Genomic DNA, 72089 nt, shown 5'->3' with positions numbered 1-72089 from the left:
ACCTCAGATATGCAGATGACACCACCCTTATGGCAGAAAGTGAAGAGGAACTCAAAAGCCTCTTGATGAAAGTGAAAGTGGAGAGGGAAAAAGTTGGCTTAAAGCTCAACATTCAGAAAACCAAGATCATGGCATCCGGTCCCACCACTTCATGGGAAATAGATGGGAAAACAGTGGAAACAGTGTCAGACTTTATTTTTCTGGGCTCCAAAATCACTACAGATGGTGACTGCAGCCATGAAATTAAAAGACGCTTACTCCTTGGAAGGAAAGTTATGACCAACCTAGATAGCATATTCAAAAGCAGAGACATTACTTTGCCAACAAAGGTCCGTCTAGTCAAGGCTATGGTTTTTCCTGTGGTCATGTATGCCTGTGAGAGTTGGACTGTGAAGAAGGCTGAGCACCGAAGAATTGATGCTTTTGAACTGTGTGCTGAAGAAGACTCTTGAGAGTCCCTTGGACTGCAAGGAGATCCAACCAGTCCATTCTGAAGGAGATCAGCCCTGGGATTTCTTTGGAAGGAATGATGCTAAAGCTGAAACTCCAGTACTTTGGCCACCTCATGGGAAGAGTTGACTCATTGGAAAAGACTCTGATGCTGGGAGGGATTGGGGGCAGGAGATGAAGGGGACCACAGAGGATGAGATGGCTGGATGGCATCACTGACTTGATGGACGTGAGTCTGAGTGAACTCCGGGAGTTGGTGATGGACAGGGAGGCCTGGCGTGCTGCGATTCATGGGGTCGCAAAGAGTCGGACACGACTGAGCGACTGATCTGATCTAGGTTAGTCATAACTTTTTTTTCAAGGAGCAAACGTCTTTTAATTTCATGGCTGCAGTCACCATCTGCAGTGATTTTGGAGCCCACAAAATAAAGTCTGTCACTGTTTCCATTGTTTCTATTTGCCATGAAGTGATGGGACCAGATGCCAGATGCCATGATGCCAGGTGCCAGTTTTCTGAATACTGAGTTTTAAGCCAACTTATTCACTCTCCTCTTTCACTTTCATCAAGAGGCTCTTTAGTTCTTCTTCACTTTCTCCCATAAGGGTGATGTCATCTGCATATCTGAGGTTATTGATATTTCTCCTCGCAATCTTGATTCCAGCTTGTGCTTCATCCTGCCTGGCATTTTGTATGATATACTCTCTGCTGCTAAGTCGCTTCAGTCGTGTCTGACTCTGTGCGACCCCAGAGACGGCAGCCCACCAGGCTCCCCCATCCCTGGGATTCTCCAGGCAAGAACACTGGAGTGGGTTGCCATTTCCTTCTCCAGTGCATGAAAGGGAAAAGTGAAAGTGAAGTTGCTCAGTCATGTCCTACAGCGACCCCATGGACTGGAGCCCACAGGCTCCTCCATCCATGGGATTTTCCAGGAAAGAGTACTGGAGTGGGGTGCCATTGCCTTCTCCTTGTACTCTCTGCATAGAAGTTAAATAAGCAGGGTGACACTATACAGCCTTGACATACTCCTTTCCTGATTTGGAACCAGTTTGTTGTTCCATGTCCAGTTTTAACTGTTGTTTTTTGACCTGCATACAGATTTCTCAGGAGGCAGGTCAGGTGGTGTGGTATTCCCATCTCTTGAAGAATTTTCCACAGTTTGTTGTGATCCACACAGTCAAAGGTGTTGACGTAGTCAATAAAGTAGAAGTAGATGTTTTTCTGGAAATCTCTTGGTTTTTCAATGATCCGTAGGATGTATGTACCCAAATGAAATAACTACTTTCTTTACAAGTCAGCCAGAAATTTGATGTTTTCCCATCAGTAATTGTGCAGTGAATGCTAAAAATTGGATGTTTGCCAGATTATCAGTCTGAAATCTTACGAGATGGTTAAACTGTCCAGCACAGTTTTATGTGGAACTGATGTCATTCCAGTAATAATAATGGTTTATCTTAACACTCTGATTGAGGCATATTACTAGCCCTATCTCTGAGCACTAGGATTGCCTATATTCTGGATGGTATCTGGTTTTGACAGAAAAAAGCTGGTATGATGGATTTCCTTATCTTTTTTCTCTCTAAGGCAAAATACTGTTTCTAATATTCTCTGTAAGCTTTCACAAAACACTTTTTTAAGGAACCTAATATAGAGGATTTAATTTAATAGATGTTATTCAATGTTCAAAATAGTAAGTGACAATTGCCTTAAGAGTGTTCTTATCCAAATCTGTTTTAGTTCCTGGAAAATACTTAATATATTCCCACCTTCTCCCCTCCCCTCTCCCCACAACACATATCCTCCCAGGCTCCCTGACCCAGTGTTGGATCACTGTTATTCAGGCTTACAGTATTCATTTCTGCTTTAGGACTTATCAATCTCTTTTCCCCCCCTTTTTTAGAAATAACAAATGCCACTGAAAATAATACTATCTGAATAGTCAAAATATAGTACATGCATTGTATGAAGAGGGCATGCTAAGTCATGTCCGACTCTTTGTGACTCTATGGACTGTAGCCTGCCAGGCTCCCATGTCCATGGGATTCTCCACGCAAGACTACTGGAGTGGGTTGCCATGGCTTCCTGCAGGGGATCTTCCTGACTCAGGGATGGAAAGTGTGTCTCTTAGGTTTCCTGCACTGGCAGGCAGGTTCTTCACCACTAACACCACCTGGGAAGCCCATATGAAGAGTAGTTCACAGTAATTATGCACTTGGAAATGTAATGGAATCCAAAATAAGATCCCTGTGTTACAGGCTATGTGTTTTTTAACGTAAAGGTTACTTTCCATTTACAGTCATTACAAGATATTAGCTGTATTTCCTGAGGTATACAATACATTCTTGAGCCTATCTTACCACTCAGTCACTAAAAAAAGCATAGAGTTTGGCCATTTGTGGAAACATGGGTGGATTTGGAGGGCATTATAGTGAAATAAACCAGAGAAAGATAAGTCCTGTAGGATATCACTTATATATAAAATCTAAAAAATACAACAAATCAGTGGATATAACAAAAAAGAAGCAGACTCACGGATACAGAGAACAAACTAGTGGTTATCAGTGGGGAGAGGAAGGGGCAATACAGGGATGGGGGTGGGAGGCACAGACTTTTGAGTGGAAGATAGACTATGTGTATTTTTACTTCAAATTAATACCAACAGATTATTTACAAAGATTACTTCCTTTGAATGGCATATAAGCTTATCAGCAATGTTTATAGATACTTATTTCTGATCCGCATTTATCCTCAGTCTTTACATGTGGCCAGTCTGACTGGTAAAAAAAAAAATGTATCTTATTGTTTTGATTTCCACTCTCCTATTAGTGAGGTTGAGCATGTTTTTTATATATTTGTTTGCCTTTGCATTTCCTCATTTATGACCTGTTGATATATTTGACTGATTTTTTAACATTCAGTTCTTTGTTTTTTTCCTAAAAATCAATGTGTTGGGTTTCTTTGTATAGCAGAAATATTCTATTTTTTTCAGCTATATTACTAATATTTTCTCCCAGACCATCATTTCTCTTTCATCTTGGTTTATGGTATCTTTTACCTTACAGAAAATTTTAACCTTTCGATAGTCAAATTAGTCAATCTTTAATATATAAAGTGTACACATATATGTATTGATATATATACATATACATACACTAAGATATATTTTAGTGTGTTTACATGTAATATATTGTATGGTGATGGTGGTTTAGTCCTAAGTCATGTCCATCTCTTGTGACCCCATGGACGGTAGCCTGCCAGACTCCTCTGTCCATGGGATTTTCCAGGCACAAATACTGGAATGGGTTGCTGTTTCCTTCTCCAAATATATTGTATATATGCACATATATATAGTGTGTATATATACGATCTGTATCTATTTCTATGTTATAGATATATTACTATGAAATATACTGACCTATATTTCAGTATTCTACATTACTTAGAAATTATCTATGGAACTCAAATGGATTCATCACTTAACCCTATTTAATATTATTTCCAACTGCTAAAGTTAACTAAGAGTCTTAGAAATTTTATTTAAAATGACACACTAAATATTGCCATAGTAAGTTCATCAGAATTTATATCCAGCTGACCCTTGAACAACATGGGTTTGAACTGTGTGGGTCTACTTTTATGTGGATTTTTTTCAACAAATATATACAGTACTACACGATTGGTAGTTGGTTCAATCCACAGATGTGGAACTATGGAAATGGAAGGCCAACTATAGAACTTGAGCACTGTCAAATTTTGGTTTCCATGGTAGGTTCTGGAACCAATCCCCCATGGATAGTGAGAGATGACTAGAGTTCTAAATTGTTGAACATACAAGTTTACATTTTTCCTGATTTCCACATTATGTGGTGGTAAACTTATCTAATCAATAACATCATATGAAAAGTTCAGGAAGTTCAGATTAACTAGACTCTTTATGAGAAGACAAATCCAGGGAATAAATTTACAGATTAAAAAAAAAAAATTCCAAACTGTCAAACAAGGATAATTTCCCCAAGGATTTTGGATTCCTGTATAAAAATGATTATGATTTAGCAGTTTCTGTGAGAAAGTGATTTTTTTTTCCCTTCAAAAGCTAGTACATAGTTCACTTTCTTTATGTTCTGGAAATTCTAGTAATATTAGATTTATGTAAGTACTTCTTAGCCTCTGTAAACCAATCAGAATAAAGCTCCTTTTACTGAAGAGAGTTTATAATTTAACTCAGGTGTTGGCCAACCTTTCATGTAAATGACCAGACAGTATAAATTTTAGATGTTGTGGTCCATATGCTCTCTGTTGCAACTACTCAACTCTGCCAGAGACAACTCATAAATGAGTGGACATGGCTACCTTCCAATAAAACAACCACAAAACACACGGTGGTAGACTTCCAGTTCACAGTTCAGCATACAAGGATGCGGAAGTTGTAACAGCAAGTGACAAGCTAAACAAACTGAACAAATCAACAGCTCTTCTTAGAGCCACAAGAACAGTGAGGTCACAGGGCAAACTGCTGCCCCCAAATTAAAGAGACAGACAGCAGAAAACAGGGAATTACAATTTATCGGAGCCGACGCCTCCGCAGGAGCCAGGGCTTTGGTAGGAACACCTGACCTGTGACTGATGAATTGCTGGAGGCTCAGAGTGGACAGGTCTAAGAATTAAAAACTCTGGGGGGGAAGCCCAGATATGCAGAGGCCCCTCTTTTTGTGAGTTTTACCTTCAGGAACTCTACCAGGATCACAACTGAATACTAGAGGAAGAGTCCCTCTTACTTCTGGCAAGAGGAGGGGGAAAAGACGATTTTGAAATGTGCCAGAAATTCTACTCCTAACAAGACCTGCTCTCAACAGGCTATTTTGCCAGAGCCTAAACTGTTGGGGTTTTATCAGAACCTAACTGACCTGGGGGAAGAGAAATACTCAAATCCAGCCCACTCCAGCCTTTCACATGGGGGAAGGGAAATACAGTTGGCCCTCTGTATTTACCAATCCCACATCCATGAATTTAACCAACTGCAGATTGAAAAAAAAAATTTTTTTAATTCAGAAAGTTCCAGAAGCAAAACTTGATCCTTTGCTGCACTCCAGCAACTATTTACATGGCATTTAAATTGTATTCACAACTATTTACATAACACAATATGCTACTGGAGATCAGTGGAGAAATAACTCCAGAAAGAATGAAGGGATGGAGCCAAAGCAAAAACAATACCCAGTTGTGGATGTGACCGGTGATAGAAGCAAGGTCCGATGCTGTAAGGAGCAATATTGCATAGGAACCTGGAATGTTAGGTCCATGAATCAAGGCAAATTGGAAGTGGTCAAACAGGAGATGACAAGAGTGAACATTGACATTCTAGGAATCAGGGAACTAAAATGGACTAGAATGGGTGAAGTTACTCAGATGACCATTATATCTACTACTGTGGGCAGGAATCCCTTAGAAGAAATGGAGTAGCCATCATAGTCAACAAAAGAGTCTGAAATGCAGTACTTGGATGCAATCTCAAAAACAACAAAATGATTCGTTTCCAAGGCAAATCATTCAAAATCACAGTAATCCAAGTCTATGCCCCAACCAATAACGCTGAAGAAGCTGAAGTTGAATTGTTCTATGAAGACCTACAAGACCTTTTAGAATTAACACCCAAAAAAGATGTCCTTTTCATTATAGGGGACTGGAATGCAGAAGTAGAAAGTCAAGAAACACCTGGAGTAACAGGCAAATTTGGCCTTGGGGTATGGAATGAAGCAGGGCAAAGAGAATGCACTGATCATAGCAAACACCCTCTTCCAACAACACAAGAGAAGACTCTACATATGGACATCACCAGATGGTCAACACCAAAATCAGACTGATTATATTCTTTGCAGCCAAAGATGGAGAATCTCTACACAGTTAGCAAAAAAGGACCAGGAGCTGACTGTGGCTCAGACCATGAACTCCTTATTGCCAAATTCAGACATAAATTGAAGAAAGTAGGGAAAACCACTAGACCATTCAAGTATGACCTAAATAAAATCCCTTCTGATTATACAGTGGAAGTGAGAAATAGATTTAAGGGACTATATCTGATAGGGTGCCTGATGAACTATGGACGGAGGTTCGTGACATTGTACAGGAGACAGGGATCAAGACCACCCCCATGGAAAAGAAATGCAAAAAAGCAAAATGGCTGTCTGGGGAGGCCTTATAAATAGCTGTGAAAAGAAGAAACATAAAAAGCAAAGGACAAAAGGAAAGATATAAGCATCTGAATGCAGAGTTCCAAAGAATAGCAAAGAGAGATAAGAAAGCCTTCCTCAGCAATCAGTGCAAAGAAATAGAGGAAAACAACAGAATGGGAAAGACTAGAGATCTCTTCAAAAAATTAGAGATACCAAGGGAACATTTCATGCAAAGACGGGCTCGATAATGGACAGAAATGGTATGGACCTAACAGAAGCAGAAGATATTAAGAAGAGATGGCAAGAATACACAGAAGAACTGTACAAAAAAGATCTTCACGACCCAGATAATCACAATGGTGTAATCAGTGACCTAGAGCCAGACACCCTGGAATGTGAAGTCAAGTGGGCCTTAGAAAGCACCACTATGAACAAAACTAGTGGAGGTGATGGAATTCCACTTGAGCTATTCCAAATCCTGAAAGATAATGCTGTGAAAGTGCTGCACTCAATATGTCAGCAAGTTTGGAAAACTCAGCAGTGGCCACAGGACTGGAAAAGGTCAGTTTTCATTCCAATCCCAAAGAAAGGCAATGCCAAAGAATGCTCAAACTACTGCACAATTGCACTCATCTCACATGCTAGTAAAGTAATGCTCAAAATTCTCCAAGCCAGGCTTCAGCAATGCATGAACCATGAACTTCCAGTTGTTCAAGCTGGTTTTAGAAAAGGCAGAGGAACCAGAGATCAAATTGCCAACATCCGCTGGATCATGGAAAAAGCAAAAAAGCTCCAGAAAGACATCTATTTCTGCTTTATTGACTATGCCGAAGCCTTTGACTGTGTGGATCACAATAAACTGTGGAAAATTCTGAAAGAGATAGGAATACCAGACCACCTGACCTGCCTCTTGAGAAACCTGTATGCAGGTCAGAAAGCAATAGTTAGAACTGGACATGGAACAACAGACTGGTTCCAAATAGGAAAAGGAGTATGTCAAGGCTGCATACTGTCACCCTGCTTATTTAACTTATATGCAGAGTACATCATGAGAAACGCTGGACTGGAAGAAGCACAAGCTGGATTCAAGATTGCCAGGAGAAATATCAATAACCTTAGATATGCAGATGACACCACCGTTATGGTAGAAAGTGAAGAGGACTTAAAAAGCCTCTTGATGAAGGTGAAAGAGGAGAGTGAAAAAGTTGGCTTAAAGCTCAACATTCAGAAAACAAAGATCATGGCATCTGGTCCCATCACTTCATGGGAAATAGATGGGGAAACAGTGGAAACAGTGTCAGACTTTATTTTGGGGGGCTCCAAAATCACTGCAGATGGTGATTGCAGCCATGAAATTAAAAGACGCTTACCCCTTGGAAGGAAAGTTATGACCAAGCTAGATAGCATACTCAAAAGCAGAGACATTACTTTGCCAACAAAGGTCCATCTAGTCAAGGCTATGGTTTTTCCAGTGGTCATGTATGGCTGTGAGAGTTGGACTGTGAAGAAAGCTGAGCGCCAAAGAATTGATGCTTTTGAACTGTGGTGTTGGAGAACACTCTTGAGAGTCCCATGGACTGCAAGGAGATCCAACCAGTCCATCCTAAAGGAGATCAGTCCTGGCTGTTCTTTGGAAGGACTGAAGCCTTCTGAAGGACTGAAGCCTGGCTGTTCTTTGGGAGGACTGATGCTGAAGCCGAAACTCCAATACTTTGGCCACCTCATGCGAAAAGTTGACTCATTGGAAAAGACTTCGAGGCTGGGAGGGATTGGGGGCAGGAGGAGAAGGGGACAACAGAGGATGAGATGGCTGGATGGCATCACCAACTCAATGGACATGAGTTTGGGTAAACTCCGAAAGTTGGTGATGGACAGGGAGGCCTGGCATAATGCGATTCATGGGGTCGCAAAGAGTTGGACATGACTGAGTGACTCTACTGAACTGAACTTTGTATTAGGTAGTAGAAATAATCTAGACATGAGAAAGTGTAAGGGAGAATTGCTTAGGTTATACCATGCCATTCCATATAAGGGATTGAGCATCTGAGGGTTTTGGTATCTATAGGTGGTCTTGGAACCAAACTCCCGTGGATATTGAGGGATGACTTACCCAACTCTTGCCCACTCTAGTACTCCCAAAATGAAATACTCAGGCATAAATCTAACAAAGTACATATGAGATCTCTATGAGAGAAACTACAAAACACTGATGAAAGAAATAGAGGAACTAAATAAATGGGGAAATATATTCCATGTCCATGTATTGTTGTTGGTGTTCAGTCACTCAATCATGTCCAACTCTTTGTGACCCCATGGACTGCAACGCACCAGGCTTCCCTGTCTTCCACTATCTCCTCGAGCTTGCTCAAAGTCATCCATTGAGTCCGTGATGCCATTCGACATCTTGTCCTCTGTCATCTCCTTCTCCTGCTGCCTTCAATCTTTCCCAACATCAGGGTCTTTTCCAATGAGTCAGCTCTTCGCACCAGGTGGCCAAAGTATCAGCTTCAGCATCAGTCCTCCCAATGAATATTCAGGACTGATCTCCTTTAGGATGGACTAGTTAGATCTCCTTGCAGTCCAAGAGACTCTCAAGAGTCTTCTCCAACACCACAGTTCAAAAGCATCAGTTCTTTAGTGCTCAGCCCTCCTTATGGTCCAAGTCTCACATCCATACATGACTATTGGAAAAACCATAGCTTTGACTCTACAAACCTTTGTTGGCAAAGTAATATCTCTGATTTTTGTACAGCAAGACTCAATATTGTTAAGATGTTCTTCATAACTTGATCTATAGATTCAGTGCAATCCCAGTAAAAATCCCTGGAAGTCAATTTTTTGATATAAAAATATATCCAAATATGAATATCCAAACAGTGAACCTTGTTTATGGCAATGACTTTTTAGATAGTGAACAACACTATGATCTAACCATGAAAGAAATAATTGTCATATAAACACAATGGAATACTACCCAGCCATAAAAAGAATAAAATAATGCCATTTGCAGCAACACAGATGGACCTAGATATTTTCTTTTTTTTAAAGAGATTTTCATACTAAATAAATAAGTCAGAAAGAGAAAGACAAATACCATATAATCACTTATATGTGGAATCTAAAATAGGACACAAATGAACTAATTTATGAAACAGAAATGGACTCACAGATATGGAAAACAAACTTATGCTCACTAAAGGGGAAGCAGGGTTGAGGAAGAATAAATTAGGAGCTTGGGATTAGCAGATGCAAACTACTATATATAAAATAAATAAGCAGCAAGGTCCTACTGTAATAGCACAGGGAACCATATTCATCCTACAATAAACCAAAAGAAGAATATGAAACAGAATATATATGTGTCTAACTGAATCACATTGCTGTACTTCAGATACTGACACAACATTATTAATCCACTATACTCCAAAAAGAGAAAAAGAATGTGGAGCAACAGCAACTCTCAATCTTAAATGATGGGAATGCAGTATGGTACAGCCACTTTGAAAGCTAGAGATACTCTAACCACATGATATAGAAATTGGGAAAGGAATACGTCAACATTGTATATTGTCACCCTGCTTATTTAACATATATGCAGAGTACATCATGTGAAATGCTGGGCTGCATGAAGCACAAGCTGGAATCAAGATTGCTGGGAGAAATATCAATAACCTCAGATATGTAGATGACACCACCCTTATGGCAGAAAGTGAAGAACTAAAGAGCCTCTTGATGAAAGTGAAAGAGGAAAGTTGGTTTAAAACTCAACATTCAGAAAACTAAGATCACAGCGTCCGGTCCCATCACTTTATGGCAAATAGATGGGGAAACGATGGAAACAGTGACAGGTTTTATTTTCTTGGGCTCCAAAATCACTGCAGATGGTGACTGCAGCCATGAAATTAAAAGACGCTTGCTCCTTGAAAGAAAAGCTATGACCAACCTAGATAGCATATTGAAAAGCAGAGACATTACTTTGCCAACAAAGGTTTGTCTAGTCAAGGCTATGGTTTTTCCTGTGGTCATGTATGGATGTGAGAGCTGGACTATGAAGAAAGCTGAGCGCTGAAGAACAGATGCTTTTGAACTGTGGTGTTAGAGAAGACTCTTGAGAGTCCCTTGGACAGCAAGGAGATCCAACCAGTCCATCCTGGGTGTTCATTGGCTGGACTGATGCTGAAGCTGGAAGTCCAATGCTTTGACCACTTGATGCGAAGAATTGACTCATTTGAAAGGACCCTGATGCTGGAAAAGATTGAAAGCAGGAGGAGAAGGGGGTGACAGAGGATGAGATGGTTGGATGGCATCACTGACTCTATGGACATGAGTTTGAGCAAGCTCTTGGAGTTGGCGATGGACAGGGAAGCCTGGTGCTGCAGTCCATGGGGTTGCACAGAGTTGGACATGACTGAGCGACTGAACTGATAAAGCTAGTAAAAAGACCAGCGATTGTGAGGAGCTGGGGGTGGGGGATGTGAAGGATACACAGGTAAATCACAGAGGATTTTTAGGGCAGTGAAAGTCCTCTGTATGATACCATAATGATAGGCACAGGTCATTATTCATTTGCCCAAACCCACAGAATGTACAACACCAAGAGCAACTTGTAATGTAAACTATGGACTTTGGGTGGTAACGTATGTTCATCACTGGTGACAAATGGACCAGTCTGGTGGGGCTGTTGTCATGGAGGAGGCTGTGCATGTGTGTGTGCAGGAAGGGATGGGAAATCTCTGTACCTTCCTCTCAATTTTGCTGGGAACCCAAAACTGCTCTAAAAATAGTCTTAATAATAATGCAAAATATAATAATGTTTTATGGGATATAAAACATATGTGCAAGTAAATACATCACACACTTGCAGGAAAGGCAGGAGGGGATGAGCGGGTTTATGTTGGTCCAGGTCCTCTAAAAACAGATCATGAGACTGGGGTCGCCACGCCGGAGAACCGTGAGGTCATGGCCTGTGAGGGGACATAGAGAGGAAGCTGGGGAAGGACAGGAGAGCTGTCGGGTCAAACTGTGCATCTCACGTGCTTCTCACATGCACATGGAATATTTATCAAGATTGACTACATGTTAGGTCAAAGCAAGTCAGATCATGGAAATCATTCACAAAGTGTCACAAAGTGTTTCTTAACGTGGTAATTAAGTTGCCTCCCACTCTAGTATTCTTGCCTAGAGAATCTCATAGGCAGAGGAGCCTGGTGAGCTTCAGTCCAGAGGGTTTCAAAGAATCGGACACAACTGAAGCGATTTGGCATGCATGCAAGCATTGCTTAATTTCCAAGCATTTGGGAGCTTTTTCTTTGTTCACAATGCTTGGAAGTTAAGCAATACGTTTCTGAAAAAAGGCATGCTCAAAAACATCATGTTGGAAATAAAATATTTGTAACTAAAGGATAATGAAATATTATTCATCTGGAATGCCAGAAGGAATGGAGTTTGTTGTTGCTGTTGTTTTACCTTTTACATAGACTATTTCAAACACATTAAAGTCAGAAGGGGACCCTCAGTACTCTCTGCTCTATTTTGCTGTGAACCTAAAATTACTCTAAAGTCAATTAAAGAAATAAATAAACATGGAATCGGGCAGACTTGGTCCATGGTCATGGTTTATTGACCCTTGGTCTAAATTGTTAATATCCTACAGACAATGGAGGAACATGTAAAACTGCACCAAAATACATACAGCTGGAAACTCCACAGGACAATCTTGTTTCTTCAAACATAAATTGGAAAGGAAAACAGGGAAGGAGATGAGATGAACAGACTGATAGAGACCTAAGGGACCCACCAATCAGTTACAAAATGTGGATCTCACATGGATCGTGATTCAAACTGCAAAAATACAAAAATTTTAAAAATTTGAGGATTATATAAACAGTTGAAAATTTGAACAGTGATTTGATATTTAATGACATTTGGGAAATATTCTTGACTTTTTAAGTATGATAATCTATTATGGTGACAGATTCAAAAAGAGCTCTTATTTGAGGTAGGATGAAAATTAATGATGTGTAGGATTTGTTTTAAAATATTATGAGGGACCTAACTCTTGATGAAAGTGAAAGAGGAGAGTGAAAAAGTTGGCTTAATACTCAACATTCAGAAAACTAAGATCATGGCATCTGGTCCCATCACTTCATGGCAAATAGATGGGGAAACAATAGAAACAGTGACAGACTTTATTTTCGGGAGCTTCAAAATCACTGCAGAAGGTGACTGCAGCCATGAAATGAAAAGAAACTTGGTCCTTGGAAGAAAGGCTATGACCAACCTAGACAGCATATTAAAAAGCAGAGACATTACTTTGCCAACAAAGGTCCGTCTAGTCAAAGCTATGGTTTTTCCAGTTGAACTGTGGTATTGGAGGAGACTCTTGAGAGTCCCTTGGACTGCAAGGAGATCCAACCAGTCCATTCTAAAGGAAATCAGTCCCAAATATTCATTGGAAGGACTGATGCTGAAGCTGAAACTCCAATACTTTGGCCACCTGATGCAAAGAACTGACTCATTGGAAAAGACCCTGATGCTGGGAAAGATTGAAGGTGGGAGGAGAAGGGGATGACAGAGGATGAGATGGTTGTATGGCATCACTGACTTAATGGACATGAGCCTGAGTAAACTCCGGGAGTTGGTGACGGACAGACAGGGAGGCCTGGAGCGCTGCAGTCCATGGGGTTGCCAAGAGTTGGACACAACTGAGCGACTGAACTGAACTGAACTACATTTTTATTTGAGGAGAAGTGAATGAGGATATAGGTTTGCCCATGAATCAGTAACTGTTTAAGCTGTGTGATGCTATATGGAAGTTCATCACGCTTTAACATATTTGAAATTGTTCACATAAAAGTTAAACAAACACCACTATTCTACATTTGCAGTCATATTTGCTTCTTTGTCACTTGTAACTTCCTTACTTTTTTTTTCAGTTTAATATGTACTTACAGTGCACTTTCTCAAGCTAAACACATATATCTAATTTAGTTGGATGTGGGATTAAATGTAGACAACATAATCATCTTACATAAAAATGCCTTGCCAGATTCTTTTATCTGACATAAATTGAGATGTTATACAGCTTGCAAAATCCATCCTGTCATGTTGGTCTGCACTCTCCATAAGAGGCTTTAATAGAATGTGAAGCACTGCTTCTAAATGCTCTTCAGTTGGACAGGTTTAATTTTTAATTTATCAGTTGATTGATCATATAAATTCTATGTACTGGATCTATAACTGCTTGAAGAATAACTTTCCAGTAGCTGTATAGATCATTTTCTCTTTTGCTCTATAATAGATATGCTACCAAATATGGTGATATTAAAGTTTTCTCTTGAATGGCTAAGAAACTGTTCCCATAACTATTTGTCTTTTTCTTTCCGTTGTTTAATTTTAAGAACCTTATGACAAATTCAGCATGCTTCCAAGTATTTTTTTGAAGGTTTTAAACTTTTGTTTGCAAATTATCATTACAAATATTTTTAAAAGTTCAGGGTCTCATTCTTGGTGCTCACGTATTTGACAAAAACATATTTTAAAATAATTTTCACTTAAAATTTCCATATCTAGCTCTATTCTTGGAATGTGACTCAATGAAAATCAAAGTTTACCCTTTGAGTCAACATTTTTTTTTTCTTAATATTGTCATTCTTTATGCTTCAAGATCCAGCAGCTGAACTTGGACTGCACCTTGGTATTTTTTACTTAAAGAGGCTTTCACCTTTTAATTAGAAAATAATCTAAAGGGCTATTTGTATGAGCTCTACCATAAGGTGACAACTGTCAATAATGAAAAATGTAGTAAACGATAACGTTCTTTCTAAAAAAAAAAAAGAAATAAAAACTTTGTCTCGATTTTTTTTTTTCCCACAGTAGATTAAATTACTGAGCTCTCACTATTGACCAGACATGATGCTAAATCCTTCAAGGACAGTATTGCTCTGATCCTTACAACAATCAAATGAGGACTGGAATAGCATCACTTCCATGGCACCACAGCCACACTACAGTTAAGGATACAGTGAAGGAAGTAGGAGGATGAGCAAGCCGAAAGGACCCTCCTTAGAGCCCAGCCTCTTACACATTATCCTGAATTGCTCATCTCTAACCATTTTTCTGGAAAATTGAGATGCTTCTACCTGACCTACACAGATCATATGTTTGGTTGTGAAGATCAAGCTAAACTTAAAATATATGTTTTTTAACTCTGCAAAGAAATCAAATACTGTTCCTGTAATACTTGAGAGTTAACATCTTTCTGGGGCTGTGGAACTCTTTCTGCCTTTTTCTCTCCATGGTAGAATTTGAGTTTAGATATACGTAAGAAGCCCAGAATTTGTATTCTGAACCGTTCACATTCCGAAAGTGCCACATTTACTCCTTTTTGGGAGGAAAATTTCAAAACAAGAGATCATTTAGAAAAGAAGCTCATAAATTTCTTTGGATTTATATATATATGTATATAATAGGACATACAGTGCGGTTTTTCTGTTGTCCTAGACTTGTGTCTGAAAAGGCCATTGAATCTACCTCCAGAAATGCAGCCAGAAATGGGAGTAACCACCAGCACCTTCATTCTTAGCCCACTAAAAGGTGCCAAAGGAGAGAAATGGGTCCCCCTCTCTTCCTGCCTCCTCTTAGGTGGTGGAACACGCCTTAAGCCATGAGACCTGCTAACCTACCTCTGGCTGCTCTAGGAGGACACAAACAACAGGAGAGACGGCAGGACCTGCATACTGGGGGCGATGGCGGGGGCACTGTCAGATGGAGACCGTTTGCTCAAGTTTTCAGTCCCAAGAAGTTGCAGCCTGCGTGGGCTTTCACACCTGAGTTGGCCATGCGGAGAAGAGACTGATGGCTCTCACCCTTGCAGAAGCGGCAGACGGTAGGGCAAAAAGGTGAGTACAGCAGAGAAATGGGGCAGGTGTCCTGTGAACTATGTAGCCAAATTTCAAAGGGACACTGGTGCGCGGACAGCTTCCTTAGCAGGGCACCTTGGAGCCACGTAGCCGACAGCACGGCCAGTGAGGAAGAAGACTGCAGGCTTTCCCCGCTCCTTCTTCGCTGCCCATTACCAGAGGAGCAGGCGCAGAGACCAAGAGACGTCAAAGCAGGAAGTGCCTGCTGCCCAGCCCGCACTTCCTTGGGCTGAGCTGCCAAAGGGAGGAAAATTCTGAATGAACAGGAAGTTCAAGTTTTAAAATAGGATGAAGAGAGTCTTAGAAAGGAAAATGAGATTAATTGAAAAAATGACAATGACTGCATATTAAGTCATGAAGCCAAGATGTTAACAGATGTTTCCCAGTAGGAAAAGAGGACCTGAAAGAACAAAGATTAGGTAGCTATCACAAAAATGCAACTGTTTGATTTCATATATAGGCTGTGTGTGTGTGTGTGCGCGCGCTTATTCACTCAGTTGTCTCCAACTCTTTGCCATCCCATACACTGCAGCCTGCCAGGCTTCTCTGTTCATGGAATTTTTCAGGCAAAAATACTGGAGTGGCTTGCCACTGCCTACTCCGGGGAGCTTCCCGACCCAGGTTACTTACATGTATATATAATATGCAATTATATAATACATAACATGTAATAATATTATATCTAGACCCACATATAGGAATGAGAAGTGCTATTAATAGAACCATAAAATTTACGAGGAGCCCTGAGATTTACGAGGGAGTGAGAACTTAAAGCTAGGGAATCAGGGAAGTTTCACTGAGGAGGCAGGCTTCTTGGAGGATGAGACTTGAGAAACGGGTTGGGATTTAGGCGAGACCTAACAGGGAAACAAGAATTCAGGAGAAGGAAAGAGCTTGTGCAAAACGGGTAAAAAATGGTACAGAGAGCTGCAAGGAAGAACAGAACTGGCCTAGAGGACCACTCTGTAGTCCAGATTGCCTGTGAACGGGAGGATCCTGCTGCATGGGCAGTTTACAGCAAATAGAGGTGGTAACTGAGCTCAGTTGTGCTGGTAGTTAATAATCGTTGAATGAATGAATGAATAAAAAATGACCGGAGTTGCCAGGCGACAGAGCCTCTTTTTATGTATTGTTCGGAGAAGGCAATGGCACCCCACTCCAGTACTCTTGCCTGGAAAATCCCATGGACGGAGGAGCCTGGTAGGCTGCAGTCCATGGGATCGCAAAGAGTCGGACATGACTGAGCGACTTCACTTTCACTTTTCACTTTCATGCATTGGAGAAGGCAATGGCAACCCACTCCAGTGTTCTTGCCTGGAGAATCCCAGGGACGGGGCAGCGTGGTGGGCTGCCGTCTATGGGGTCGCACAGAGTCGGACACGACTAAAGCAACTTAGCAGCAGCAGCAAGCAATGAACAGCCTGTAAGGATAAAGTCTAGAGTGGAATAAGTGGGCAGAAAGCATTGAGTTTCAGGGACATTACTAAATATCCTCATTGTCTCTCTTGGAAGAATTAGCCTCGGCTAGAAGAAGAACGAAGTACAATAGCCAGACCTCTCTATGGGGCACAATTCCCCCTCTTCAGGCACTTCCTGACCTCTAGCATCAACACTTGCTGAGGGCTACTTTCTACCCCTAGGTTCTTTCTGGTAATTTCCAATCCACTTGGGCCATTTTTACTCTTTGGCAGCCGTTTCTGGCGGGGCTGTGAGAAGAGACAGACCGCACGAATCGCCCATTCCAATCAAGAAGACGCGCGCCAGGCGGGCGACTACTCCTCGGCCTCCACACGACCAGGGGGCGCTCTCGGCCTTCGGTCCAGTTAGTTCGCAGGCCCATGCCCTCCCTCCCCGCGCCGGGTTGGGCCACATCCTCGGACTCAGAGGTCGCGTCAGAGTTCCACGTTGACCAATCACGACTGTCCATGTACTAGGTGGGGCGGGGCTGCCGAGGCAAGAGGAAGATGGCGGCGGGGGCGAGGTGAGGTGTTGGCAGTAGAAAGGGGGATCGGGTGCAGGGGGCGGGGGAACGCGGAGCGATGGCCCGCGCCGGCCGCAGAGCCGGATAAGAAGCGGTCGCGCCGCGGGTGTGGGAGGGAGAGAGGAGGGCGCCCGGGCGCCGCGAGAGTATGACGGGGCTGTACGAGCTGGTGTGGCGGGTGCTGCACGCTCTGCTCTGCCTGCACCGCACGCTCACCTCCTGGCTCCGCGTTCGGTTCGGCACCTGGAACTGGATCTGGCGGCGCTGCTGTCGCGCCGCCTCTGCCGCGGTCCTAGCGCCGCTCGGCTTCACGCTCCGCAAGCCCCCGGCTGTCGGCAGGAACCGCCGTCACCACCGGCATCCGCGCGGGGGACCGGCCCCGGCCGCCGCCCACCGGCGACTACGCTGGCGCGCGGACGGCCGTTCCCTGGAGAAGCTGCCTGTGCACATGGGCCTGGTGATCACGGAGGAAGAGCAGGAACCCAGCTTCTCGGACATCGCAAGCCTCGTGGTGTGGTGTATGGCCGTGGGCATCTCTTACATTAGCGTCTACGACCATCAAGGTGAGACCCAGAGCGGGTCGGGGGACCGGGGCCTCTCCGGCCGCGGGGCCCGCACATCCGGCAGGTGTACCGGGGCGCACCTCTAGGCACAGCCCTCCCGGCTCCGCGAGTTTCTGTGCCCCGAGGCCCTTGAGTGCAAATTTCGGTGCTAGCGCCTTCGAGGAGGGGAGATAAGCTTAATTGAACACCTGCTAAACCTTTGAACTCGATTCATCACCTTGTACATACTTAAAAATATTTCTTACCCGTTATCACGTCCTAGTAAAGTGGATGGTGTTTGTATACCCTTGTTTCACAAATGTGGGAGCTGAGGTCGCTAACATTTACACATTTGTCCAAAGTTTGAAAAGTAGTAAGAGGAGGATTGATATTTTAGCCAGTCTGTACTTTCCTTCGGGTTTACCTTTTTGTTACACCGCAGTGGTTCCTCAGAGAGGCCCAGAGCACTGTTTTTAAGTCACAGCTCAGTGGTTGAGGACAAGTGGCATTTGAAGTAGACTTATGAAAAGTACCTGAGAGCCTGGATAGGCGACTAGGAAAGTGGTCACCTTCTGTTTTCAGCTGCCTGGGATGTTGTGCGATCCTTGATCCTCAGGGGCCAACACAGTACTTGTCCTCCCATAAATTTTGATTGAGGAAATTTTCACTGTAGGGAATTTTTGTAGGTACAGAACTTGAACATTTATTGGGTAGCTACAAAGTTAAAGCCCAGTGCTAGGCATATTCTTGGAGAAGGCACTGGCGACCCACTCCAGTACTATTGCCTGGAAAATCCCATGGACGAAGGAGCCTGGTAGGCTGCTGTCTGTGGGGTCGCACAGAGTCGGACTCGACTGAAGCAACTTAGCAGCAGCAGCAGCAGCAGCAGCAGGCATATTCTTTGGATTCTTAACATTTAGTTCCATAGACTCAGGCTTGTTGGGGGTAGACACATTGTCAGGAGTGGCAAGTTGAGCAACAGATGTTGAGAGTTAGTAGTTGCTGTGAGAAGTTAAGTTCAGTCGGTGGGTCGTGTCCGACTGTGACCGCATGAACCGCAGCACGCCAGGCCTCCCTGTCCATCACCAACTCCCGGAGTCCACCCAAACCCATGTCCATTGAGTCGGTGATGCCATCCAACCATCTCATCCTCCGTCATCGCCTTCTCCTCTTGCCCTCAATCTTTCCCAGCATCAGGGTCTTTTCCAGTGAGTCAGCTCTTCGCATCAGGTGGCCAAAATATTGGAGTTTCAGCCTCAGCATCAGTCCTTCCAGTGAACACTCGGGACTGATCTCCTTTAGGAAGAGAAATTCTGATTGGAGGAGCTCCCAAAGTTCCTGCAGAGGAGATAGTGTTTAAACCAGGCTTTGAGGAGTGAGTAGGAGATAAATGTTTTGTTTGGGTCTCAGTCAAATACCAAAAGCAATAGCATTTCCTTCCAAGTAAGAATGATTGAGGAATGTTGGTATGAAGGAAAGAAAACTAATATTTTAGTCTCCGTTCAATAGCTTAAATTAATGGTATGCTCACAGGAACTACAACTTGATTTTTAGCACTTAAATCTTTACCACATAGGCAGGTTTAAGTGTGACGGTTTGTCAGAAAGGGTAGGTTGAGGTCAGACAGCAACTCTTGCAGGGTATTAGAGTTACCTTTGATTGACCAATCACCTTCCTTGCAGCCGGCAAGGAACGTGGTGGTGACTCATAGCCCATCGTCATCAAATGATAGCTTACCCTCTGAGGTTAAAGTTAATATACTTAGGTACTAAGATTTTATGGAACTTGCCAAAAGACCAGTAGAAATCACAAGACTGTAATAAGGCGACACAGTCTTTGCTTGAACAATGCAACAGAAATATTGTCTGAGGGAAAAGTAAGTGAAGCAGAGGGGAAATTAATTAAAGCCATTGAGCAATGTGGTGAATTGACTTTAAGTGAGTCACTTATATTCAAATAATTCTTATAAAGCAAGTACCATTGTGTTCTAGTAGAGAAGGAAAATAAATAATTAAATAGAACACAGTTTATAGTTTTGCTACACTTCCTTGTTCTGAAAATTCCTGTTCTTGAATTGCTGGTGTGATTCAGAAATATCCTATCGTATTTGCTAAAGAAACCATTGGTAATGAAAAGGAAGAAGTCAAGCTAAGCAAGTCTTGACTGATAATCAAAGAGAGTTTTACGGAGCATTTTCAGTGCACGGACTCAGAGCACTTTTTGTCCTACTGTAAAAGCAATTTTGATGAGTTTTTAATGGGATAGGGGTTAATTTCATTGTTTGAAATAAGAGACTTTGAATTTACTCATCCTTGCTATTGACTGATTGATTCATTCATTTAACAGGTGACAAATTGGGAGATACTGTTCTAGGCATGAGGCATCTAGGCCAGTGATAAAGACAAAAATTCTTATGCTCATGGAACTTACATTTTGGTGGAAGTGTGGCAAATAGTATAAATGAGAAAAATGTATTCGATCATAAATGCAGTGAGGAAAAGTAAAGCAGAGGAGGGGGAGAGGAATGTTGAAAGTCAATGGTAGAGTAGGGAGTACAGTTTTAAAAAGAGTGGCCAAAGAAAGCCTCATGGACTTTAAAAAAAATGTATTTATTTTTAATTGAAGGATAATTGCTTTACAGCATTGTGTTAATTTCTGCCATATATCAACATGCTGCTGCTGTCGCTTCAGTCGTGTCCAACTCTGCAACCCCATGGACTGCAGCCCACCAGGCTCCTCCGCCCATGGGAGTCTCCAGGCAAGAGCACTGGCGTGGGTGCTGTATCGGCCATAAGTATACATGCGTCCCCTTCCTCTTGAGCCTCGTTGACTTTTGAGTAGACATGAAGGAGGTCAGTGAGCAAGTCATGTGCTTATGTAAGAAAACTTATCCTTTTTCCGGGGAACTATATAGATACTTGGAGAAGGCAATGGCACCCCACTCCAGTACTCTTGCCTGGAAAATCCCATGGATGGAGGAGCCTGGAAGGCTGCAGTCCATGGGGTTGCTAAGAGCTGGGCACGACAGAGCGACTTCACTTTCACTTTTCACTTTCATGCATTGGAGAAAGAAATGGCAACCCAATCCATTGTTCTTGCCTGGAGAATCCCAGGGACGGGGGAGCCTGGTGGGCTGCCGTCTTTGGGGTCGCACAGAGTCGGACATGACTGAAGCCACTTAGCAGCAGCATATAGATACTTATAGATACTTAAACTGTCCAAAATGGCAGTGGCTAAAAGACAAGGATGGAGAAGGCAATGGCACCCCACTCCAGTACTCTTGCCTGGAAAATCCCATGGATGGAGGAGCCTGGTAGGCTGCAGTCCATGGGGTCGCTAAGAGTCGGGCACGACTGAGTGACTTCACTTTCACTTTTCCCTTTCATGCATTGGAGAAGGAAATGGCAACCCACTCCAGTATTCTTGCCTGGAGAATCCCAGGGACAGAGGAGCCTAGTGGGCTGCCGTCTATGGGGTCGCACAGAGTCGGACACGACTGAAGCGATTTAGCAGCAGCAGCATATAGATACTTAAGCTCTATTCAATTTTCTCAAACTTTCACTTGAGCCTATTTCTGTGTAAATATTTAACTTATTTTAGAAAGCCTATTGATATAGTCTTTAATGTCACATTTATTGAGTACTTGCTGTGATATAAAGCATTAGGAAACAAAGAAGTACAAGAGATTGTGTCTCTTAAAGAGTTTATTCTAAAGTCAGGGATAGTTACTAAAGATTATTATAAGCTAATGTATTAATGCTAGTGGATGACAGAGACTTTAAAGAGAGAAAAAGAGAAAAATCCATGAGGAACAGGGTTACTTCTCAACATACATGCTTGAGAAGTATTCCCAAGAACACAATACTTCCTTATCCCTGTCCATAGTAAGGAATGGGGTGACATCTGAGATAGACCTTGCAAAAATAGGTAGAATTTGGATTACCATAATCAGTACAGTGTTCAGTATGTGACACACACAGAATGGGGAATTCCTTATTGGCAAGCATTCCCATTAGAGAAGCTAGAACAGCATTACTGAGTAGTGTGTTGAGATCAGTAAATATAATAGGTAAGTCTCTTGATGAAAGTGAAAGTGGAGACTGAAAAAGTTGGCTTAAAGCTCAACATTCAGAAAATGAAGATCATGGCATCTGGTCCCATCACTTCATGGGAAATAGATGGGGAAACAGTGGAAGCAGTGTCAGACTTTATTTTTGGGGGCTCCAAAATCACTGCAGATGGTGACTGCAGCCATGAAATTAAAAGACGCTTACTCCTTGAAAGGAAAGTTATGACCAACCTAGATAGCATATTCAAAAGCAGAGACATTACTTTGCCAACAAAGGTCCGTCTAGTCAAGGCTATGGTTTTTCCTGTGGTCATGTATGCCTGTGAGAGTTGGACTGTGAAGAAGGCTGAGCGCCGAAGAACTGATGCTTTTGAACTGTGTGCTGAAGAAGACTCTTGAGAGTCCCTTGGACTGCAAGGAGATCCAACCAGTCCATTCTGAAGGAGATCAGCCCTGGGATTTCTTTGGAAGGAATGATGCTAAAGCTGAAACTCCAGTACTTTGGCCACCTCATGGGAAGAGTTGACTCATTGGAAAAGACTCTGATGCTGGGAGGGATTGGGGGCAGGAGGAGAAGGGGACACCAGAGGATGAGATGGCTGGATGGCATCACTGACTTGATGGACATGAGTCTGAGTGAACTCCAGGAGTTGGTGATGGACAGGGAGGCCTGGCATGCTGCAGTTCATGGGGTCACAAAGAGTCGGACACGACTGAGTGACTGATCTGATCTGATCTGATGTAATGAAAAGTTGAGAAATGAGGTAGAATAAAGACCTGGGCAGCTGTTCTGGTTATCTCTAACTTTGTAGTCTACCCCAGAGCATAGTGTTTTAAAACAGTTTATGTGTTGACTTGGTTCAGGTGGGCAGTTCTGTCTTGATGTCTATTCTAATCATAAGGTTACAGTCAGATAGTAGCTGGGATGTAAAAGGTTTCACACCATATATTCAGTACCTGGTTTGTGATGGCTGGCATAGATGAGGACGGTTGGTCATCTGTCTTCACAGGGCTAGCTTAAGTTTCCTCATTTAACAGTGACCTTAGGGTAGTCATACTTCTTTTATAGTTATTCCCAAAGAATTAGCCAAAGGCCAAAACTGTAGGGCTTCTTATGACCTAGCTTAGGAAACCATGCAGTGTTACTTCTCCTGTATCCTGTTGGTCTGAGAAGCCACAGGTCAGCCCCCAAATCAAAAAAAAAAGGAGAAATAGACCTCAGTGAGAAAATGGCGTATGCAGAAGGGGAGAGACTCAGGTGGAGATGATGGCAGCCGTCTTGGAGATGACTTACATTACCACCTTAAATTTTTCCCTGTCTTGTATCCCTTCACTCTAATTCGGCTTCCCTGGTGGCTCAGTGGTAAAGAATCTGCCTTCAGTGCGGGAGAGCCAGCTTTGATCCCTGGTCTGGAAGATCCCCTGGAGAAGGGATTGGCAACCCACTTTGGTATTCTTGCCTAGAGAATTCCATAGACAGAAGAGTCTGGTGGACTACAGCCCATGGTGTTGCAAAGAGTTGGACACAACTAACACGTATATACATTCATTCTAATTACAGCTAGATCTAGATTGTATTTAATCCTTAGACAAAGAAATTCATTAATACTTACCATGGTTTGACTCTGCAAACACACTGATCTTTTCATTTCCATTTACCTGCACTGCTTCTTGATTACAATCAAGAATTTCTACAATAATTCTTTCACCTGTCAGAAATTTGAGTTGTTTTCTCAGGAATTTCTTGAGCTCAGAATTCTAGAAGGGTGATTTGGCAATTTTGTCTATACTGTTATCATTTAAGCAATGACCATAATTGGGTTGGAACAAAAACTGGAGTTTGGAGCTTTTGGTGCTTTAGCTTTAGGGATGCTATACTTGCCTGGATCTCCCTTAAAGTATGCCTTGATCCAAGTTACCTGGAGATGTATCATTATCTTCAGGGGTGGAACCTGTTCATGTTGCTCACTGTATTGGTACCATGCTGAGAACCTTGTTGTAGGGCAGTATTTTCAAAACATGGTCTGTGGGCCATCTATGAATGAGTCATTGGAAGTGTTTATAAAAAGTACATATTCAGCAGAGTTATTGATCAGATCAAATTAGGGGAATGGGACCTGAGCAACTCTATTTTAATTAAGCTACTTACACGATACATTTACACATTGAAGTTTGACCCTACCACAGATGAAAGGACGTGCCACTACTTATATTACATCAGATTATTTATTTATCTTTTATGTTCGTTTTCATAAGTGAGGATGCTCTTGGGTGGGTCTTAATTATTAGTTAATATTTTTTCTTTCTGTTTTATTTGAAGTATAGGTAATTTACAGTATTTTGTTAGTTTCAGGTGTACAACCAAGTGAATCAGTTATACATGTACATATATCCACTCTGTTTTAGATTCTTTTCCCATATAGGTCTTTACAGAGTATTGAGTAGTGTTCCTGGTGCTATACAGTGGGTCCTTATTAGTTATCTGTTTTATATATGCTGCTAAGTCGCGTCAGTCGTGTCCGACTCTGTGCGACCCCATAGACGGCAGCCCACCAGCCTCCCCCGTCCCTGGGATTCTCCAGGCAAGAACACTGGCAAGAACACTAGCAGAGTGTATATGTCAGTCCCAGTTTCCCAGTTTACCCATTCCCACCACCCTTCCCCCTGTAAGTTGGTTTTCTGCAGCTGTGGCTCTCTTTCAGTTGTGTAAATAAGTTCATTTATACCATTTTTTTTAGATTCCACATATAAGTGATATCATATTTGTCTTTCTCTGACTGACTGACTTGACTCAGTATGACACTCTCTACGTCCATCCATGTTTCTGTAAATAGCACTATTTCATTCCTTTTTATGGCTGAGTAGTATTCTATTGTATATAATACATACCACATCTTTATAACCGTTCCTCTGTTGACGGACATTTAGATTGCTTCCTTGTCTTGGCAATTGTAAATAGTGCTGCAGTTAATTATTACTTACTATTGCTATAAATTGGAGTGATCCGGAATAAGGCATTTGCTTCTATGTGAGAATTTAGCAACAAAACAAATCTTTTGTATTACTCTCTCTAGTGTTATTTCCATGGTTGTAAATCCATACTAGATATCTTTTGAAATGGTTTTGTGGTTCAGATTTTTCACACTAGCATTAAAAACGATCTGCCCTGTATACTCCCAGCCTTCCCAACCTATTTCTCATTCTTTTATATGCCTTTTACTTTATCCATGATTAGGTACTTGATGTCCCCTCCTTCTGGAGTGTCGTCTTTTCCTCTTCTTGGCAAATGGCTATCTGCCTGTCCAAAAGCTACCATTGCTCTTTTAAGTCCGTCCTGTCACTGCTCAGGTACTCTCTCTCAGCTACTCCATTCCTAGCCTTGCTGTCGCCTTGAATCTCCTTAAATGCTGTACATCTCCAAGTTCTCCATTTTGGGAAGTAGTAGTTGTATGTACACGTGCTCAAACTTTGGTACTAGCTTGTAAGCTCCGCAGATGGTATCTATCCTCACTGTTGCTTTTCCTACAGATTGTAGGTTGGTGTTTGCGTGTAATGAGTAGGTCAGTATGTATTCCTTGAATTGAAAGAAGAGGCTGCATGTTTTTATAGGTAAGGATGATGAATTGTAATTTGTTTTCCAGCACCAATACCCAGAGGCCTTAACACAGTGGGAGGGAAATGAACACAGTTTGCCCTAGTTTACTTATTCGGCACACTGACACAGATGCTGTTGGGAAATAGAAATTTATCAAGTATTGTGCTCCTTACACGAAATACGGAGTTGCCAGAAGTGTTGAAAGTCTAAATATAAATGTGATTAAATTTTGATACACAGACAGTACAAACTAGGGTCCTTGTCTTCTCTCGAAGGGATTCTATTTCTAATCTTCACCCTCGTATAGTATATTGCAAATATAATACAGAATTTCATATTTATCATAACATCCTGTGATGTCCTCTCCCCCTTTTCTACAAAGGGCTAGCAGCCTGTCAAAAGCTATCAATAGATCCTTGTAAATCATTCTCACTATTAGCTGCTAGGTAGCTTCCCTTGACTATCCCAGTTTTGCTTTGTCTTTGAAAAGCTGTATCCTGTTTTTGAAATGACCTTGTTTTCTGAGGAGCTTTCCATTTAACCATAGTATTGGATTTCTGTATGAAAACAAACCTTTCCTTAATAGTAATAATTATTCTTTGTTGCACTCTTACTATGCACCAGATGCTATGCAAAGAAGTGCATTAAATCCTTAGCACATTAACCAGTCAAGAAACTGAGATTCAGAAAACCAGGAACCACATATAGTAAGAGACAGATCTAGAATTTGAACCAGGTTTTATTCCAAAGCTTTTGTGCTTAACCATTATGCTGTACCAACTTCCACTAATAAGAGAATATAACCATAATCCAGGCACCTTGGTACTATTCCTGATTATGTTGGGTCATCTTAAAGCCTTGGGAAAGTGTTACTTATCTAGAGGTAATAAAGATAATTTGTAAAAGGTATTTAAAGGTAAATAGAGTTTTCTTCATCCACTAATATGAACGTTCATGCTGTGAGTTGTAGGACACACTTGACTTTTTTTTAATCAACTGAACTTAATTTTATGGAGCTGCTGCTCTGTGTTGAACTATTTCCTTGTCAGATGAGCAGAGTCTGTGAAGATAATCTCATTTTTAAGATTTACAGCCAGAGACTTAGAAAACCCACAGGGCTTGTTTATTTTGCCTACCTCTTTTGCTGAAGAACTGGAAGAACTGGAGCTAAAACCCAGCCCCTGCACCATTGTACTGGGTCACTGTCCCACATATCTCTCCCCTCGTTACAGCATGCTCATTCCAGGATAATTGTTGTTCTATGAGGTATTGTGGGGCTTTCTCTTGAAACAAAATTATTTAATGGCTTATGAGATTTATTTTGTTCTGAGTACTTCAGTCATGTAAAATTTTATTGGTACGTTAAAAAAAAATTGTCCTATATGTTTTCTTCTCTGAAGATTGCCTCTAATAGTGTTACAATTGGATTGTTAGAGAACTAAATGAGGATAACCACCAGATAACTTACTTAGGTGTCTCATTTAAAAAGAAAGGTAGACTATTTCAAAGGATGGGTATTTATTTATTAAAAAAAAAAAAAAAGTATTGCTTTAGTTCCTTAGCTGGTGAGATGAGAGATTGTAACGAGATTGGTTGAGTGTTTATCTTGCTTTTCTTTCCTTTCTTTATCATGTCCTTATAAACACTTGCTGTTAGATATTTCTTTAAAAATCTGTTTCTATTGAAGAGAAGCAATAGTCACAGCAAAAGTTTAGATTTCAGATATAAAAAAGAAATACATGTATATTTTGAAAGTCTCATTTTTTAGAATTGATTTTTCAGTTCATATAAATTTTAGAAGAAGCAATATTTAAGATCTGTCTCTTACTATATGTAGTCTAAGGACTTCCCTGGTGGCTCAGACGGTAAAGCGTCTGCTTACAATGTGGGAGACCTGGGTTCGATTCCTGGGTCGGGACCTCTGGAGACGGAAATGGCAACCCACTCCAGTACTCTTGCCCGGAAAAATCCCATGGATGGAGGAGTGTGGTAGGCTGCAGTCCATGGGGTCGCAAAGAGTCAGACACGACTAAGTGACTTCCCTTTCTTTTCTTACTATATGTGGGTTCCTGGTTTTCTGAATCTGTTTCTTGACTGATTAATGTGCTAAGGATTTACGATAAACCGGTTTGATCTCCTTGCAGTCCAAGGGACTCTCAAGAGTCTTTTCCAGCACCACAGTTTAAAAGCATCAATTCTTAGGCACTCAGCTTTCTTCACGGTCCAACAAGCACGTCCATACATGACTAATGGAAAAATCATAGTTTTGACTAATTGGGCCTTGGTCTGCAAAGTAATGCTTTTTAATATGGCTGTCTAGGTTGGTTATAGCTTTTCATAACCTGTGTAGGGCATACTTAATTCCACTCTCTTTGTAGTATTTTCCCTCTCAGCTTCCGTGACATCATGTGTGTTTGGATGTCTTCCTGTCTCACTGCCTGTTCTTCTGGCTTGTTTGCTCCACTTCTAAAAGTTGGGATGTCCTAGAAGTTTGTGCTGTATGTATGCCCTTGTCTTTCTGACGTTCACCCTGTCTCCTAGATCTGCTGCTGCTAAGTCGCTTCAGTCGTGTCCGACTCTGCGCGACCCCATGGACTGCAGCCTACCAGGCTCCTCCGTCCATGGGATTTTCTGGGCAACAGTACTGGAGTGGGGTGCCATTGCCTTCTCCCATCTCCTAGATCAGGGGTCAGAAAACTTCCTTAAAGGGCCAGGTAGTAAATATTTTGGACTTAGCCATATGGTCCCTGTCACAAACACTCAGCCCTGTCGGAAGGTGGCCGTGCGTGAGTGGTGCGACTGTTCCAGTGGCAGTGGTTTGCTGACTCTTGACCCAGATAGTTTTCCCAGTCCTTTCGCTTTAAATATCATCTGTATGCGCACACTCAGGTTTGAATCTCCAGTCCTTATCTTTTCTATAATCCCAGGCTCCTGTATCTAACTCCTTACCTAACATCTCCATGTTTATTTTATTAGGCATCTCAAAAGCTTAACATGTCCAAAACAGTACTCTTGAATCCGCCCCCCACCACCAGACCCTGCCTTCCTGGTTTATTTCTCATCTCAGAAAATGGGAGACCACTACCTTCCAACCAACTGCTCAAGCTAAAAATTTACATGTTCTACCTCTCATCTGTCGTCAGGCCTCCTTGACCTTCTAGAGTATATTCCAAATTTGCCACTGGGTTGTGGTTCTTCCTGCAGCCACCCAAGTTTGGGTTTTCATTATTTTTCACCTGGATTATTGCTGTAGTGGCCTCTTAATTTATCTTCTGTTCTGATCTGGTCCCTGTATAATCCACTCTTTACCCATCAACAAAGTGAACTTTTTTGATAATATTATTCAAATTCTAAATAAAACTTGGCAGTGGCTTCCCATTGTTCTTGAAATGCTTACTGAATTCAGAGGCCTTTTTTGTTAAATAATGCAATTGTTAAAATAATCATGAGATTAGCACCAAAGAAGGATACATGTTATACAAGTGAGAGAAGCAGGATACAAAATTGCTTGGTCAGGTATGCCTGCTGCTGCTGCTGCTGCTGCTGCTGCTAAGTTGCTTCAGTCGTGTCCGACTCTGTGCGACCCCATAGGTGACAGCCCACCAGGCTCCCCCGTCCCTGGGATTCTCCAGGCAAGAACACTGGAGTGGGTTGCCACAGGTGTGCCTCAGTTCAGTTCAGTCGCTCAGTCGTGTCCGACTCTGCGACCCCATGAATCGCAGCACGCCAGACTTCCCTGTCCATCACCAACTCCCGGAGTTCACTCAGACCCACGTCCATCAACTCAGTGATGCCATCCAGCCATCTCATCCTCTGTCGTCCCCTTCTCCTCTTGCCCCCAATCCCTCCCAGCATCAGAGTCTTTGCGAATGAGTCAACTCTTCGAATGAGGTTTCCAAAGTGACTGGAGTTTCAGCTTTAGCATCATTTCTTCCAAAGAAATCCCAGGGCTGATCTCCTTCAGAATGGACTAGTTGGATCTCCTCGCAGTCCAAGGGACTCTCAAGAGTCTTCTCCAACACCACAGTTCAAAAGCATCAATTCTTCGGTGCTCAGCTTTCTTCACAGTCCAACTCTCACATCCATACATGACCACTGGAAAAACCATAGCTTTGACTAGACAGACCTTTGTGGGCAAAGTAATGTCTCTGCTTTTCAGTATGCTATCTAGGTTGGTCATAACTTTCCTTCCAAGGAGTAAGCGTCTTTTAATTTCATGGCTGCAGTCATCATCTGCAGTGATTTTGGAGCCCCAAAAAATAAAGTCTGACACTGTTTTCACTGTTTCCCCATCTATTTCCCATGAAGTGATGGGACCAGATGTCATGATCTTTGTTTTCTGAATGTTGAGGTTTAAGCCAACTTTTTCACTCTCCTCTTTTACCTTCATCAAGAGGCTTTTTAGTTCTAGTTCCTCTTCACTTTCTGCCACAAGGGTGGTGTCATCTGCATATCTGAGGTTATTGATATTTCTCCCGGCAATCTTGATTCCAGCTTGTGCTTCTTCCAGCCCTGCATTTCTCATGATGTACTCTGCATATAAGTTAAATGCTTAGGAAATACTAAAAACCAGAAATAGTCATTTTATGATGATGAGATTAAGGGACATTCAGTTTGTTAGGAGGGATGGTTATGGGACATTTCCTTGTTGTCTACACTTATACAGTTTTTAATACTAGAATTTAAAAAGCCTCAAGATATAAAAAGAGATCTACATTTGGCATAGGGTTTATCAAAAATACAAAAAACATTGTTGTCTTTCTGAGGTCTACTTTCCTAGCATAATATTTTATTCTTTCATGGAAATTGTAGACTTTCTGGTATGTGCTCATGTGTTTTTTAAAAATTTTGGCTCTTTCATATATCTTTTCTATATATATATATTTCCAGATAGTTTACATGAGGGAAATTGTGCATGAGATACAGTTGTAGAGCAACAAGCATAATGTAAAAGTTTTTAAATCATTATGGCAAAACCCTAACTTTAGATTCCTAAGTCATCTGTAAAGAATTCAAGTATCTGTTACCCTGTAACTTCTTAAAAACCTTAGAAAGAGCTCTAGACTTACTTTTGTTTTTTTTTTTTTAAGATTCTGTTCATTTGTAAAACGGCCAACTTTCGTTTAACTTTTGGGGGAGGGAAATTCAGAATTTAATAGTAAGATGAATTTAGCGCTGTTTATCAGCATTACATAGTTACTGAGCTGAATAATTGGAAGTCAGGAGACCTGGATTTCAATCCAAAGGCTTAGACTCTTGACCAAAGGCAGTTAGTTGCTTGGCCTTGCTGAACCCTCTGTAAAAGGACAGGATAAAATAATTCTTGCAGTTCATTTTTATATAATTCTGTAAAGCACAGGTTTTTCATGAATTTGAGTATTTGCTAGTGTTTTTGCCTTCACTTCAGTTCAGTTCAGTTGCTCAGTCGTGTCCGACTCTTTGCGACCCCATGAATCACAGCATGCCAGGCCTCCCTGTCCATCACCAACTCCCGGAGTTCACTCAGACTCATGTCCATCAAGTCAGTGATGCCATCCAGCCATCTCATCCTCTGTCGTCCCCTTCTCCTCCTGCCCCCAATCCCTCCCAGCATCAGAGTCTTTGCGAATGAGTCAACTCTTCGAATGAGGTGGCCAAAGTGACTGGAGTTTCAGCTTTAGCATCATTCCTTTCAAAGAAATCCCAGGACTGATCTCCTTCAGAATGAACTAGTTGGATCTCCTTGCAGTCCAATGGACTCTCAAGAGTCTTCTCCAACATCACAGTTCAAAAGCATCAATTCTTCGGTGCCCAGCTTTCTTCACAGTCCAACTCTCACATCCATACATGACCACTGGAAAAACCATAGCCTTGACTAGACGGACCTTTGTTGGCAAAGTAATGTCTCTGCTTTTAGATCAGTTATTCCTAAGTGTGTGCTGCTTCCTTTTGCATAAAAGGACTTTTATTATGGTTTCTTTATTTTTATTACATCATTTTGGCTTTAGATTCTGTGAAGGCAAACAAGATGAATTATGATATGAGAAAAAGGCTCTCCACATATATTACGATATTGCCAGAGGAATTGCCTGTCTCAGTCAGAGGCATTCTTATATCTTGTCACAGATCTTGTTCTGTGAAGTGTGTATGTGTAGACTTTGAATCCTGAAGAAAACTGTAGCCCAAGAATATTGCTTATGGAAAGTATCAGTAAGATAAGAACCATAGAGTATAATCAGATTTCTGGATGGCAGTCAGGCTGCAGGGTATCAGGAATTACTTTGCTGGTAATCTGTCTTTGCATTTAGTATTTTTTTTTTTGGATTTAGTACTTTTCAGAAACTGCTTTTTAATTTCATCTTTCCATCCAAATCAGCCGAGATAAAGATTCAATTTAAAATAACTTTCTGGAGGTCTTTTTTATAAAAAGTATTTGCATCTCTGTGTAGTAGTTTTCCTTTTTAACAGCATTTCTGCCTGTGTGCAGTAAGGAAGTGTCTCCTTTTATTGTGAGAGGTTCCTGGAAACTTTTTAAAAATTCCATTCAGTGTCATGTCCATTTAGGTTTCATTGTTATTAGGTAGCACTTTGTGCACTGATAATTCAGTTTATTAAATAAACATTGAACTCCTGCTACGTGGAAGGCACCTTAGGGGAAAAGAGATAATAAGACCCAAGTTCACAAGTAAGACTACAGTTCATAGGGGGTGGGGGAGAGTTAAGCTATAACTAATAAAAGTAGAATATTGGTTTGTTAAGGAGTTTGAGCAGATGTTTGTATTTGCAAGAGTGAGGTAAGTCAGAGGAGGAATTGGGCATATCTGGCTAGAAATTCAGAGCAGCTTCTTGAGGGTAAATGACATTTCAGCTGGCCTGAAGAATTAGGAGAATTTTACAGATGTGGGGCTGGGGAGGTAACAAAGGTTGAAGGTTAGAGTCACTTCAGGTGCTATGGGGGCAATATAAAGCAATCAGATTTGCTGGGTAGAGAAGTATAGAGAAATTGGAAGACTCAATTATGTTATAAACATAGATTCTTTCTACCTACCAAGTGTGGAAGCATAACATGGAATGTTAATATGGATCTGCATAGTTTGTTCCTAATACTGTAGGTTTTTGTAAGCATTTTGGGAGTCATTGAAGAGGTTAAAGTTGGAATGTGCCAGGCTTACAGATGTACCCAAGGAAAATCTGTCTGTAGTGATACACGCTAGAAGGGGTAGAAGACCCATCAGAGGGTGGTTGTAGTATTATAAAGAAGACTATTGCTTGAAACAGTGGGGTCAGTGGACAAAGGGAAATAGGTTCAGGGGAGCATTGCTATAGAAGAGCCAAGGGTTAGCATTCTGATAGGCTGGTGATGGTAATGCCAGAGAGCAGAGACCACGTCTGGGTGACTGGGTAGCTACTGATGATGTTATTAGAAGGAAAACAACCACAAGAAGGGCTGTGTTTTGTTTTGGTTGGTGTTGGTGGTGATTTTTTAAAGTTACATGAGCGGCTTTACAGCAGTTGTGATTTTAAATCACCCACTGTCCCATCAACCTTACATATTTACTGTTCTCCTTTAGGCTTTGTCCCTAAGTACGTATAAGTTTTACACTTTCGTGCTATTTCTTTTTTTTTAACTTGATGCAATATAAGTGTTTGAGAGTTTTTTTGAAAGATAAGCTACCAAGTTTTAGATTTGTTCATTTTCAGATGCTTACAGAACTTCAAGGTGGGATTAGATGTTTGAATAAACTCAAAATATTGGGAACCAAATGCCAATCCTTTTTTTTACTTAAAATTTTAATATTTTGTTCATCATGGATGTTTTGCATTATTTTTAAATTTTTAAGGGTATTACATTAAGTTACTATTAATTTTAGTTACTAGGATTTTTGCAACGCACAGCTTCCTGCCCCCGGTTTTGCCTCATTCATCTTACCCTGGTCCTGATGCTGGGGTTTTAAAGTCCCGGAAAGAACCAGAGAAGGAGGAGCACATGGACAGAAAGAGGGCTGAGGCAGAAACGCTGAGGAGTAGTCTCCATTTAGAGATGGAAAGAGGAAAAAGATTCAGTGCAGAGTGAGAAGAGGCCATTCAAGGAGTAGATTGGGAACTGATCCAGAAGATAATTCAAGCAAACTGGGATGAGGATAGGATTTTGAGAAGAAAGAAGGTCTCTGACCTGTCATGGCCTTTCCGCAGACCGAAGTGCTTGGGCTTCCCTTGTGGCTCAGCTGGTAAAAAATCTGCCTGCAATGCAGGAGACCTGAGTTGGATCTCTGGGTTGGGAAGATGCCCTGGAGAAGGGAAAGGCTACCCACTCCAGTATTTTGGTCTAGAGAATTCCATGGACTGTATAGTCCATGGAGTCGCAAAGAGTCGGATGTGACTGAGCGACTTTCACTTTTCTGTGCTTGGCACTGTGCTAGCCTCTTGTAGGCGCAACAGTCAGAGCCCTACCCGTGGAGCTTATATGACCTACCCCTGGCATGAACACCCTTTCCCTGTGTCTTTAATCGCTTTTACAGTAACCCCACCTAAGTCGTCTATCATCAGCTATCTCAAACGCGTGTTTTCCTTCAAACCAGTTCTTTGTAGAATTTCCATACTTTTTAAAAGTATTACCACCTTCTGTTTCCCAGGGTTAAAGCCATGGGATTTTCTGTGTTTACCTCTGTTCAAGTCATGTTCTTTATTCTCTCAGCTCTTCTTTTACAGTGAATTCTTTTTCACTGCTTGATCAAATTATGTGTGGACTACTGCAGTGGTCTGCTGCCAGTCCTCCTCTATACTGCTGCCAGGTTGGTTTTCCTAAAGATGAATATTTCTACACGTTTATACATTGCCCAGAAAAGGTTGGTTACCCATTGGGTAGGCAAAATGAAGTAAAAATTAGGCCCATTCCCTTATTCCTTTTCTCAAATCATTTGATTTCTCAAATCGAAAGTAGTATTAGTCTGTCTTTTGAGAATTCAGTGCTTTTTTTCTTCATGATCTATCTTTTCCATTTTCTTTTCTCTTAACTTTCTGAGGTCAGCTCAACTTAAGTCTTGTTTGTTTTACAAAGCCTTTTCTTAACCAAAGAGACTGCTTTTTATCTTTGAACTACTGATAGACCCATACTCAACCAAGTTGGCATTATACAGCATATTCAGCAGATTCTGTGTTACTGTATATATATTTATTTATTATGTTCTGTCTCCCAGTTGATCTTTGAGCTGTTTTGTTAAAGACAGAGCTGACTGAGAGTACAGAGAAGGAGCCCTTGATAAAGGTCTAAGAGGCAATGACCACTAGAAAGCTGGCCTCTCTGAAAATAGCCAAATTGTTTTTTATTAGAGCTCTCTATGTTAGTTAAGTTTGTTAATAGTTCCTTGATCTTTCTCAGTGATAGATAGTAACTGTAGTTTTTACTTTTATGTGCATGGTTGGAGGATCAGAAAGAGTTTTATGTAGTATATTTTCATGCTTTACTTGAATTGACTAAATTTTGATTTCGGCACTTTTGTCTGTTCTCTTTGTTGTTGAGTCGCTAAGTTGCGTCTGACTCTTTTGCAGCCCTGTGAACTGTAGCCCCCCAGGCTCTCAGCCCCTTCTGTTTTTCTTCTTTTTACATAATTCATATTATTCTTACTGTTAAAAAAAAACTAATCAAATTGAGGTAACAGTATTGCATGCACAGAGTGAATCCGTAAAGAGAGTAGTCTGGGAGAGAGGAAGATAGAAACTTTGGACCGCTGCTGCAGTTTCTAAATGCTCTGACAAATCCTGTAAGGGTCTTTCTGAGACTTGGGTCTTAGTTTCTTAACCTGTAAATGAAGATGTCAAGTGAATGGTCTCTGAAAAGTTCTTTATAGGTCTGAATTTTTCTCATATCCATATTGACACGGAATTGTTACTCCTGTCCTTTTTTTGACTTTAGTCCGAGGCCAGACTTAAAATAACAGTTTTGTTGTCATGTTTTCCTTTTAGATTCTAGTTTAGGATTAGTCATCATTGCTTCATTTGGAATTTTTTCAGTTCTAGATCCAGTATTGTTTTCATAACAAGCATCCATTAATTATTGATGAGGATAAATTAACCTAGTTGACATTTACTTTTTTTTTTTTTCTTTTTAAGGTATTTTCAAAAGAAATAATTCCAGGTTGATGGATGAAATTTTAAAACAACAGCAGGAACTTCTGGGCTTAGATTGTTCCAAATACTCACCAGAGTTTGCAAATAGTAATGACAAAGATGATCAAGGTAAGCTTGAGTGTAAAATTGAATACCTAACATACGCAGATAATGTTTTTTGTATTTCAAGGCAGATTCTATTACTCCTTTATTTATTCATTTTGCCCTAGTGTTTATTATCACTACCTTTAATCATCAGAGTTAAACTTTTCTTTCTTCATCTGGTTAAAAGATAATTTTCAGAAAAAGAAAATCATGACTCATACATATTAAAAAATAAACACATGTTAAAGATTTTATTTAACTCAAACAACCAGGAATCAGTAGATTTTAAAGCCTGTTCGAAGAGAATCCAAAGAGTTGACACACTTATAGATCAAAAATATTAAAATAAATATGTGAATAGAGACAAAACTTGTTTAATTGAATCTCTACCAAAGAATTGTATGTCTATAAACAAGAATTAGGCAGAGCTATTAGTTGTCTAGAATCCTATCAAATGTAAAACAGCTCCATAGAATAAGAATTTGGTAAGGTAGATCCGTGTGCTATAGACAATTCATTTCCATTAAAGCAATTTGTTTTCTTCCTACAGCCTTCATTTTTGTCTTCTATCTGTGTTATTGCTAATAATACTGTTAGATGGCATTTTGGGTGAGCGGAAATTGTAAGTTACCCTATAACTAAAAAGCAGGGACATTACTTTGACAACAAAGGTCCGTCTAGTCAAGGCTATGGTTTTTCCAGTGGTCATGTATGGATGTGAGAGTTGGACTGTGAAGAAAGCTGAGCACCGAAGAATTGATGCTTTTGAACTGTGGTGTTGGAGAAGACTCTTGAGAGTCTGTTGGACTGCAAGGAGATCCAGCCATTCCATCCTAAAGGAGATCAGTCCTGGGTGTTCATTGGAAGGCCTGATGTTGAAGCTCAAACTCCAATACTTTGGCCACCTGATGCGAAGAGCTAACTTATTTGAAAAGAACCTGATGCTGGGAAAGATTGAGGGCAGGAGGAGAAGGGGACGACAGAGGATGAGATGGTTGGATGGCATCACTTGACTCAATGGACATGAGTTTGGTTAACTCTGGGAGTTGGTGATGGACAGGGAGGCCTGGCGTGCTGTGGTTCATGGGGTTGCAAAGAGTCGGACACGACTGAACTGAACTGAACTATTAGAGGATTTATTCATAGATACAAGGTCATTCTGAGCACTTTGATAAGACTATATGTAAATAAATACACAAATGATATGTACAGGTTCTTTCAGAGCAAAGTAGCTAGGTATGCTTTGATGTTAAAATTGAAGGGTGTAAAAGATTCTTGTTTACTGTAAGAACTATACTTTTTCTTGGAACTGATTTTGAAATATATTTGAAAGAGGGTATTTTTAAAAAATATCTTTTTTTTTTCTTCCAGTTTTAAATTGCCAGTCGGCAGTGAAGGTGCTGTCCCCAGAAGATGGAAAAGCAGATATTGTAAGAGCTGCTCAAGACTTCTGCCAGTTAGTAGCCCAGCAGCAAAAGAAATCCACAGATTTGGATGTAGATATGTTAGACAGTTTACTTAGTAAGTCGTATATGTCTGTTTTTAGTTTTGTCTCACAAGGATGCTGTATGAAGGAGAATATCTATGTCTCATTCTTACCATAAAGCCTGATTTTGTTGTTTTTGTTGTTGTACTTATTATGTTTCTAAAGTTTAGAGACCCACATAATTTTGAGATGATAAAATGTGTAGTCAGCTCCTTCACTTTCAGAATTATTGGTAAAGGAGAGGATCTAAAAGGGTTTGGGGGGCATTCCTTAAAAATAGAACTTCTACTTCTGCCTCCTTCTTTTAAAATTTATTTTGCCTTATTTTATTTTATCTTTCAGTTTTATTGAAATAAAATGACATACAACATTCCTCTTTCTTCTTAGTTTGAACTGTCTGTTAAGTTTGAATATTAAGTTTGAACTCAACAGCTATTTAGGAATCAGTCCCAGGAATATACTACTATCATCTGTGACTCCTTTCTCAGTATTCCTTCTGTTCTGTTGTACCAAATATACCACTTATTCTGTCATGTTACACTACATGTAACATTATATTTTATCTATTTTTCTTCAATTGCTTATAAAAACCTTTAGTTTGTTTATTCTTTCCAGAGTTCCTTAGGAACTTTTTGCCTTAACTTTATGGTCCTTCTGCTTACTAGCCTTATCCTTAATCCTTTTGAAGAAAGGCAATAATTTTAATAAATTCATGTCCATTGTTAGCTTTTATAGCCATACAATTTCAAATGTATTTTTGATTTACTCAGGTAAATTCTCCATTTACCTTGTGACCAGAAAGTTAGTGGCTGAACTGAGGTTATTAGAAACTCTTAGAACCTGGGTCCCTTGGATTATAGCATCTTTTGTGCTACATCATTGATTATTTATATTAAGATTTATTTTACTTTATTTTTTAGTAGTTGAAATATTTTTATCCCCTTTTCCTCTCAAGCCAGATCTCATATGGAAACCAGCTTGCAGAGCAAAGAATGGCCAGATCTTGGTTGAGGCAGGTGTACAGTCTCGTCTTCCCCTCCTGGGAAGCTTGGGCTTTCCTCTAGGGAATACTGAGACCCTTTGTACTGTATAGCTAGGAGTTGGTCTTGCTCTGTAAAATCGGCACATGTGGAGGGAAGGAGAATAGACAACTTTTGAAGTTGCTTTTCATCCCTGAAGTTACTTGGTTCTGTGGCCAGAATAAGTGTTTGAGTCCTTAAAGCAATGAGGGTCTCAGGATGCCAAGAGAACACATAAGTTGAGTCTTGAAAGATAGATGGGATTTGAGGATTACCTGTAGAATGGGTGGGAGTTGGGATACCCCTCCTTGTCAGGTAATCAGTCCAGTTAAACAGCCTTTAGAGAAAATTTCTACATTTGGAAATAACAGATATAAAAATATATGTTGTGCCAAGAAATTGGGGTATGGAATGTATAAATAAAGTTTCTGAAGAGAACAGATACATGAAAACATAAGAAACCAATTTGATGAACAGAATTTGCCATAGGTCATTTTTTTGTAAGCAATGTATATTAATTTCTTATGTGTGTTTTTTTTCTTTCCAAGGTTCAAATGGTTTCCCTGACCCTGATTTAGTATTGAAGTTTGGTCCTGTGGACAGCACACTAGGCTTTCTTCCCTGGCACATCAGGTTGACTGAGATTATGTAAGTAGTTAAAAGTGTACTGACTTTAGTTCAGTCCAGCAAGTGTTTCTTGAGCCCAGCGCCATACTGGATGTGATGGGAATTCCCAGAGAATTATTGTAATACTGGATCCTTTCCCTCAGGTGTTTGACAATATCAGTGGTAAAGTAAAAACCTATGTAAATGACTCAGACACAAGAGATTTTGTGGTTGTGCAGATATTTGGTATTAAAACTAATCATCATAGGAGACCAGGAGTGATCTCTGTGGGCCAGAGTTGTTGATTCTACAGAAAAGATGTAACTTGATGCAAAGTGTGTAAAGGGGGTAGAATTTTTGTAATTAGAGAAAAGGCAGAAAGTGTAGGGAGTGAGCTGCAGGGAACAAAGAAAAACTAGGGGGCAAGACATGAGTGTCGCGTTAGAAGGAAATAGGTAACTGGCCACACCGGTGCAGAGGCTTAGTGTTAGATTCTAGTAGTATATGGTGAAATCAGATAGTTTGGGACTGTTGACATTGAGAATGCTTTAAATATAAGCATAAGGAATGTGTGTGGTTGTTAGAAAGGCAGTAGGAAATCAGTGGGAATGGTGATTTTGGAAGATTCGTTTCGCAACTATGTTCTAGAGTAGATTGTGTCTGGGTAAGAATGAGCTAACGTGACAACTGAAGAGTTTGTCATACTCTTGACATACCTGTAATTTATGAGAGTACATGGATGAGAATGAAACTGCTTATTTAGAATAGAGTTTGGCAAACTTTTTGAGTAAAGGGCCAGAGGCTAAATACTTTAGATCCTGGAAGCTGTGTCTCTTTCAGAGCTGCTGTTCTCTGCTGCAACTAAACATATGCCGGTGTAGCTAAGCAAGCGTGGACCATTATGTCAACAAACGTGTGTGACCATGGTCTCGTAAAGCCTCGCTTACAAAAATAGGTGGCTGTCTCCTGGACTGTAATTGCAGACCCCTGATTTAAAATAAAGGAGAAGGGCAGCTCGGTGAGGAATACCAGAAAATTAAGAAATAACCCAATGGGACTTCCCTGGTGGTCCAGTGGCTAAGCCTCCGAGCTCAGTGCAGGGGGCCCAGGTTCATTTCCTGGTCAGGAAACTAGATTCCCAGGTGCCACAACTAAAGATTCCGCACGCCACAATGAAGATCTCACATGCCGCAACTAAAACCCCAGCACAGCCAAAATAAATAAAAATAAATATTAAAAAAGAACCAAATGTCCATCAGTAGAATAGTTACACTATGGCCCACACATACAGTGAGATATATGTAACACTTAATAAACCGGATGTAGAAGCCACATGTATCTACCTAATAAACCTTCAAAAATACGACTGAGTGAAAGAAGTTTGCAAAATAATATGCACTGTTTGATACATTTAAAAGCTATACTTACTTCATGAAAGTGGATGCCATTGGGTAGAAAAGGAGGAGAGACCATGAGATGCCTCACCTCCTTCTTACCTCCATCTGGGGCGGATCGTGCTCCGGCTGCTGTCCCATGCCGCTTTTGTGGAATATTTATAGAAGGGAAAACTGGATAAAAATGAAAATGAACAAATTTTAAAAATATGCATCACTGGTGAATCTCACAAACATAATATTGATTGAAAAAAAGCCCAGACATAAATAAAAGAACACACACTGTGGAATACTGTTGATAGAATTTGCTGCATGAGATAAAGCACATGTGGAAAAAAAAAGAAAAAGAGAGAAACTTAGGAGCCTAAAAATATATTTTAATTCTGGGTCCTAGGAGGAATATACTATGAATTCTCTTATTCATGAGAACCAGTTACCAAGTTCACTTGCAGGCCTAGCACTTTCCTGATTGCAGTAAGAACTAGAGGAGAAATGAAATGACTCCTGAGTTGTTAAGCCTAAGTGACTGGATAAATTACAGTGTCATTGAGACAAATGGGAAAGGCAAGGAACCATTGATTTTGAAGGGAACAGGTTGAATTCAAGAATAAGATTTTGAGGCCATGGTCTGTTTAGACTTAAGAGGGCAGATGAAGATGTAAGATTGGTGCTTAGACGAAAAGTCACAGTAAGGGTGGATTTTTGGGACTTATCGGTACCTAGCAAGTGTGGAATGTAAACCAACAAGGACCTACTGTATAGCCCAATAAACTCTACCCAATATTCTGTAATAATGTATATGAGAAAAGAATCTAAAAAAGAATGTGTATCTGTATAACTGAATCACTTGGCTGTATATCCGAAACTAACACAACATTGTAAGTCAGCTATACTCCATTAAGATTAAAATTACTTTTTACAAGTCCCTTTAAAATGTCAAAAAAAAAAAATGTATAGAGGGGTTAGTTTTTATTTGAATTCTTTCACAGCAAGTTTAATAATCATTTAGTAGAAATAGTTTGATGTACTCTATGCTTGTAATTTACTTTCTTCTGTTCTTAATCTTTTTGGTCATTACCCTTCTGGTTCCTCTCCTCCAAATTATAGCGTATCATCTAATTGCTTTTTTCTCCTTTGGTTTTTTTTTCCCCCAGCTCTTTGCCTTCCCACCTAAACATCAGTTATGAGGACTTTTTCTCTGCCCTTCGTCAGTATGCAGCCTGTGAACAGCGTCTGGGGAAATAGTGATTCGCTGGTCGCGTGATTTGATTTCAGGCTTTTGGAGAAAAGGACTCAAGTGACTCTGATGTTTACAAAGCACCTATGAAACCCTGTACACACCTAGTTCATAATCCTCATAATTTATCAACAAACACAAAAAAGTGTCTTACTTGAGAGTAAGAGTATGTGTGAGCGAGTATGTGTGTGTGCGCGCGCGTGTGTGTGTGCATGTGTGTGTGGAAATAAACTTATAAATGAGGAAGTAGTGGAGAAGGAAACATGGTGAGCTGGTACCTTTGAGCAGATTGCAGCAATGTTTTAGGAGCTGAAATTTCAGATTTAAAGGCTTCAGCCCTAACTACTTCCCTGTTTTTCTGGGGAGAGAAAGGGGCAATTAAAGCTATTTTGTTGTTTAGGGGGGTGGGGGAGTAATTTTTGTTCAGTTTTTCCAAGTGACCAAACTTTAAATTTTAAGAATAATATATTGACATATGAAATGGAAGCATTCTGAGTTTGAGGGATGGAGTTCCGTGTTGTTCACATGTTAAAAGTTTGCTCACCTTTGGAGCAGAGGGAATACCTGTTTTCAGACATCCGTCCATTTTCATCTCTTCATTATTATCAATGTGACTTGAAAATGTTGCTCTGTTGTCTGTGTTCTGGGTTGTGACGATCATTTGAAAAAGAACTCTTACATTGGAATACAGAATTTAAAAATTTTAAATATTGTTTGAGACAGTCAAAAAAAAGGTAAAAAGTCATGATCTGAAAAGTAAACGTGGAAAGTTTCCCAGATAAGTAGAGAAAGTTTTGATTTCCTTTTCCATTTGGTGGGCTGTTTGCGAGATAGTACCCAGAGTTGGTAAAAAAAAAATTTCCATTAACTATGTTTATTTAAAATAAGCATTTGAGGGAAGTTACCAAGGCAGCTCTATTCCTCAAAAGTAACCTGTTCCTCTTTGGAATAGCACATGTAGGGCCATGTTAGTACCCAGGATTTTTACTGAGTAAATCCTGATGGTGACTTTGTATTAAAAGATCTTTAAGTGAGCTTGAGGCCTGTGTAGGTAATAAAATATTACCACAGTTCTACAAAAGTAATTTAATTTTGCATGTTCTCTTTCATGGCAGAGAACAGCACTGGTTTTGTTATTTTTTAAATGAATAGATGATTTTTTGATAGGTGTTTAGTAGTTCTCCCCTCTCTGCTGATACTTGGACAGAAACCATTCTTTATATATTTGATGGACTGTTTTCAGAAGAATCTTATCAACAGCAAGTGCACAACAGTTATCCAAAATGATACGTTTAGAATGGAGTAGATTTAAATACTAGGTCTCAGTCTGAAAAATAGCAGAGAACACTGGATTTGGACAGCAAGGTTTGAAATTGCTTGTCAGATTCTGAGTCTATAAAGAATAAATGTTTTGACTCTGGATTCCAAAACTCCATTTATGATTTTAAAAATACACTTGAAATAAAATGATTATAAACTAAATTTTGGTTCAGTGACATTACTTTGCACATTATAGTTCTTTGTACATTGTGAGACTTTTTTTTTCAAGTCTTAATTTATTGCTAAAAGCTTTGTGTGATGCGACATCATATCTCTAAACCTTACCAGAGAATTTTTTTGTTTCTGTCCCCCTGTACTGTCATCCGTGTTCTATTGAGGCTTTTTGGCCTTAGTTGAAGACTGAATTTATGCCTTTTATATATGTGTCTTTTTTAAACATTCTGGAATATATATGTTTTAATGAATTAAATTTAATGGGCCCAATTGAAGTGAAGGGATTTCATTTTTGTTGAAGTTAGTCAAATAAATTACCCACTGGGATGTAGCCAAAGCCCTACAAGAACAGTTGAGTTTTTTGTATTTTTATTTTGTCCTTATATTTCATAGCAGTGTAGTGTTACCTATCAGAGTAAATCTATAATCTGACATGAGTCTGTTATTGTCCTAGATGGGAAGAAACCCTTAAAACAAGTTGCTAAGGATTCTGATTTCAGATTAGGCATTCCAGTTTCTTTCCATGAGGTTAACTGCCAGTACAGTCTCCACAATTTGAATGACATCAATCATTCTATAATTCCTGCCAAAATCACCTACTAGTTATGCATTATCAGGGCTCTCTTTGCACTCTCAAGAAGAACTGAAAACTTTAAAGAGTTGTTTATCTTTATGTGTTTTGAAGAATATCTTTATATTGTTTCTTCTGACACTCTCCACAATGGAAAAATTATCAAATTAAGCCTACCTTACGGATGGCAGCTTGGAGCCTAGCAAGAGGTTGAGGGTTTGAATTCCATTCCCAATTCTGATTTGTGTTTTGTTTCTTAACACTTGATTATTGTTAGAAAGTTTGAAAGCTGGTTTTGATGTGAATAGCAAATTCTGATATATTGTGACTAAGGCTGAATAGTGTCTGTCTTAAGAGAGGAATGTGTTCTAATGTTGATGAACAGTGCCAAATACACTGTGCACATCTACAAGTTAATCTTTGAATGTATGTTACTGGATTAGCCCCTCCTCTTCCTGTGTGATGGTACCGTGCGTAGAGTCAAATCCTTGTGATGTTTTGTATGGCGTAGACTTTGGCAACATGTAAATAATGTGTAAAGTTTTTATGATTAAGGAATCAAATTTATTGAATTTTATTATTGAAGGTTGAAATGACGTGTATGAATAAAAACAATAAAAGAATATACTCTTTTCATGGACTATAGTATTATGTGAATGCTACATTTATTCTAAACATGTAGGGACTGCAGAAATGTGATGAGAAGCTCATATGACAAGATAGCAATACTATTTTTTTAGATGGTGTGTTCTTGATTGAAGTATATTCTCATTTTTACCAGATTAAACATTTGGAATCTTAAAATGTTAATTTGCTTTTTGCTAGGTAAAAGTAAGGTGAAATTGAGCTTTGCTATTGCTAAAATTTTCAAAATTCCAGAATAATATCTGAATAGTTTTTTTTTTTTTTTTTTTTACTAAATATTGAATGCCAAATTGAAAATGTATATGTGTACTCTTTTAGAAAGGAATTTGACAGTTCTCGTCAAACCAGAAAATAGAAGGGTAAGAGCTATGGTTTTTCTTATGTTGCATAGAGTATTCACTTTCTCACTTGAGAATCTAATTGTAAGGTAGTTGGCTTTTTATGCATAATTTTCATCTGAAATCAAGTTTCTCAAAAGTCACCTTTTAACTTTAGTTAATAGGACATACCGTTAACAAAAGCTAGTGTAGGGGGAAGTTCAAAAAAGTTTGAAATAAAACCCAACTGCTGTCAACAGTTGTCCAAGAATCCTAGTTGATAGGCCATATACTTGATAAAATTGGTGGAAAAGGGAAGTGCAAAAACAATTTGCTTTCAACTTTAAAAAAACACATTCATTGTAAAAAAAAAAAAGAATTCAGAGAAGCAAATGTAAAGGAAAAAACTTCTAATACCATCATTCATTGATTACATTTCTGGTGACAATCCTAGAATTTTTTGGTATTTATATTTAAATGGATCTTACTGTAACAGGTTTAATAAATTCCTTTTAAACTACAAACCCCAAATTGAGTGTTGCATTCTGTTTTGTGTTTGGCTCTTGTGTCTAGATATAAACAGTTACGTCACATGAAAATGTTTGAAAAAATTATAGTCCACATTGAGTTGTCCTTAATGAGAACTCAGCCTTGGTCCAAAATCTTCAAGAAATTTTATACCCATTTCTCTTCCCTCTATCTTCTAGAGATTCAAGTACTATAAATTAAGCATCTGGATTTAGCATCCAGATGATGCAAAAAAACGTAAAAACTATATGTACTCCCAGGTCAGACTATTTGGATTATCTGCTATTGACCATTTTTATACTTTTCTTCATTAGCACTAATAATTTAACTTGCCCTTATAAGGACAGGGGTAAAAATCTGTCTCAGGGAAGGAAAACCTGACCAAAATGATGAAATCAGAAAGATATCTAAGTGTCAACATAATAGTTTTAGTATATATTTCCTTTCTGATGATTGGTGTCAACTGCTGCTGCTGCTGAGTCACTTCAGTCGTGTCCGACTCTGTGCGACCCCAGATGCCCCGTCCCTGGGATTCTCCAGGCATGAACACTGGAGTGGGTTGCCATTTCCTTCTCTAGGTTTCAACTGCTAAGTCTTTTATAAGTTTGGTCTGTGAACCATTCCTTTATTTTGATAAGTATATTTTGCCATGTCATTCCCCAGTAACAGCCATATGTAACAACTGCTTAAAGATAACTTGTACAGAATTCACTAGAGAAGTAACAGGTAATGGTAATAGTAACCCAACTGTTTTCCCCCGAGAGGAGCCTATATTTTCATTAGGTTTCAGATAATTAGAAAATGGGACATCAAAATGTGGACTTTGACTCCACTAGAGAGATTTGACAGCATCTATCCAGTGCAGTTGTTTACTCCGGCTGGAGTGGTTATGCCCACTGCTGGACATTTGACAATGTCTGGAGGCAGTTTTATTTGTCACAGCTGGGGGAGGAGAGGAGTACTCCTGGTATCTTAAGAGGCCAAGGCTGCTGCTGGCAGTGCTACAATGCATCTGACAGCCTTCAAAATAAACAGCTGTCCTGCCTCAAATGTCAGTAGTGCTGAGGCTCAGAATCTGAGGAGGGTTGCCTAAAATGTGCTGTATGTAATTGTGGGGGAAACAATTTGTTTAGATTTGAATCCATAGATCATAGTTTAGAGATGAAATATTTACATGCATATTTTTAATTACATGATGATATATTAACTTTCCTACTCATGAGCTCTATTCATTATTTTTACATTTATCTTTGACATTTTGAGATACCTACCAGTTTTCCAAAGCTTGTCAGCTTTTGTCTAAATTTATTTGAAATTCATGTTTTTTGAAAGATAGTAGTGTTATACACAAGTATGTATTGTAAGAAATATAATGCTTCAAATTACTCATTGTATAAACAAGTTAGCAATTTCTTTCATGCATCCTGTAGGTAATTTGTCTCCAAAAATTAAAAATTGTATGTATTTTTAAGCTTTTTATTTTGTATTGGGGTCTAGCCAGTTAACTATGTGATAATTTCAGGTGAACAGCAAAGGAACTCAGCCATACAAAAAATTATCTTTAAAATGCTTGTATATATGTTGTATGCTTATTTTTGAGATCCTATCTCCAAGAATAGTAACTAAATAGGTTTTATATTTCTTTACCTCTTGTTTTTAAATAATTTACCTTTTTTAGCCCTCTGAAAATAACAGTGATAGAAGTGGCTTCAGTCTAATGTAATTTCCCCAAATACTACCTGGAATTCAAATAAATAATTGAGAGTGCTCCTTGTGAAGAGACTTTGCTTGGCCTGGACACAGGACTTTTCTGAGGGATAATTATAGAGATACAAACCTGCTTATATTTGAGTGTTCATGAGATGTATGTATACATGAAAATAGTGAAGTTCATCTGTATATAAATATGCAGAATATTAAGTTTGCAAAATCAGTCCTTATCAGTTACACTCTGAAGTCCTCAGCTTACCAGATGGAATACAAGACCAGCTGTGATGCTCAGCATGTCGATTTGATGGTGCTTTTAATTGTTTTAAAAGAAAATCATGACTTGCCTACTATTTACGGCCCAGGAAAAGGAGACAAGTGAAGTTAACACAACCAGCTTGTGTACGTATTTTATTCATGCAAGTAGAAGTAAGATTGTGATCGATGTTCGTGTCAAACAGTAGTTATTGCCGAATTCCTCTTCATAGGACCTACACCATGTTCTACTTCCACTTGCAGTATATAAGATTGCCTATTTCCTAGAGTCTGCTGCTGTCAGCTCTTAGATTTTTGCAATTTGATGGACAGGAAATTTGTGTGCTTTTAATTTGCATTTTATGGTAGATTGTGTTTGCAAAGATGGCTACAAGAGTAGTTTCTATTCCATGTGCCCTTTTTTTTTCCCCATGTACTTTTAAGCTATGTTACTTTGCCAGTTTTTCATAATGAGATAGTCTATTTCCCTATTCCTTGAATCTGGGCTGACCTTGTGACTAACTGTGGTTAATGTATGTGTCAGAAGTGACACTCAGCTCACAAGGCTGCATCTTAAAGATCTTGCTTCTTCCTCCTTTTTCTCAGAGCGCTGAACTATCACATAATGAGGTCTGTCTTACTGGAGAGACCATGTGTGGGTGGAGGGGGGAAGGTCTCAATGAAAGGAGGAGAGGAGGAGAGAAGGAGAGAGGCTTAAGAGGGGCTATAAATGGACATTTTAATGGGTCTATTAAAAGATATCAGTCAGTTCCCTTGTGTAGACCTTATTTTAATCCAAACTTCTGTTTGTTATTTTTATTTGTTTCAGGTTAAATTTACACATTAACTTGGAGAGAATTTTTATGCTGTTGAATTGACCAGGCCCAGTGGACATCATTCATTTGTTTAACTCTTGAGTTTTTTAATCCTTCAGGATTATTTTAAAATTTTATTCATGTAAGTATTGCAGATTCCTAACTTCACATGCAAGTATTTGTGGCTCAGCTGGTAAAGAATCCGCCTGCAATGCAGGAGACCTGGGTTTGATCCCTGGGTTGGGAAGATCCCCTGGAGAAGGGAAGGCTACCCACTCCAGTGACAAAGAGTCGAACACGACTGAGCAACTTTCACTTTCATTTGTATAGATTTTTGTGTGTTGATTTTATATTCTACCTCATTGAATTCTCATATTGTTTATAGTAGTTTTGTTTTTCTTAGGTTTTCTAGATATTCTATCATATCATCACCAAATAGAGATAATTTTACCTCTACCTTTCCAATTCTTTTAACTTTTTTCTAATTATGTTTGCTAGTACCTCCAATGTAAAAAGTGGTAGAGATAATGGGTTCAGTTCAGTTCAGTTCAGTCGCTCAGTTGCGTCCGACTCTGCAACCCCATCAATTGCAGCACGCCAGGCCTCCCTGTCCATCACCAATTCCCGGAGTCTACCCAAACTGATGTCTGTTGAGTCAGTGATGCCATCAACCATCTTATCCTCTGTTTTCCCCTTCTCCTGCCCTCAATCTTTCCCAGAATCAGGGTCGTTTCAAATAGGTCAGCTCTTCACATCGGGTGGCCAAAGTATTGGAGTTTCAGCTTCAACATCAGGCCTTCTAATGAACATCCAGGACTGATCTCCTTTAGGATGGACTGGTTGGATCTCCTTGCTTTGGCATTTCCTTTCTTTGGGATTGGAATGAAAACTGACCTTTTCCAGTCCTATGGCCACTGCTGAGTTTTCCAATTTTGCTGACATACTGAGTGCAGCACTTTCACAGCATTATCTTTTAGGATTTGAAATAGCTCAACTGGAATCCCATCATCTCCACTAGCTTTGTTCATAGTGATGCTTTCTAAGGCCCACTTGACTTCACATTCCAGGATGTCTGGCTCTAGGTGAGTGATCACATCGTTATGATTATCTGGGTTGTGAAGATCTTTTTTGTATAGTTCTCCTGTGTATTCTTGCCCCCTCAATATCTTCTGCTTCTGTCAGGCCCCTACCATTTCTGTCCTTTATTGAGCCCATCTTTGCATGAAATGGTCCCTTGGTATCTCTAATTTTCTTGAAGAGATCTCTAGTCTTTCCCATTCTATTGTTTTCCTCTATTTCTTTGCATTGATCGCTGAGGAAGGCTTTCTTATTTCTCCATGCTATTCTTCGGAACTCTGCATTCAAATGGGTATATCTTTCCTTTTCTCCTTTGCTTTTCGCTTTTCTTCTTTTCACAGCTATTTGTAAGGCCTCCTCAGACAGCCACTTTGCTTTTTTTTTGCTGTGCTTTAAGCCTGGCTTCAATGAGAATGCCTCTACTGTTTCCCCTCTTATCAGGTGCTGATTTGAAAGCTAAGCATATGTACATGTTTATGTTTATACATATAAATTATGATAAATATTTATCATTTCCTATTTAAACAGTTGATTATTAAATCAAGAATGGATGCTAAATTTTATTCAAGGCTTTTTAGAATATATAGGGAAGATCATATGATTTTAGTTCTTAGATCTTTTAATATGGTGAGTTATACTAATGGTTTCCTAATATCATCATTGTATTCCTGGAATAAACCTCACTGAGATACATTATTCTTTTTTTTTTAATGAGCTATTAGATTCTATTTGCTGATATTTTAATTCAAATTTTGCATTGATGTTCATAAATAGGTCTGAAGTTTTCTGTCCTTTGCAGTATAATTCAGGTTTTTGAATCAATGTTATATTTTACAAGAATACACTGGATGTTTTTCTTCTTTTAGAACAGTTTAATAGGGTGATATTACTTAATCTTTGAAGATTTGATAGAATTTCCCTCTGAAACCACCCAGACCTGGTGCTTCTTCTGGGGTTAGTTCTTTGATAAGTTTTTAATTTCAGTTTATATTTTCTATCTGAATAGATGCTAAATGTGGTAAAATATATTTTCCTAGTATATTCATTCAAGTTTTCAAATTTGTTTGGAAAGACATGAACTAAGTCATGTTTCAGTGTTTTCTTTTTTAAATGCAGCCTTTGTTTCCAAGTTATTTTTTCCTTTTCATTTCTGTGTTCTTTTTTATTAATTATCTAGTCCTCTCATTTATTTTGTTGATTAATTTTTAAAAACCATCTTTTAAATTTGTTCTATTGTTTCATTTTGTTTCTAAAGTGTTATTTGTACCTTATCTTTATTATTGCATTTCTTCTTTCAGCTTTCTCTGTTGTTATTTTTATAGCTTTTGAAGTGGGTATTTAATGCAGTACATTTATTCTTTATTTTTCTTAATATATATGTATATATGTGTATATATATATATACTTTATATTATAAGCTTTAAATTGTCCACCCATCACTGATTTAGTTGTATCCTACATATCCTGATAATGTGATGTTTTTATTATAGTTTTTAAAGAAATCTGACAATTTTGGCTTGTCTTTCTGCTGTTATGTAAGTTGTTTAATGAATGGTTTTTAAAGTTCTCCTGGTAAAGTGATAATTTATGCTCTTAAAAACTTGTTTATTGTCTTATAATTTTGTTATATTGTGATCAAAGAATATCATTTGTGTTTTCCTACTTTATACAACTTTTTGAAATGTTCTTTTTGACATAATACGTAGTTTTCTCAAATGTTTCATGTTTCTTGAAAAGAAGATAGATTGTTCAATATAGTACAAATTTTTATATACATTCATGCATATAAGTACCTACTTTATTAAGTATGTTATTAATATTTAAGACTTTTATATACTTACATGTATTTATTTTTGCTTTATCTGTCTTGGACTAATGATGTATTATTAATTTATCTTATCAATTTTTGCATCTTCTGAAGTTTCTGCTTTATGAATGTGGCTGTGATATTATTTGGTACAGAGATACTCAAAACTGCTATATTTTCATTATGAATTATGAACTTAATGTTACACAGTGTCCTTTATCTTTGATTAATGCTTTGGGGCCCGAGTTTGCCTTGTTGGATATTATGCTCACAACCCTGCTTTCCTTTTGTTTGCAATTGCCTAGTCTATTCTGCTTATTTCTCTAGTTTTGCCCTTTTTGAGGGATGTCTCTTGGATACAGCATAAGCTTGGACTTTACTTTGTTAAACTATATGGAAAAAGTAAGTAGTTGGTTAAGCCTCTTTACATATATTGGTATATCTTACTTGGTAAGTCTGTGCATTGATGGTGGAGACATCCAAATTTTTGCTGAAGACTTCCAAATTCGTGCTTCCTAGGTTTTCAATAATGTGTATTATTTTTATAAATGAACACCTATATAGAGTAAACTTTTATATTAGAAGAGCCGGGTTTTTATATTTTATGTGCATGAGCTTCCCAGGTGGCGCTAGTGGTAAAGAATCCACCTGCCAATTCAGGTAGACATAAGAGACGCAGATTCAATCCGTGGGTTGGGAAGACCCCCTGGAGGAGGGCATAGCAGCCCACTCCAGTATTCTTGCCTGGAGAATCCCATGAACAGAGGAGCCTGGCGGGCAATCATTCAAAGGGTTGCAAAGAGTTGGACACTGCTAAAGTGACTTCACATGTGTGCACTCATTGTATATATTTAATTTTACTTATATAGAGTTTATATATGTATAGTATTTTTTATTTTAAAATGTTTTGCATGACTTTTTTTCTTTGATTGACAGTAGTGACCTGAAATAAATAGACTGATGAATATTTCTCCAGCAAAGGTAGATTTATGTGGAATCAGCAGAGAATTGCAGTTCTGAGTCTGCAATCACAGTGAGCCTTGTTCAAGTCCCCCCACAGCAAGAGAAGGAGAATGCTTATGCAGAGAGGCAAAAGGAAGTTGGTAGGGCTGTGGTAACAGAGAGCCCATGGCTCTTTGCTGGTTGAGTCCTTGTCAGGAAAGGAGTCTTTCTTTTCCATTGATCTGCTATTGTTACAGGGCATAAGAGCTCCCCCTTCTGGTCTCCCAACTCTATTCAACTGAGGTTTGTGTTAATTTTTTTTTTTTTTTTTACAATGGTTTAAAAAAATCTGTGCTGTGCTTGTTGCTCAGTCGTCTCCCATTCTTTGTGACTCCATGGACTGTAGCCTGCCAGGCTCCTGTGTCCGTGGGGATTCTCAAGGCAAGAATACTGGAGTGGGTTGCCATGTCCTTTTCCAGGGGATCTTCCTGACCCAAGGATGGAACCCAGGTCTCCAGCATTGCAGGTGAATTTTTCACTGTCAGAGCCAACAGGAAAGTGCTTGATATTTTCATTGTCATTTTCTTTTGTCCTTTTTTGTTATACCATCTCCCACCCCATAGTAGTAACCTGCTCATAGTGGGTATTTGGGGAATAGTAAATAACATGAATGACTGTCCCTAGGCAACTTTAATCCCTCTTTGAATGTGTCTGCTGGAACCAAATCTGTGATATAAATAGAGACCAACAACACTGTATGACATGATCTGGTCATTCTGTTTTCAAGGAGAATTTAAAACACTACGGTTCATCATTTCCTTGAACTCAATTTCCCCTTAAGCTGAATGTGTCATTCTTCTTTTACTGGGCGCTTTTGTCTTTAGTATTCATATGACATGCAGAGGAAATGGAAATTTAAAAAATACTATTTATTAACAGATTATGATGGTGTTCTAGGCTGAATAATGGCCACCCAAAGATAGCAAGTCCTAAACCCTGGAATATATAAATGTTCTCTTAACGTTTGGAAAAATGTTTTTGCAGATGTAATCAAATTAAGAATGTAATACAATTATTGTATTGCTGTCTATTTCTTCCTTCAGTCCTGTTAATATTTGCTTTATATATTTATGTTCTCCTATGTTGGGGTGCATATATATTTACAATTGTCATATCCTCTTGATGAATTGACCCCTTTGTCGTTGCACAGTGATGTTATTTGTCTTTTTTTGACTTAAAGGCTATTTCATCTGACCTAAGTATAGTCTTTTCTTTCTCTTTTGGTTATCATTTACCTGGAATATCTTTTTCCATCCCTTCACTTTCAGGCTTCATGTGTCATTAAAGTTAAAATGAGTCTCTTGAAGGTGCCAAATCGTTGGTTCACCAGAGCAGGAACTGGGATCTGCCACAACGTTCACTTCGCTCTCCTCCCCCGATCAGAGGATGACTCTGCCATGCTGCCTGGGTTTGGGGTAGGGTGAAGGGTAAAGTGTGAGACTGTCTTTCCTCCCTTCTTCAGTGCATCTTTTCTTATTTGTTCCATCCAGGGTCTGTGAGGTGACCAGTGCTGGAAACTCCTGTCACACCATCTTGCTGACCTTTTAAAGCACTTCAACCTGCTTTAAAAATAGATGATATAAGGGCCAATTTTTGATGCAGTAATGTTGTTGCTATTGGCTTGTTGTTATAAATCCCGTTTTTCAAAAAGAGTTGCAGCATCAGCAGATTTCAACAAAGTGGTTACTAAGCATATCTGGCTCTTCATGCAGCAGGGTCACTTCCTAGTGATCTTTATCAGACCGAAACTAACAAGGTTTGAATATGCTAGTCTTTGTGTAGTGAGTATTAACATTTTCTTTATTTTTCCCAGTGAGTTGTGTCAAAATGGCATTTGACAAATCAGTCAACTGAAATAGAATTCTGGGGTCACCTTCATGCCTCTTTATTTCATTAGGGGTGGAGTCATATCCATTGTGGTTCATTTTTCTTGTTTCATTTTCATAGCCATATACATGATTTAATCTTCCCTCGTAGCTCAGTTGGTAAAGAATCTGCCTGCAATGCAGGAGACCCGGTTTTGATCCCTGGGTCGGCAAGATCCCCTGGAGGAGGAAATGGCAACCCATTCCAGTATTCTTGCCTGGAGAATCCCATGGACAGAGGAGCCTGGCAAACTACATTCCATAGGGTTACAAGAGTTGGACACGACTTAGCGACTAAATCACCACCACATGATTCAAGGGCAGTTTACTTGGAGAAAAAAATGCATTTCTCTTGCATATGTTACATGAAATAGGAAAAACCTAATTCTTCATCAAAAGCATCAAAAAGTTGGTACTTTTGGACTGTGATGTTGGAGAAGACTCTTGAGAGTCCTTTGGATGGAAAGAAGATCAAACTAGTCAATCGTAAAGGAAATCAGTCCTCAATATTCACTGAAAGGATGGATGCTGAAGTTCTAATACTTTGCCAACCTGAAGCAAAGAACTGACTCATTGGAAAAGACCCTGATGCTGGGAAAGATTGCAGGCAGGAAGAGAAGGGGATGACAGAGAATGAGATGGTTGGATGATATCACTGACTTGATGGACATGAGTTTGAGAAAACTCTGGGAATCAGTGATGGACAGGGAAGCTTGGCATACTGCAATCCATGGCGTCACAAAAGAGTCAAATGTGACTGAGCGACTGAACTGAATTCTTCTATCAGAATATAGAAATTTATTAGACATATACACCCCTACTTTAGGACTGAAAAACTTCCTTTGGTATCTCCTGAGACTATTCAGGTATGGGGCTTCTGGAGTGAAGAATTTGTTGTCAGACTGAGTTACTGGTTGATGTTTCTCCTATCATACATGTTCAGGCCACAGATCCTGTTTCTCTCTCTACATTGATTACTAGGATGCTTAGAAGTGTTCTTCACTTCTACTGAGTCTGAGAATCAATCCTGCTTTCATATTATAATTTTTAGCCTAATTTTTCACCAACTCCAATTTCTTCATTTATTTATTTTCATCTTTAAAGAGCTTAGCTGGTCATATTTAGGTTGTCCTAAAAAGGTAGATCTCATCTTTGCATGTATTTAAATCACAGAGTTTTGCAGATGGGGTGAGTGTGTTACCCAGGCTCCATGAGGAAACATAACCCAGGTCTTGCTGGCTCTCGCCCTTGCACGTCTTCTCTCCTCTGGGCTCTGACTCCTGTCCTCCTGTAGAGAGACAAATGCTCTTTCTGCCTCTCCAGGCCCCTAGGGCAAGCTCCTCTAGCAGATGTTCTCCACCCACCCCTTCCCCATTCAGATCATCTCATGCAAATGAATATCACAGACTTGGAAATGCACTACTTCATAAACATGCTTTCTTTAAAATATTCTCTTTACTTTAAAAAATTATTTATTTATTTATAGGCTGTGCTGGGTCTTTGTTGCTGCACGGGCTTTTCTCTAGTTGCGGTGAGTAGGGGCTACTCTAGTTACAGTGGGCTTTTCATTGCGGTGGCTTCTCTTGTTGCAGCTCCCGGGCTGTAGAGCTTGGGCTCAGAAGTTGTGGTGCATGAGCTTGGTTGCTGCTTGGCATGTGGGATCTTCCCAGACCAGGGATCAAATCTGTGTCTCCTGCATTGGCAGGTGGATTCTTCACCACTGAGCCACCAGGGAAGCCCCATAAAAATTCTTGAAATCCTCTTAGCCCAGATCCACAGGTTTATTCAAGCTAGGAAGTCAGGAAATGTACAGAGCACAGGGAAGTGACCGCACTTCCTCTGTTGTTTTGGCCTGTGTTTTGTCTCTCTGCAGCCCCAGGACTGTGCTCCCATTCTGGGCACTCCAAACTGTTTACTGCTCTTTCTACCACCGCTCAGGTCACAGTCAGGGTGCACCCGCGCTGGTGATGCCCTCTCATGAAGTCTTCCTATCCATGATTGTCTTGCCTCTAATGCATATGCTCTTCATGGGATGTAGATGGATGTTGCTCCATTTCCTGATGCTTTGTTGAATATGCGGTTCTTGAGAAAAACAGTGTGCACTGATAACTGAGAAAAGTATAGGGGTCCTATGCCTTTTATAGATTCAGAGAAAAAAAGCATTAATTAAGAAAACTACTCTTTTTTTGTTTTTCATTTAAATCTTTCCAAGTTGTATAATCAAAATATGGTTTTATAATTTTTCCCATTCATTAATTATCCCTTTTAGCTATTTGATTCAAGTCAGTTCAATTAAATATTGAACTGTACATATGGCATAACATATATGAGCTATAAAATAAATAAGGCATTGCTCCTACTCATAAGAAGTTTTAGAGTAATACTTTTTTTTTCTCACTTCCCTTGGAGAGGATTTAAAAACACTGATGTCAGCACTCTAGTCCCAGGAACTATGATTTAAATGGTTTAAGGTGGGGTCTATGACATTTTTAAAAATTGAAATATAGTTGGTGTGCTGTATTATATTAGGTACCTGGCTGATAACCTGCTCCTTCCTCAAGGACATTTTATTGCCTTCTGTTGGAAACTTGTGGTAAGCAATGTACTTTATTAGGTCTCCAATGTGAATGGTGTCACTTGGATGTGGGCTGAAGTAAATATTTTGGGGGCTCCAAAATCACTGTAGATGGTGACTGCAGCCATGAAATTAAAAGACGCTTACTCCTTGAAAGGAAAGTTATGACCAACCTAGATAGCATATTGAAAAGCAGAGACATTACTTTGCCAACAAAGGTCCGTCTAGTCAAGGCTGAGGTTTTTCCAGTGGTCATGTATGGGTGTGAGAGTTGGACTGTGAAGAAAGCTGAGCACCAAAGAATTGATGCTTTTGAACTGTGGTGTTGGAGAAGACTCTTGAGAGTCCCTTGGACTGCAAGGAGATCCAACCAGTCCATCCTAAAGGAGACCAATCTTGGGTGTTCATTGGAAGGTCTGATGTTGAAGCTGAAACTCCAATACTTTGGCCACCTGATGCGAAGAGCTGACTCATTTGAAAAGACCCTGATGCTGGGAAAGATTGAGGGCAGGAGGAGACAGGGATGACAGAGGATGGCATCACAACTCAATGGAGATGACTTTGAGTAAAGTCCGGGAGTTGGTGATGGACAGGGAGGTCTGGCATGCTGTGGTCCATGGGGTTGTGAAGAGTCAGACATGACTGAGGAAATGAACTGGGCTGAACTGAACTGAAGTAAATAACTCAAAGCACAGCAAAATCAGAGGTGAAACATTTACAGCTGAATATAAATGACTGTCTCATGCTTCATAAAGCAACACTGGTGCCTCCCCACTTAGCTATTCAGAGTATCCCCTACGGACGCCTCCTCATCCTCTGCCTTTCTCTCCAGCCCTCTCACTCAGCAACCCTCCCCCAGGTCTCCTCACTGACTGGTCTACCCTCTCTTGGGAAACTCCACTCTTCTCCACCAAGTGGATAATGCTGATTTACAGGAACATTTGTTGTTGTTCTGTCCCTCAGCTGTGTCTGTCTCTTTGTGACCCCATCGACTGCAGCACACCAGGCCTCCCTGTTCTTCACTATCTCCCAGAGTTTACTCAAACTCATGTCCACTGAATCAGTGATGCCATCCAACTATCTCTTCCTCGGTCGCCCCCTTCTCCTGCCTTCGATCTTTCCCAGCATCAGGGTCTTTTCCAATGAGTCAGCAGTTCACATCAGACGGTCAAAGTATCAGAGTTTCAGCTTCAGCATCTGTGCTTCCAATGAATATTCAGGGTTGATTTCCTTTAGGATTGACTGGTTTGAGCTCCTTTAGGATGGACTGGTTGGATCTCCCTGCTGTCCAAGGGACCCTCAAGAGTCTTCTCCAGCACCACAGTTCAAAAGTATCAATTCTTTGGCGCTCAATCTTCTTTATGGTCCAGCTCTCATATCTGTGCATGACTCCTGGAAAAACAAACTTATGTTAAAAGCTGTTTGTGTTTATCTGAAGTTTAAAATTTAATGAGGCATTGTGTATTTTTGCTCTGTCTGACAACTACTCCCTGGGCCATTAACTGTCATTGGTAGCACAGACTTTGTTCTAGGGTCAAACACATATGAGGAATATGGTTGATTCCAGAGTCACATTTCCACAGGGCAAGTCTGATTTTGCCTAAAACATAGATTCCCTTCCATTGCTTGTCTGTCACTTAGAGAAACTTCTCTTTATCAGCCCTGGTGGGTTTCTTCCAAGTGCAGCTTGGAAGATGTCAAAAGAACTAAGATTACCATCTTATTTATTGATAATTGATAATGATCATTTAATTCATTTTTAATATGGCATTTTGCTTATATGCTGGTATACATTTCAACATATCATCACTTATCTCAAAGACCTTATTAAAGGAAATTCCCTGGTGGTCCAGTGGTTAGGGCTCTGCTTTCACTCCTGAGGGCCCAGGTTTGATCCCCAGTCGGGGATCTAGATCCTGTACATCACAACGAAGATCCCACATGAGGCAACAAAGATCCTAAGAGCCCAACTGAGATCCAGCACAGCCAAAAGAATTAAAAAAAAATGTTTTAAATCAATTTATTAAAAAAATACAAAAACACCAAAAAACCCTAGTTAAGACCTTTGGGTATGATATATCTGTCCCTTTGTTTTGTTTACATTTATTCAATCATTCATCAATCAATATTTTAAATACTTATAGTGAATAGGACATTTGGTAGGTACAGTGTGCAAACAGTGTAAGGCCTGCTTACTGACTCTCTGAACTTCGTGCTTTGACAAGGGTACCACAGATGCTTGGAAATTTGTATTAGTCACCGATACATAACAAGTCAATCCACCAAATCTTGGCTTAAAACAACAGCATTTATATCTCCTTGTTTCTGGAGGTCGAGAGCTGGGTGCAGCCTATCTGGGTGCTTTGCTCCAAAGTCTCTTACAGGTTTTGTCAGAGGGGGGAGTTGCTGCTCCGATCTCCCAGATGGTTTTTGGCAGGATTCACTTCCTTCATGGTTGTTGGGCTGAGGGCCTTAGTTCTTCACAGGCTGTTAACTGGAGCCTGATCTCAGTTTCTTCTCTCTACAGGAGCTCAGAACATGGCAGCTAGTGTCTATCAGAGCAGATAGACAGGAGGGCCAGGGAGTGCTGGCAAGGTGGAAGTCACACTCTTCTGTAACTTAATCAACACAGAAGTCACAGTTTTTTATAACATAATGTCCTAACACTTTTATGATATTCTATTTGTTAAAAGGAAGTCTCTTAAGTCCAGCCCTTAAGAGAAATCATTGTTAGGGGTGAAAACTGAAGTCACCTTTAATAACTTTACACTCTGGCTTTTGTTTTGCAAAAAGTCTGACCTTTTTTTTTAATAATAACTTTATTTATTTATTTTTTGTTGTGCTGGGTCTTTATTGCTGCACGTGGGCTTTCTCTAGTTGCAGTGAGCAAGGGCTGTGCTCCGTTGCAGTACATAGGCTTGTCATTGCGGTGGCTTCTCTTGTTGCAGAGCGTGGGTTCTCAACGCAGGGGCTTCAGCATTTTCAGCTCACAGGCTCCAGAGTGTGGGCTCAGTAATTTTGGTGCACTGGCTTAGTTGCTCCGCAGCGTGTAGGATCTTCCCTGACCAGGGATTGAACCCACTGTCCCCTGCGTTGGCAGGCAGACTTATATCCATTGCACCACCAGGGAAGTCCCAGTCTGACCATATTGAATTGATTACTTTGAGGGACAGAGAGGAAGAGAAGAGAATGCTTTTTAAGTGATGAAGGAGGGGCAGGAGAGATTTCCACAGGAGCAGAGAAATTGGAAGCCAAGGAACCTGTTGAGAACTACTGCCCTTGGTTTGCCTGGAGTGAGGGATCAGAGTTGATTTTAAGTACATTTAAAGGATAAATGGGTATTTCTTACACACCCATATAAATTTATGGACTGAGAGTCATAGATACTCATGGTATTTCTTAATGTTTACTTATTTTAAGAGTAGATATGGGATTGAAAGGGGACCAATAACAATGTGGTGTTGGAGGAGACTCTTGAGAGTCCCTTGGACTGCAAGGAGATCCAACCAGTCCATCCTGAGGGAAATCGGTCCTGAATATTCATTGGAAGGACTGATGCTGAAGCTGAAACTCCACTACTTTGGCCACCTGAGGCAAAGAACTGACTCATTTGAAAAGACCCTGATGCTGGGCAAGATCGAAGGTGGGAGGAGAAGGGAATTACAGAGGATGAGATGGTTGGATGGCATCACTGACTCAATGGACGTGAGTTTGAGTAAACTCCTAGAGTTTGTGATAGACAGGGAGGCCTGGCGTGCTGCAGGCCATGAGGTCGAAAAGAGTTGGACACAACTGAGTGACTGAACTGAACTGAATACCAATGTTTTGAACTAACTGCATTTATGGATTTAAATCTTGGTGTGTCTAATTTAAATTGGTTGTTTGTAGAATTCTGTAAAGCCTATTAAATCATGTTAGGTAGAATTAGTTCCAGAACAATAATCAGTGCTTCCACCAGACTTAATATTCTTTTTCATAATTATTTTCCAATACGTGAAATGCTGTAAAAAGACCAGAACAAATGAATTTTTGCTCATTTGCTATTTTGAGTTGTCAGAATATGGTATTTATTGGACTTGAAAGATAAAAATATTACAAACATTTTCAAGTTTGAGATAAAATCTTAGTAAAATGAACAAAAATGATTTCATTCTATGGCTCCTTCCATTTGAAAAAAAAAAAAAGTAGACATTCAACATTGACTCTTGTTTCCTCTGTCTTGGGTCTCATAACTGTCCTTCCATTCCCACCGCTCCCATCTTGGCTGTCTCTGCTGCACTCCTGCCAGAGTCTCCCAACAACACCCCCACCCTACCCCCGCCCCTGCCACTCCCGCCCCCCGACCCCCCCCCACCCGCCGCCCCAACCCCCACCCACTGTCACTCCCGAGCCCCGCCCCCCGACCCCAGCCCACTGCCACTCCTGACCCTCGAGTCCCTCCTCTGCACCGCAGAAGAGTGATTGTCAAACAAAGTCAGATCACCCCGCTCCCATCTCAAGACCCACCCACAGCTTCTCACCCAATTTTGAATAAAGCAGAAACTTAGCAATCCTGAGCCAGCCCTCCCGTGTCAGCTCCACTCACCCCTCATTCACTGTGTCTGCATTTTGTTCTGGTCCTCAGAGTTACTAAATTCCAGAGCCTAGTTCATATAAGTCAAGCATACTGACAAGTGAACAAATGAGTTTTGAAAAAAAAAAGCAAATCTCCCCGAGGTGGTCTAAGTGTGCATACTGCTTATTTTTAATAGACACATTTTCCCATAAGCTTTTGCCTGGATCCGTTCAGGTTCTGTCTCATGTATGAGCTTCTAGTTCATTCTGTCAAATGACTGAATGTAATTAAGAACCTCATGTGGGAAGCAGATAAATGCAGACTTCTCTGCTTCTCTCCAAGGTGAGTAAAGATGACCTGTTTGGCTGTTCAGCTAATTTTTGTTGAGATTTAGAAGACTGATAATGTTTATCTGTTTGACGAAGTTTAGCAGTAACACGTGTGGGTCAGATATGTCATGGTATTTAGGAACTGGACAGTGGATTGTGAGCCCGAGGAAAATTTGTTATTAAATTCTCTCTCCAACTCACCAGTCCTCACGAGTATAAATCTTGTAGTTTTCATAAATAACCTGGCCGTCAACGACCTTGGAAGCCACCTGACAATGACCTTGGAAGCCCCCCATTGGCCATGTCCTTAGAAAGGAGATGCATCTTCTTGATTAATAAATACACCAGCAAGACTTCTGTGGTGGTCCAGTGGTTAAGACTCTGCCCTGCCACTGCAGGGGGCATGGATTGGATCCCTGGCTGGGGAACTAAGATTCTGCATGCTGGGTGATGTGCCCCTCCCCACACCCCCACCAAAGATAAAAAATACACCATTTTCAAAATCTGGAAAATAGAGTTATTAATCATTCTCAGTGCTCCTGGAAAAAGCAATTTCTGTGTTAGCAAAGCAAATCATTTCTCTTTGGCTAAATAACGAAAGTGGACTCTAACCTCTCCTTAACTTCGGGTCGTGTCTGAGAGCCTGGGTCCCTGCAGAGTCCGTAGGACCCAATTCCTTCTCGATGGTACTCTTTCTCCAAGCTGTCTCTGCATGGTAGACAGAATTGAGGCCAAGCTTAGGTTACCTTTCCTGGAGATTCTGTGTTAACTTACATAGTTCTCTCAGAGCACATCCTGCCTAATGGACTTAAAGTTTTCAGGGAAAAAATGACCATGTATAAGCCATAGAAATGTATCTTAAGAGATGACAAAAACACAAAATGGTACACTTAGAGCTTTTATCACTTTCTCCAGAGAGTGAAAGATATGCCTACTAGGCACCTACCGTGCACTTAGTACTTGGCCAGGCTGAATAAACCATTTATATAGGCACTGCATAATGGCAAATACACAATGATGAATAATATACAGCATGATAGAAGACAAAACCAGGGACTGTAGGAACCAAAAGGATGGCAATCAAGATGACTGAGGTCATCAGCAAAGTCTTCAAAAATCTTCACTGATAAGAACGATTTACCCAGGAGTTTAAGCCTGTTCTCCTTATGGAGCCTGCACAGTAGCTTCCTTGATTTTTGCTTTTGTTTTTTTATTTTTCAAGCTATTGTTCCACTGCCTCAGAAATGTGATCATTTAGGCCACAACTGGCCACTTCTAAAAAGACCCTAAAGGAAATCAACTCTGAGTATTCATTGGAAGGACTGATGCTGAAGCTGAAGCTCCAATACTTTGGCCACCTGATGCAAAGAGCCAACTCATTGGAAAAGACCCTGATGCTGAAAAAGATTAAGGGCAAGAGGAGAAGGGGATGACGGAGGATGAGATGGTTGGATGGCATCACCGATTCAATAGACAGACATTTGAGCAAACTGGGAGGTAGTGAAGGACTGGGAAGCCTGGCATCTGCAGTTCATGGGGTCGCAGAGAGTAGGACACAACTTGGTGACTGAACCACAACAAAAGAACCTAAGTCCTCTATTTCCTGCAGACTCCAGATATCTGCAGAGTTTGGTTCAGCTTATAGAACCATCCAATCCCATTTCTGCCTTCAAATCTGAACTCAAGTTTCTTTGGAGGCAACACAATAATTTCTTTCCAACACTCTATTTAGAACCTGACCACCACACTGTCCTCTGTCCCAGAGCCTCAGAGGCTGAAGGACCCTCTCCGGATCCCCAGCACCACAGTAAAAGCACCACGGCTGCACGCTCACATGCAAGCCTTTCTCTTTGAAAGCTCAGGTCTTTCATCTTTCTCCTTTTCATCCCTGTCTTAGCTGGTCACTCGTCCACACTCAGTAATGACTGTGGGCTGTGGCTCACATCTTCCTCTTCATCCCAGGCCCCACCATCATTCTTGAAAGAAGCACAAGCATTGGAATCAAAGAGAACTGGTTTTGAAACACAGCTTTGCCCTCTACCAAGTGTGTATAACATCTCTGATCCGTAGTTTCTCATGTAAAACATAATAATGGTGTTTATTTCTAAAAGGTGGGGAGACGTGTAAATTGCTTATCACAGTGGACAGCTCTTAGAAACGGATAAATAAATGTTGCCTATGAGGATTCCTATAATGTCGACAGTCAACTTCCACATCGCCCAGCCACTTTCAGCTTTGGGCTACACCCTAGCAATCTGAATCATTTTTCCTGCAAGATCCTAAAAAAATCTACCTTCTTTACACCACATTTTTCTATTATTCTATCCCTCTTATTTCTCTATTCTTCAACTTTCCTTGATCTTCAGTTCTTCCTTGTTCTCCGCCCTCTCTTTTCTTACGTTTCAAATGAGCGCAGACCTCGTGGTGTTGTTTACAACATTCTTTGACAGTTGCTTTCTCGTCTTTCCTCTGCATCTTTTTAGCAGAATCCCTAGTGCTAAATCAAACCAGGTGATTTCCTCTTCTGTTTTATGCCCAGTCTCCAGAGAGTTGTTAGAAAAATGAAATTGCACCTCAGTGAGGATCTGTAGGCTCATGATCTTCAGCCTCACCCTGGGAGCTGCCTGGGCCATGCCTTATGTTTCAACCCACAACATTCCTCTCCTTCAGGTCACGTCTCTGAAAGTTCCTGCTCAGTTCCTGAGTTCCTACACTCTTGCCATCTACATCATAAGAGAAGCTTCCTTCACTTCCTGTTACATCCAGCATCTCAGTCCTTTCCCATCTCCTCCTCCAAAGATACAGATCCACTTGCTCTTTAGCAGAAGATTCTGTACCCCATCTTTCCTTAGGGATGTCATTCCACTGTTCATCTCTGCTGTCTTTATTGCTTTACCCTTCTTCCACCTACTTGCTGTCTCTTTCAAAATACAAACATATTCAGGATCTCCTCTCCTTCAGCTGACCCCTTTCCCTGGACACTATTGGCTGTGTTCTCTGTTTGAAACACGTCTCCTGGTATTTCCTGCTATAAATCTTTTCCTCTCTTCCTTCTCTCTCCTTTCCCCTCCTCCCTCATTGTCTCCCACTCCTCCCGCCAACTCCTTTTCCTTCTCCTCGTCCTCCTCTTTCTTCTCTCTGAGTCTCCTTTCCTCCATAAGCACATGAACATTTTTCAGGGGTCTGTCCTCCACGCTTTCCTGTTGTTATTCTGGATCATCTCATATAGAGGTCAGAGTCACAGTATTTAACAGCTGACACTGTTGGGCACTGACAGAACAGGTACTGGCCATAAGCATCAGATTTAGCCATGCCAGAGCATACCAGCTGATGTTAGACCTGCCTCTGGGGCATCCACAGTCACATTTGTCCCTGGGCTGTGCCTCTTATGCCAAACCTCTTTCATAAATCATCGTGGGCACACTGACTGGGATGGGATTAATGACAGGTACCATATGTTTTGTTGCTGTGGTTTAGTCGCTCAGTCGTGTCCAACTCTTTTGTGATCCCCATGGACTGTAGACCACCAGGCTCCTCTGTTCATGGGATTTTCCAGGGAAGAATACTGGAGTGGGTTGCCATTTCCTCCTTCAGGGGAACTTCTCGACCCAGGGATTGAACCTGCTTCTCCATGTTTCCTGCATTGCAGGCAGATTCTTTACCGAAGTCATGCTAACTGTGTCTTGTCCATTTCCACAGCATCTCTAGGCTACCTGGTCCATTGTCATCATCACCAACTCACCCTGACCTCTTTGTTAGAAGAGCTCTTACTTATCTTTAAAAACTAGATATGCATTTCTTTAGGAAGACTTTCTTGAGATCCCCAGTGTGCAGCTGTGGGGTAAGTGGACTCCACCCGGTCTCATCCTCATGACTGCCTCTTTCATTCCGCTTACGAGGAGATACTGTGTCCTCTCCCTGCTTGCCTCTCTAGCTCTTCCCTGCAACATGAGGCCCTTGCAGGCAGTCTGGGCTTGTGCTTGGTGCTCAGTAGGAGCTCAGCAAGCATCTACAGGTTTGAAGGACTGATCGCCCCGAGCGGGGAAACTGTAAATGATGAACACTAGCACACTGGGTGTGTTCATCTTTATTATACAGATTGTGCTTATCATTCGAAAAGACCTGAAACTGGCAATGCTGAGAACACTACCTGGGCTTTGTTCAGTGTTTGGGGGAAGTATCGAGACACCCAGTGTCCCTCGGGAGTTCCTGAGAATTTAAAATCGATTGGAGGGCTCTGTGAACATCTGCTGCCTACCCCTGGTACCCATGGATGCTTCACGAATCTTGACTGACTGATTCCACCTTTCTCTGTGCTTTGCCAAAACATACCCATCTGCTTTAGGTTCCTTTCATTTGCCTCTGTCCTCCTTTCTGGATTTTTCTTTCCTGGAGTAGAAATAACAGCAGAATGGTTGAAAGTTACAGTCTCGCATTCCTCTTCTTTGATATTTTTAGTGCCTTCTCAAACCCTGCTCCTCTTGTAGTCATTTCAGTGAAATGAAATTATTTATTTTTATATGTTTCTCTTTTGCCCTGTAACTTTGTTACATCAAAAATATGTTCTAGACATAAATTGCAATTTAGTTTATTTTTCTGGATCCTGCATTGCCTGTAACCATTTGATTTAAGCTATCAATATTAGAGACAGAGGCTACACTTCCTAGAGACCCAAGCTTCTGCACCTCTGGTGACATGGGGGTGGTGGCCAACATGTGGGGAAAACACAATCTGTGAGTAATAAAGCAAGAGGTCTCCTCTAGTCAGCGGAGGAGGCAAAGTTGTTTGGAGCATATTAACCTCCACACTAGTAAAAGGACTCTTTCTTCAGAATTGTCTTTTAAATTATTGTCCAAATTGTGGTTAAAATATTTCCTCCCTAGCTGTTGTATTTTTATTTCATCTCATCATTTCCCCCCAAAGAAGATTCACAATACATGGGAAAAATGAATTTCTCAAATTCTTAACGTAGAAATTCAAGCTTATGGTATCAGAGCATTTTATTTTTGTTAGACAAATACCACCTGGTGGTAATTTAAATGTGGCTTGTGATTGAAATGCAGAGTACCTCTTCCTCTGTCCTGGATCCTTGCTGGGGTTTCCTGAGCATGTTATCTGTGTCGGGCCATCCTCATATTCCCTCTTTCCACTAGGTCTCACCACTAGACCCTGTGTTATGTTGTCAACAGAAGCCTGGTGTTGGTTCATTTCATGTTATTAAGGAATGCAGGAAATTGGCTCTCATTGATCACACAGAGTACTAAGAAAGAACTAAGTGCTTTATATATGCTATCCTGTTTTAATTCCCTCATAATCCAGTGATGAAGAGATTATTTTCATCCTGTTAGATAAGTGCACCGGGGTTTGGAAAGCTTAAGTAATTTGATTTGACCAACAGACAACAGAGTTGGGTGGGGGGAGGGGGCTGGATTTCAATCCAATTATGGTTGCTTTGGGAAGCCTGTGATTATTCTTCTGTACAAGGTTACATCTTACTGTATCTAGGGAGTGCCACAAAATTTAGTATTTTCTTTTTTATTGGTATTGACTTTTTTTGTCTTAAAAGTTTCACTGTGGTTCCCAGTGGATTCTCTGTGTCTCTTGTAAACTGCTTTGGAGGGTACTCTACATACATATATGTGTATGTGGACATGCATGAGAAATTAGAGATAGTTTTGTTGATACGTTAGAATATTTAACCAATTGCATTTTCTACTGAGGATTCTTCTCTTTTCTATATCCCCGTTTTGAGAGTTTTATAAAATAGTCTCTAGCTTACCAAAGGAAAATGTATTGGGTTGGCCAAAAAGTTTGTTAAGGTTTTCCTGTAAGATGTTATGCAAAAATTCGAACAAACTTTTTGGCCAATCCAATACCAACAACTGGCGTCTCTGCACAAATGCTGGAGTGGTTGTGTGTGTTCAGTCACTCAGTCGTGTTCAACCCTCTGAGACCCCATGGGCTGTAGCCTGCCAGGCTCCTCTGCCCATGGAAATTTTCCAAGCAAGAATATGGGAGTGGGTTTCCATTTCCTCTGACTCCGACCCAGGGATGGAACCTGCGATCTTATTTCTCCTGTGTTGGCAGGTGGATTCTTTTACCACTAAGCCACCTGGGAGTAGTTGACATGGTCCCAATTTGATTCCCAAACGGTCCTCATCTCCTTCCCACGTATTTTCTCTACTTGCCACTGTGTTCTCTTGCAACTTGGTGTCCACTGAAACCAGTTCCTAGAAGCTGATTCCGCCCCTCCTGCACCCTTCTCTTTTGGGGGTCAGCTTTTCTCCTTTCAATGAAAACTTTCTCTACTTACTGTCATTTTTGACTCCTTTTAGTCAGGACCTCACAGTTGAAACAGTGAGATAAGTGATTGTTAGCAGTATTTCTACAACTAAATTACAAGAGCAAGAACTTTGGTTACGAGGTTTTATCTTTTAAAAACTCATCTGAAGTGGCTGGACAGTGCTGATATATGGTGAGCCCTCAACAAGCATCTCCAGGTGGTTGGTCAGGGCTACCTGTGTGTCTCTACAAGAACAGGGACTATACAAAATGGCCCATTTACTAGTTTGGGTTCTCCTTGTCAGGCACTTTGAAAATGACCAACCCAGTAAATGGGGTAAGGCCTGCCATCTGCCAGGCACATGTACATTAAGAATCTTTAGTGAGGAAAGGCTCTTTAACCTGAGGAACACTTTGGTGTCATTTAGCGCCGAGTTAGTTAGATGATGTGATGTAAATCATAAGCCAGGGCTCAAGTTACTCACTGATCTTTTGAGCCTTATTGTTCTGTCCTAAACAAACCCTGTTCTTTGCCCAACATCTGCTTTGTGCCACCCAACCCAGTCACAGTCTTTTCTCCATTTTCACTTGCTGAAATTTTCTAAGGCCTGTGTGTGCTCCCAGAGCATCTCGTACTTCTGCTGGCAAAGCACTTACAACCATTTAAATTATGTGTGTGACTGGATAATAGATCACAGCCTCTCTAGGAAGCTGTTAGATGCTCATTGCTTCAGAGGAGCAGTGTAGAGAGCAGGAAGTGAAAGCTTCTTCAACATTTTGGAAGTAGAAGGGCTTTCCCTATACTGAAATTTGCTGTTGTACTCACCAAAACCCATTTCATTTTTCTCTTGGACACAACAGCTAGATGATGTTTTTCGGACTCCCCTGGAGTCAGATGAGACCATAACTAAATCTGACTTACAGAATTTTGATGAAAACAATACGGGCCTCTTCCATACCTGGCCCGAAGAAACCTCCCTAGCAGTCCCCAGTCTCCATCTCTCTTCCTCTGCTGGCTGCATGGAGAGGGCCCTCAGGACCCAGAGGATGGTGGAGCCATGAAAGGGAAGGAGAATAGTTAATTAAATCACCACATGAGAGATTTGCTGCTGCACACTTCCAGTGAACTGTCTAATGAGGGGATGGAGGATGAGCTGGGGGACAGAAAGATCTGATACAAACAGGTGGAACCTGAAAACGTGGAGGCCAGGTTGGTAAGAGAACTCTGCAAAAGGAACACATACGGAGTGAATCTGGAGGCCCTGAACACCACGCAGCCCAGCTCAGGCACAGGATACAGGACTGTGGGACAGAGGCTATGATGAATGAGGGGCTTGATCAATCCTTATCTCACCTTATTTTCCCCTCTTGCCACCATGTTCCCTTGCAACTTGGTGTCCACTGAAACCAGTTCCTAGAAGCTGATTCCACCCCTCCTTCCCCCTTCTCTTTTGAGGGGTGAGCTTGTCTCCTTTCAATGAAACCTTTCTCTGCTTACTGTCATCTTTGATCTTCTTTTAGTCAGGACCTCACAGTGGAAACAGTGAGATAAAAGTTAAGTGATTGTTAGCAGTATTTCTACAACTAAATTACAAGTGCAAGAATTTTGGCTACGAGATCTTATCTTTGTAAAAATTCACCTAGAGTGGATGGACAATGCTGGTATATGGTGAGCCCTCAACAAACATCTCCAGGTGGTTGGTCAGGGCTGCCTGTGTGTCTCTACAAGTACAGGGAGTATACAAAATGGCACGTTTACCAGTTTGGGGTTTCCTTGTCAAGCACTTTGAAAATGACTACCACTTGTCATTGGTGACTGCAGAGGCTGACACCAAGCATCAGATGGAATGCTGGATGTCCCAGCAGATGCAAGCGGGCAGGTAATCACAGGTGACCCCAAGGACAGAGCTGCCCTTCCTAACCCCTCCCTAGCGACTCTTCAATACTTTATAAGACCCACCTCTAAAATTATATGCAAGCTGTGGAAAGAGGAGGCCTTGAATGGGCTTTGATGATGTTTCTGCTACTCTGGGGGAGTGGAAGCTTGAAACAGAAAGTAGGTTAGGTTGCAGATTAAGATTCAGAAATGTGTATTTAAAAAAAAATTTTTTTTAATTGAAGTATAGTTCATGTAATCTCTGCTGTATGGCAAAGTAGCTCAATTATACACATATAGACATTCTTTTTCTATGTTCTTTTCCATTATGGTTTATCACAGGATATTGATTATAGCTCCCTATGCTTACAGTAGGTCCCTGTTGTTAATCCATCCTGTATATAATAGTTTATACTTGGTAATCCTAACTCCCAGTCCTTCCCTCCTGCACCCCCTTCCTCTTGGCAACACTGTTCTCTAAGTCTGTGAGTCCATTTCTGTTTCCTAGATAGGTTCATTTGTGCCATATTTTAGCTTCCAGACAAAAGTGTTATCATGTGGCATTTGTCTTTCTCTTGCTGACTTACTTCACTTTGTGTGATAATCTCTAGTTGCATCCATGTTGCTGCAAATTGCATTATTTTATTCTTTTATTATATCTGAGTAGTATTCCAGTGTGTGTGGACCACAGCCTCTTTATCCATTCATCTGTCAATATACAGTTAGGTTGTTCCCATGTTTTGGCTATTGTGAACAACGCTATGAACATAGGGGTGCATGTATCTTTTTGAATGATAGTTTTGTCTGGGTATGTGCCCAGAAGTTGGATTGCTGGATCATATGGTAATTCTATTTTTAGTTTTTTGAGGAACCTCCACGCTGTTACCTATAGTGGCTGCACTAACTTATATTCCTACCAACAGTGTAGGAGACTTCTCTTTTCTCCACACCCTCTCCCACATTTGTTATTTGTCGGCTTTTTAATGATGGCCTTTCTGACTTGTGTGAGGTGGTATCTCACTGTCATTTTGATTTGCAAAACAAGTATGTGTTTTTCACCACCAAGGATGAGGACTAAGATTCATCCCGACTCCCTCATTTGCTTGCCTGTCTTTCCTGCTGTCCTGTGAGCTCTGTGAGTCAGGGCCTGTCTGGCTCACCAGGGTGTCCCCAATGCCCAGCACATGGTAGCTGCTTAATGACTATTTATGAATATGTGAACAAATGAACAGTCTGTGGGTGAAAGAATGGTCCCATTCCAGTCTGTCAATGATGGCTGTGGGAAATAACTTCACATCAGCAAAAGCAGAGAATCAAGTTGAGAGAGCCTTCTGGGGGTGGATTTTTTCATTTCCTTTGAAAAGTCAAAGGGTTTCCCTGGTGGCTCAGAGGGTAAAGAATCTGTCTGCAGTGTGGGAGACCTGGGTTCGATCCCTGGGTTGGGAAGATCCCCTGGAGAATGGAAAGGCTACCCACTCCAGTATTCTGGCCTGGCAAATTCCATGGACTGTATAGCCCACAGGGTCACAAAGAGTCAGACTCAACCAAGTGACTTGCACTTTCCTTTTTCTTTGAAAGGTCAAAAAGCTAAATGTCACTGAATCTATTTCCTGGGAGACAGCGTTAGCTCCTGGGGCCTTAAAATACAAATGACCAATGAGAGAACACTGTCATCGTTGTGGAGGCTTCCTTTAATTCACGTTTAACTCTTAGGGTGCTGAGTTCAGAAGACAATAAGCAGATGCAGTGGCAGGCTTCCACTGTGACATTTGCTTTTACAAAAAAAAACATGCTTATCCATTTTACATACTGTCTCTCCATAACTCTGATTTCAATCATAATGATCACGAGAAAGTATCAATAGTACTTTTATATGAGCTGGGAATACTACTTTTGATAATGATTTAAGAGTGGTTATTTTTGATGTATAATGGTCTAAGATAGTTTCAGTACTGGGTTTTCATTTTACATGATAATTATAATCATGACAATAATTATTAACATTGTTATGGTGTGGAACACTTACTCAGTGCTTGGCACTACTAAGTCGCTTCAGTCATGTCCGACTCTGTGCGACCCCATAGACAGCAGCCCACCAGGCTCCCCCATCCCTGGGATTCTCCAGGCAAGAACACTGGAGTGGGTTGCCATTTCCTTCTCCAATGCAGGAAAGTGAAAAGTGAAAGTGAAGTCGCTCAGTCGTGTCCAACTCTTAGCGACCCCATGGACTGCAGTCCACCAGGCTCCTCCGTCCATGGGATTTTCCAGGCAAGAGTACTGGAGTAGGGTGCCATTGTCTTCTCTGACCTGATTGACTAGTTTACGATTTTATTTTTGGAAGAACCAAAACTGTAAGTCTTAAGTCTCAGTTTGGTGTCATGAAGCTTAGCATAAGTGACTTCATTTGAAGACTACTGTCTCTCTTTTAACATGAACAGTGTCAGGAGACTGGCAAGGCAGGAATAGGGAATAAGTGAGTTCCACCCATCTTCCTTTTCATACTGTTGAAAAGGTCCATCTAGTCTGAGTTATGGTTTTTCCAGTAGTCATGTATGGATGTGAGAGTTGGACCACAAAGAAGGTTGAGTGCCAAAGAATTAATGCTTTTGATCTGTGGTGCTAGAGAAGACTCTTGAGAATCCCTTGGACAGCAAGAAGATCAAACCGTCAATCCTAAAGGAAATCAACCTTGAATGTTCATTGGAAGGATTGATGTAGAAGCTCCAATAC

General features: G+C 40.5%; 1 protein-coding gene across 1 annotated transcript; it reads left to right on the top strand.

Annotated features, from left to right (window-relative positions):
• Positions 1-17471: 17471 nt before the first annotated feature.
• Positions 17472-45062, top strand: NUS1 (NUS1, dehydrodolichyl diphosphate synthase subunit). Its single transcript, XM_027551123.1, has 5 exons — positions 17472-18083; positions 35816-35941; positions 37289-37438; positions 38971-39070; positions 41577-45062. Exons 1-5 carry the CDS (start codon positions 17669-17671, stop codon positions 41665-41667), a joined length of 882 nt encoding a protein of 293 aa, XP_027406924.1. The 5' UTR covers positions 17472-17668; the 3' UTR covers positions 41668-45062.
• The last annotated feature ends 27027 nt before the right edge of the window (positions 45063-72089 follow it).

This window comes from Bos indicus x Bos taurus, chromosome 9 (genome assembly GCF_003369695.1).
Source record: "Bos indicus x Bos taurus breed Angus x Brahman F1 hybrid chromosome 9, Bos_hybrid_MaternalHap_v2.0, whole genome shotgun sequence".
Lineage (NCBI taxonomy): Eukaryota > Metazoa > Chordata > Mammalia > Artiodactyla > Bovidae > Bos > Bos indicus x Bos taurus.
The sequence above is the reverse complement of the archived record's forward strand: the minus strand, read 5'-3'. Positions and strand labels throughout refer to the sequence as shown.

What these genes read in the sequence shown, in the direction of transcription:
- NUS1 (XM_027551123.1), top strand. Translation starts at nt 17,669, where the DNA reads ATGACGGGGCTGTACGAGCTGGTGTGGCGGGTGCTGCACGCTCTGCTC. An exon ending in TAGCGTCTACGACCATCAAG is followed by an intron (nt 18,084 to 35,815) that starts GTGAGACCCAGA and finishes TTTCTTTTTAAG; the next exon opens with GTATTTTCAAAAGAAATAAT. An exon ending in TATGTTAGACAGTTTACTTA is followed by an intron (nt 37,439 to 38,970) that starts GTAAGTCGTATA and finishes TTTCTTTCCAAG; the next exon opens with GTTCAAATGGTTTCCCTGAC.